This window comes from Centroberyx affinis, unplaced genomic scaffold, assembly GCF_046629955.1.
Source record: "Centroberyx affinis isolate AG114_WGS23_722 - 3 ecotype Tasmania unplaced genomic scaffold, CSIRO-AGI_Caff_v1 ptg003475l_1, whole genome shotgun sequence".
NCBI classification, from domain to species: Eukaryota; Metazoa; Chordata; class Actinopteri; order Beryciformes; family Berycidae; genus Centroberyx; species Centroberyx affinis.
The window spans coordinates 88991-146961 of NW_027281435.1; the positions used below are offsets into that span (position 1 = coordinate 88991).

General features: G+C 41.6%; 6 protein-coding genes across 7 annotated transcripts in view; 3 read left to right on the forward strand and 3 right to left on the reverse strand.

Annotated features, from left to right (window-relative positions):
• Positions 1–7636, forward strand: part of nectin3b (nectin cell adhesion molecule 3b) — a 19624-nt gene extending 11988 nt beyond the window's left edge. The window contains exons 4-6 of the mRNA XM_071539585.1: positions 738–855; positions 3376–3527; positions 6972–7636. Of these exons, the coding sequence (XP_071395686.1) occupies positions 738–855; positions 3376–3527; positions 6972–7636 (935 nt within the window). The remainder of the gene's footprint in view (positions 1–737; positions 856–3375; positions 3528–6971) is intronic.
• Positions 7637–25017: 17381 nt separating this feature from the next.
• rtn2b (reticulon 2b) lies at positions 25018–30798 on the reverse strand. Its single transcript, XM_071539586.1, has 7 exons — positions 30786–30798; positions 27214–27412; positions 26230–26368; positions 25951–26020; positions 25772–25818; positions 25308–25366; positions 25018–25117 (listed from the first exon to the last, which is right to left on the reverse strand). Exons 1-7 carry the CDS (start codon positions 30796–30798, stop codon positions 25018–25020), a joined length of 627 nt encoding a protein of 208 aa, XP_071395687.1.
• Positions 30799–34450: 3652 nt separating this feature from the next.
• Positions 34451–39135, forward strand: ppm1nb (protein phosphatase, Mg2+/Mn2+ dependent, 1Nb (putative)). Its single transcript, XM_071539617.1, has 6 exons — positions 34451–34856; positions 35238–35809; positions 38064–38181; positions 38586–38700; positions 38806–38869; positions 39019–39135. The coding sequence occupies exons 1-6, from the start codon at positions 34451–34453 to the stop codon at positions 39067–39069; spliced, it is 1326 nt and encodes a 441-aa protein (XP_071395718.1). The 3' UTR covers positions 39070–39135.
• A 2348-nt stretch (positions 39136–41483) lies between these two features.
• kcnk12l (potassium channel, subfamily K, member 12 like) lies at positions 41484–43137 on the reverse strand. Its single transcript, XM_071539632.1, has 2 exons — positions 42753–43137; positions 41484–42487 (listed from the first exon to the last, which is right to left on the reverse strand). The coding sequence occupies exons 1-2, from the start codon at positions 43135–43137 to the stop codon at positions 41484–41486; spliced, it is 1389 nt and encodes a 462-aa protein (XP_071395733.1).
• Positions 43138–45636: 2499 nt separating this feature from the next.
• itpkca (inositol-trisphosphate 3-kinase Ca) lies at positions 45637–50274 on the reverse strand. Its single transcript, XM_071539610.1, has 7 exons — positions 50211–50274; positions 48523–48622; positions 48144–48357; positions 47428–47632; positions 47172–47273; positions 47012–47083; positions 45637–46361 (listed from the first exon to the last, which is right to left on the reverse strand). Exons 1-7 carry the CDS (start codon positions 50220–50222, stop codon positions 46155–46157), a joined length of 912 nt encoding a protein of 303 aa, XP_071395711.1. The 5' UTR covers positions 50223–50274; the 3' UTR covers positions 45637–46154.
• On the forward strand, positions 49593–55581 carry ccdc61 (coiled-coil domain containing 61). 2 transcript variants are annotated; one of them, XM_071539608.1, is made up of 13 exons: positions 49593–49747; positions 51203–51360; positions 51442–51524; positions 52101–52261; positions 52457–52609; positions 52712–52919; positions 53020–53120; positions 53234–53457; positions 53889–53967; positions 54068–54265; positions 54369–54402; positions 54499–54568; positions 54675–55581. In XM_071539608.1, exons 2-13 carry the CDS (start codon positions 51213–51215, stop codon positions 54767–54769), a joined length of 1554 nt encoding a protein of 517 aa, XP_071395709.1. In that variant the 5' UTR covers positions 49593–49747; positions 51203–51212; the 3' UTR covers positions 54770–55581. The 2 variants fall into 2 exon arrangements, with proteins under 2 accessions (XP_071395709.1, XP_071395710.1); XM_071539609.1 differs by having other exon boundaries at positions 53020–53102.
• The last annotated feature ends 2390 nt before the right edge of the window (positions 55582–57971 follow it).

A 57971-nucleotide genomic window follows, 5' to 3' on the forward strand; every position in this document is an offset into this window, starting at 1 on the left:
TACAGTTAATCGATGACTGACGTTTTGATCATATGATTCCACACACCCAGTGAAAAAGGCAAAAGGTTGCCGGATGTGCCATACAAAAAGTATAGCAAAAGTTTTGCCGTGGAACAACAGCCTACAGTTGGTAGTATACGTAGCTGTGTGAGTTGAGCTGCCAACAAATAGAGGAGCTATCTTAGTATAGATGATGCTGGAAAAACCACATAGTGATCACTCACCAATGAAGAACAGTGGCTGTGGACCCATGATTGGGGACAAGTATTAAGGTCCTGGTGTAGGCTTGAAATTGTGTTATACACAGAAATACAACGATGGTTTGCTTCTCTGTACACTAGCATTTTTTGTGTGGATTTATTGTAGATTCCCAAACACAACATTTGGAGGCCACAGGCCCGCTTCTCTAGCCTCTAGGCTACGACCGCCCTCAGATTCCAGATAATGCTACACACAAACTAGGCAATCAGTCATATTGCATGTTTGCTGATGGGAATTTGACAGGGAACTGTTGACACTGTATCATAACAGAAATATTTTTCAAATATGAAAATCGCCTTGGTGTATCAGATGATGACCTTGCTATGGCAGATTGCTGTGGTTACACAGAGCAGAAACACTAGTATATGTTGTCAGTGTGTGGTATTGAACAGCTTTCTGTGGCTGTTTGAAAGGTTTCTGGCTACGGTCCTATTGATATCTCAGTAATTCTCATTCTGTTCTTCCTGTCTATGCAGTTGCCCCTGATATCTCAGTTGTGGGGTACGATGGAGACTGGTATGTGGGCCGGGAGAACGTTCAAATGACCTGCAAAGCCAACTCAAACCCACCAGCCCATCACTTCAGATGGATCAGGTGTGTGTGTGTGTGTGAGAGAGAGAGAGATATTGTACTTTTCGTCTTATAAGAACCAAATGTCTCAACACAAATCACTAGCTGAAATACCCATATGTTGATTTGTTTCCAAATTTATATTAGTGTGATACAGTAAAATGTCTTATCGTAGTCCTAGTTGTAGCTTGAGAAGAGTCAACTCAGTAAATCTAAAATACAAAAATAGTTGTTTTTTGGTGTTGTCAGCTAGCTAACTAGTCAGCACTCTAGTTTAGCAATACAACTAATGTTAATATTAACATACAAATACTAGCCACCGCTAACACTAACTACTAGCTATGCAGCATCAGCTATTGTGCAAACCAGATGCGCTAACAATGGAACAGTTAACTGACCAGAAGGTAAGCTAAGATGACATGATCTAAACTCTAAATTAATCAGATATATCAGAGGTGAAAAGATCAGTTCCAGTCTAAAAGAGCACACAAATTAAGCATGTATAATTGTACTGTTGAAATGACCAAGTCGGACGTCGCAAGAGCTGAGGACTTTCAATATGGCCGTCAGAGGGCGCATTATGTCACTCTCTGTCGGTCAGAAGAAAATCATTGTTTATAGTAGTTTAAGTAATAGTTCGGTTTGGTCTCATATCTTGCCATCGATGACAATCAAGAGCTGGAAAAAACTGCAGCATGCCATTTACAGTAAACATCAGCTGTCAGACAGATCCAGGGACCGGAGTGCATCTCCTTCCTGTAAGCTATAGACAAGCACAAATAAATGGATGAGTGCCTGGACTCGGTGTTGGGGGTTCTGGGCTGAGCCATCCAACTTCTGTGAAGTCTGTAGCAAACATGCTACAGGTTTAGAGGTTTAGATAATGCTCATGTGTTTTGAATGCCGTCCCTTTTTAACTTTAACATGGCTATATTTACTTTCAGCACCGCAGTGTGTCTGAAACACTGACCTAAAATTGAATAAAGGACACTGAACACTGACTGTAAAACTTCCATTTGCCTGTGTATGTCTTTGCCTCAAGTATTTATTTCATGAGGCATGTCATTTTATTATTAGCGTTGTGTATATATGTTAGAAATTTCAATCTTTTCTATTTCATGACTTTTGCTCTACATATCTGATCACTTGTAGCATACATTTCACATTGAAGTAAGTTTCCTATTGCCATGTTACTGGCTTTTCTGTCAGATATGCAAGCCTGAAGCACAAGTTTTCCTCCCTGTCAATCATGTATGTGACTTGCATCAACTAGGCTGCTGGGTGTGAAATACATGGTTTATTTTTCCTTTACTTGCGAGGGCATTTTTAATGTTTGTGGGAGGTTTTTGTTTGACAAGCTGTTGTCTTTGAGGAACAGGTAGGCTTTTTTTTTTTTTTTTTGCTCAGAGATAACCAAAAGGTGACGCATTCCCTGGCACATATAAAACACAGGCTATTATATTTGAGACTGCCTTTATTGTAAGTGTTAAAGATTGGATTATATTAATAGTTTAACTGCTATAAATTCTCAGCAGAGCAGTGAAGAAAGTAGATTGTCATATGAATGTTTAATGTGGTCACCGCTCTTACATTATTATTGTTTTCAAAAAAACTATGTGTTTGAAGTAATACACAAAATAGCCAATTTATATGCTGCATGTTTTACTGAATGGAATACAAGTTAGATTCCTTGGTCTTAAACCGGACAGGCATGTGGTAGACATGATGGCTGCATGTGATTGACTTGTGATTCCAGTTGAATGGAGAGCATGTTCAGTCCAAACCGGCACTTGTGCTTGTGCTCCTCTTTTTTTTCCCTAGTTTTTTAAGCATCTGTGAGCGAATTGCTTGCACTGCAGAGCCCCGATGTTATATTTTCCTTTCATTTTCATTGTCAAGCTGGTGGGGGAAAAAATTAATGTTTTCGAAGATCAAAGTTATGTTTCATTAGGCTCTTGCGCAGGGATAGGCAGCCATGGAGGGCCAAGAGTCTGCAGGTTTCCATTCCAACCAAACACTACAGCAGGTGATTTCACTGACCAGCTCCTCCTGTCTGGCTGTAGTTGTGCTAATCAGTGAAATCACCTGCTGTTGTCTTTGGTTGGAACGAAAACCTGCAGACCCTCAGCCCTCTATGGCACACAAACAGAAAAAAAAGTCAAAGTAGCTATTAGACAGAGGCAGTTTTTAGCCAGTCGACACATTGAAGAAGGTAGGAAGAAAAAGTTGGGAGAGAGCAATTTGGGTCTCAGACAGACCCTGTCTAGACTTGGCTGTGTGAATCTGTGTTTTTGTTATCCAAGGCATGCCTAGGTATTTTCATTTTTAAGATAGGTGACTTTGGTTTTCAGATAGCTTTTATTTGTGCCAAACCTTGTCAAGATCATGTTACATAAGTCTGGAATTCTAATAACTTGTTGGACAAACGGAAATCAAACCAAAAACTTCAGAATAAAAACATCATTTCTGGCGCGTGTGCATGTTGACATTATACACTGTTTGTTGTAGGTGTGTCTAATGGTTTGTGTCTTACGTGTATCCTAGGTTGGACAGCGAAATGCCAGAGGGGGTGGAAGTAATGAACAACACGTTGCTCTTCCTGCGTCCCCTCCAGCGGAACGACTCTGGAGTTTACAGGTGTGAGGTTGCCAATGACATCAACCTCCGCAGCAGAGATGTGCGCATTCTCATACAAGGTGAGCAGAGTACACACACACACACCGGAACACAGCTGACCCCTATTGCCTTCTCTTCCCTCAGGAAGTACCTTGCACGCCTGCAGCACACACGTCAGCGAGGGTATCATTGCCTATGACATTGTCCTTCAAGCAGAAATGTGAGACTGAATCACTCTTACACATACCCACAGTCTATCGTGCATTTACCCCTTTTTCTATTCATCTCTATGTTAGCTCAGGGCGTGTGTATGATTTTTAAGTGCAGTGAATGGCATGGTGTATTGGCATAGATTATTTCCGCCCCTTAGATTTAGTCTTAATTACAGGCTGATTAGCCTTGATTAGCATTAGGTCTCCAGATGTTCAACAGGAGAATTCCCGGGCCAAACGCATCTGCTAATGTTTAAGTCCTCTTCAGACCACAATGCACTGCCTCTGCTCTGTCCGCTCTCGGCTTGGCATGTGTATATGTCTCTGCTGTGTATTATGAGCATGTCCCTGTGGTTTCGCTAAACCCTTCTTGCCTTTGGAAGCCCTCCTCCTGAATGAAGTTCTCAGTATGATGTGATTTTCCTCTACATCTCTCTGTCTTCCTTTCTGTGTCTCTTTTATTTCTGCATGTGTCATGCAGTGAGAGGCAAAAGCCCGCAGCCTGACTGTGAGATGATGTCCCAGATTCATAAAACATTCACTAGTTCTTTTCAACTCCTATTTATTATTTATCATCCTTATTTCTTTTTCCTTTGAGAGGAGCTGTACGGTTGTGCGCAAGCGTACACGTGTTGGTGCACCCCTGGGTGTGTGGTTCGCTGTGGGTGTGCACACGTACATCAGTGCACTGCCTCTGCAAGGAGTCGTACAATTCATATAATTCAGCTACAATCCTCAGGGTTCGTGTTGTTCCTCGCTTGAATGTGAATCTTCGCCTCACATCTGGCCTGGCACAAGGGTTTCAGTGGTAGAACAATTTTAGAGCACCATTAAACCTTTTAGACTTAGAACTCTTTCCATTACTTAAGTATCTGATTATGGGCGTTGGCTTTTCTCTGTTGTGGGCATCAAACCCTATCAATCTATTTTGAGGTTGGTTTCCTATAAGGTTTGGTGTTCCCTACTGAAGCCATATCATTAAGTCACCTCAATAAGATGCACTCCACCTGTGCTGACCAGATAATGCTGACTGTGCATCACCATTTGCAAATACTTTTTGTGTTTGTTTCAGCCTGCTTACAAGCTAGATGGGTGGTGTTTGCAGCGTTTACCACAGCTTGGCAGTTTACTTGAGCAGTGGGGTCGGTGCCCATACTCCAGTATAAGCTAATCAACCATTAGCTAACTTGATACTACAACATTAGCAGGCTGTTACACTCCCATCTGATTATCGCTACTTTAGTGAAGCAAGTACAGCATAACAAATTATATATTGTCACAGTATTGATGTTAAATTATTTGACCAAAGATACTGTGATGTTTGAATTTGTCAATATCGCCCAACTCCTTTTGAATAGATTATACAAGGGTCACCTGGCTCTTTCAGCAGGGTTGAAATATGAAAACTATTTGGAGTTAGTCGGATTATCCTCTTCCTCTTCCTCTATCCACGTCTTTTAGAAAACCCCATTAGCTCTCAGTTGAAGCCCTGTGTTTGTATTTTAGGTCCTGCATTTGACTCGTTTTGTTTCATTTTGGTGTTGTATGGGTGGGTAATTGTTTAAGGGATGCTTCTATGGATTTTTTCCAAAGCCTTTGTTTTGCCCAAGGAAGCAAGGAGCTGACTCAGCACATATCTATGCTCTTTTTCAACAGCACCCTACACACATACAGTTACACGTATACACACTTGGGAGCTGCCCAGTACAACCGCAGTGCACTACAGTGCACTGCTGAGCAGCTCCATTGGAGCAGTTGGGTTAAGTGCCTTGCTCAAGCGGACCTCAACGGTAGTTGTTGAGGGAGAGGAGAACATTAATCATTCACTTCTCCCTTGCAGATTTGCACAGCAGGTCCAAAGATTCAAACATTTGGTCACAAACCAGCTTTTCTCTCCTTCAGATCACCACCAATATTATTGTTGTTCTGTGCTACCTGCAGTGTTTGTGCTGTACTGACAGCCAATACTGCAATTTACATGTGTTGGGGATTAATTAGTTTGAAAATGTATTTAAGGGCCTTTTGAAAATACTACATAAAATTATTTACATAAATATTCACAGCTTTTGTCCTAACTTCATAGCAGTCTCCTCCCAACTCTAGACAGTCCCCACCTATAGAAATATTCCTCCTTCCTCATCAGGTCCCTCTTCCCCCTCCTCATCTTCACTGACAACAGGATGTGTATCTCCATTTGAAATGATACTCAATCTCACCTTGTAGAATAATGGCCAGTATTGAGACTCAATGATTACACATAGTTGACTTGGGATTTAACATAATGCCATCACTGCCAATAATATTTGGGCATTATGAAAAGTTTGGCACTCCAAAACCTCAATCACTAAGCATTTAAACAATTATTTTTGTTGTTGTGTTGATGTTTCTACTGATCTTCCATCTTTAATCCCTTAAGTAGTTACATCAGTATCCTTTCACCCATTTTTTTCCCTGTTTTTATTACTTGTGCTTATTTCAGTAGCCTTTGGTTTGCTCTTGCTTAGCCTCAAACTTTCCACAGACATTCTCTTCTTCAATTTTATCACTGTGTTTAAGAAGGCAGTTTGACGTTTGATCGTAAAAAGACACTGAAAGAACAGCGTCTATATTTTAGCATATACAGAAGGAATGATTTATTTTTTCTTGAAAGCACAAGTGGAACTGGACTCGAATGACATCCAATGAAGGGACCTGGTTTCAGTTTTGCTAGCAAGAAAGACAATGGAAAGGAAAATAATTCACAAACACAATCAATAGAGGAATTTATGACTAACATATGATATGAAATGCCCATGTGACAACATAGCCTAGGCTGAGCAAAGCAAGGGAATACTTATGTAAACTGGCTCTCTTTGTTATTTGAATTTTATACTTAAGCGTGAAGACAAAAAATTATTAAAGGCAAATAGATTTTGAAAAACTTGGTGCTGTTTCCTGTGTTGCTCAGACTCTTGTTAAAAACATTCTCATTTGTCCTAATATATCCATTATCTCAGCCCTGTTATACCAAATCTTAGATTTCCATTTCTTACTTTTTAGTCATGCTTCAGTAATCCAAACCTGAACACATGAAAGATAATTTGTTTGTTAAATTCTGATGTATTGGCAATGCAAACCTAAGGCTGTTGTAAGCATGTAGTTTAGTATTTGTTTAGTAGTTTAGTTGATGTTAGTATTTTCATGTCAACCTATCCCTACATAGTAAAATGCTGATGTAGTTGGCATTGACATTCTCTGCTTTTCTGTCTGTCCATCCCTCCCTTCCTCCCTCTCCTCCCCTCTGCTCCTTCCCTCCTTCCTTCCCTCCATTAGATCCTCCCACCATGCCCTCCACCATTACTGCGCCTGTCCTAACCGGCGCTGCCTCCTCCACCTTAGTGGACGATAAGCGCCACGTCCTCCTCAGCTCCCCCACCCTTGAAGCCCTACCTGAGAGTAATCTTGGTTCCATAGTGGGCGGGGCCGTGGGCGGGGCCTTATTCCTGCTCCTGCTGCTGTGTCTGGTCGGCGTCTGTTACCTACGGAAACAGCAGACCTTCCACGGGAACTACTACACCAAGCAGTACCTGGGCCCCACCGACCTACAGAAAGCCCCGGCGCAGCACGAGCTGCACCCCACTAAGGCCGGCGGCGGCCCCTACCACCAGGACCATGACCGAGAGGAGTGGGGCGACCGCGAGCTCAAACAGGAGCGCGACCGTGAGCGGCGTCACCATAGCAACCATAACGGAGAGGAGTACTCTTCTAACGGCTACACTAGGGCAATGAGGGAGAGCAATCATCGTAAGCATCACCATGACCAGCCGCACTATTCTAGCCCGCAGCAGACTGGACGGGCCAGGTATCCTCCTTCAACAAAAGCACTGGCCAACGGCTCCCCCTACCTGTCGGACGACTGCTACGACAGCGGGCCTGAGGGCGACTACGTCTCCCACACGGACGGCTCGGTCATCTCTCGTAGGGAGTGGTACGTTTGACCGGCTACCTGGTCTTGCAGGAGAGGAGAGACCACAGAAATCAGAGGGTTTCATCTATTATTTTGGAAGAAACACGTAATTTCTGTCCTACGCACACAGACACGCGTAATCTCTATTCTGTAGTTTCCTCGGTGTGTTCAAGGGTCCTGGTCGACACTTGAGATGATTTTTCTGTTGATGTGGACAGAGTGTGGACTGCCTAGCCACTTTGAAAGTCTACGTCTACATGCCCACAACTTACATAGTCGGGCATAGGATAGTTCTGTCTTTGGAGACTGTAACTGAAGCTCACGGCATATGTGCGACTGTCTCTGCCTTAAGTTCATGGGCATTGCCAATTTCCTTTGCATTACTAATGTATTTCAGTTGATGTCTGACCTTGCATATGGTTATCTCAGAAGAAATATATTTTTTTTTTTTTTTTTTTTTTACATGGGTTGGTCTCTTTGAAACTTGCTTTTTTAATATTTGTGTCTGTTGATATTACTTGCACTGATTTGTTTGAGAGAAACTGTCTGACCTCTGAATATGCTCTTCAACCACCTCTACTTTACTTTGTTAGGTGAGTAGAGAGACAAGGATCCCACGTCCTAAAATACATCCTAGAATATCAGATGGTCACAGGCCGTTCTCCCAAAACTCACTACACTACAACATACTGTAGAAGAGGCATTAGAGGGTATTTAAAAAAACATCTCTCCCTGAGCGAGCATACTCTAGGATCCCTCCCTCTGTTATTGATGACCCCCCAAACTTATCCATGGTCATAAAATGTATTTTAAAACCTCTGGCAGAACTATATCATGGACCACGACATCATTATAGCATTCATTTTCTCTTAAAATGTCTACACTACATGCAAATTACAATGATGGGAGACTTGTGAGATTTTTGATTTGACCAATGATGTCCCAGCGATGCCCTTAAAAATGATGTCCTAAAAAGAGTGGGAACCTTCAGAGAGCTTTTCTGTGTCCTCGGCTCTTATAGTCTGTTATCCCCAAGAGGGAGGGCTGGAGCGAGGGCAGGAGGCCCGGCTGTGAGCTACAGTCCACTGTAACCCACAGGGGTTTAGATATTGAGGCTCGACTGTGTCAAACCCAATCAGTGCAAGGTAAACTAGTTTGGAATATTATTACATCCAGTTTGCTTTTTTTTTATTATTTCAAACTTGATTGTATTATTTATTCATTTTAGGAAGGTGCTTGGGAAGGTTAGTTGACTTATCCAGTTAGCCACACAGCTCCCTTGTGCTCTACCAGATGATAATGGATTTGTTTGTAAATTTGCACTCCAAGCACCAGACTGCACTCTGGCACCAAACCAGGGCATTTGGAAATTACAGAGTGCTATCAGCAGGGGCATTGTTTAAGGCCGGCTACAGTATGGCAGTCGCCGTACACGGGCCTCCTAGTCAAAAATATTTTGTTACACAAAGAAATGATTCAGGAGTGCAGCCGTTAAATAACGTGGTCTGATTCCACTACTCTGAATAATCTGCAAAAACGAGACACGAGATTGTGTCAGAATTAAAATCTGAGGCATTAATAGGCTTATATTGTCTCTGATCCATATGTGCATGCACACACTCTAATCACACTCACCACTAATGTTGCTGAATGGTCCTTTAAAATTTAGCATTTATTATTGCCATCAAAATAAATTACATAATCTAGGCAAATCAGGTTTTGTATTTTTTGTGGCCTGCTGTCCTGTGTGACATCACTGTGCCATGCTTAGGTTTTGGGTGACACAGCCTGCCAATCCAAATTCCCACTCAGCTTTTTACCAACATAACAAACAGAAGTAGCTGGCCAGTATGTTCGCTCATATTATGGGCTCTCTGAATACAACTAGATTGCTTTTGATTGTTTCTGTATTTCTTTTTTAGGCTGAATTTACAAATACATCTGTTGTCATTAGTGACCAGCGGCATCTTATTTTACAACCAATCAACAAGTTCAGCCCAACTTTTCAGGCCAAACCAAGTATTGTGATTGAACCAAAGCAAAAAAGTGTTTGCCATTCAATGCCAGTTGGCTCCTGAGCCCAAACACTTAAGGAGTTACACCAAGAAAAAACTATTATGGATTTAAAGCTAGTCTACTTGCCACATTTAAATTCTTATTTTCTGTGATCTGGTAACCACAGATGAAATATAAAATATAGTTTTTTTTACACATACTGTATTTACAGTTCATAGATTGCATGGAGGAGAAAAAAAAATCAACAGTAATTTCTTCACGTACACAAGTGTTTGTGAATACATGCCAACCTTTAATGGTCACATACAATATTTGCAGCAAGATGCCAAATATTTGTTTAGCTTGTATGTATCAATATGGTGATGACAGTGTCTCACATATGGTATTATTGACTAATGAGTAACAATTGATTATTATCTTACATTGATGACTAATGTATCACAGTTTTATATAGGGTCTTGTAGCCTGAAATAGAAATAAAAAGATGCTTTAGGCCAATTAGATCTCACAGTAACAGTTGTCAAAGTGGAATTAGTTATATTCTTAGGAACCCTCACTTGTTAGTATTTTGTCGGGGTATTTTGTGCAGTGAATAGGCTGCAATTCTCATAGTGAGATTTGCTAATTTGACGTAGTAACTTGCAAGCAGAGAATATGACCCAATACTTAATTTCATGTTGTTTCATCTGTTAAGCAATGTGCAGTATAGTAGAACTTATTTATCCAAACGGAAGTCGTTTAGGAGAATCGAATGTTCGGTGCTCTGAAACGCATTGAAGTTCCAAACCAACACTTGATAATTTCACATATAAAATGTCCCTGCATTCTGAAAGGTTGTGTATCATTTTAGGTGCAAATTTGGTTGCATTTCAAGCCTAGAAGCACAGTTACAAGAACTTGTCAAATACAGTTTCATAGGCAGACTCTCTCCACTTAACTTAATGGGACCAGCGAGATGTCTGATATAGGTGATTTAAAAATGGAGATATATTTGAGTTAAAAAAAAAATCAAGTGTAAAAGTAGCTGTAGATATTTGTGAACCACATCCAAGATTCAATAAGATTTTATACTTAAATGTAAGGTCACTTCTGTTGTGTCACTCTGGTCCCTTGCACATAAGTGCAAAAAATAATGGGAAGCATAGCAACCACTGACCCCATCTTGTTTTTGCTTCTATGCTTCTATACTAAGAAGGAAATTCGGTAATCAATACAATATATTTTTGCTAGACTGGTCAGTTTGGAAGTCCTGGGTTTGGATTAAATGAAGTTCATCTGTACTGTGAAATTTGGCATGAAGAATAGTCATAAATTTCCTTCCTTCACTGCTTTGGGTTCAGAAATATGACTAGTGCCTTAGATACCCAACAAAAGAAATTTATGTTTAAGTGTTTTTTTTATATTCCTTATCATTTACTCATCAGTGTAGAAACCTGTGTGATCAGCCTCTCTTTGCCTTTTTCTTTGCCTTTGTTTTCCACATCTTGTCTGTAAGGAGTTCCCTTAGGACTCCATAGTGCCATATTCACTTTTCTGTCCTTATCACTATGACGGTTGACGACAGTGTATTTGCAAACATAAATTAAAAAAAAAAAAAACGACATAAAGACAGAATAAATTAAAATGTAAATTGAGCAAAATCGTCTATTTCGCAGGTATTGCAGTTAGCTATCAAACTCTGTCAGGTTTGTTTTGTTTCTGTAGAAACAATAGCGCTGTTCAAAGGAGTGAAGAGTTCACTTCAATCTCACATTGTCATTAACAGCACCTTCTCCTTGTGGTTATGTTGGGTTTTTGTATATAGAGAAAAAATGTAAGTTTAAGGGACTGGAAGAAAAAAATATTTATCTGTATCAATGACAACAGTGGAGCATTATTTTGTCAATCTTTTTGACAGACTTTAGTTAAATAAAGCACCTTAGCACCTGTGAGTTATTTTTTCTGAAGGTTTTTGAGCTTGCCATTACTCAGACTGATGAGTCTTCTCTTTGTGCTTCTAGAAATGACATCATCTCTAGCTCCCTTACCCACAATGCTGCATAAGCCCCCCTAAATCCAATATGCATATGTGGGGTGCAGTGCAAACTGTAATGCAAAATCATGCTTCCTCACTTAACCTAATCTTCACTGCTCCTTGGAATCCCAGCAATGCTTTATATGTTAATTTATTACTTATTGCCATTTGGGTTTTACGGTTGAATTTTTAATCTAAAGCCGTTCCTCTCCGCTGGCATTTTTAAAGTGCGGGGAGATCAGGCTCCCCCTCTGCTCGCTCCCTGCCCTCTTGTCCGGTCCTAGTTTGCTTTGTGACAGGACAGAAAGGCCCTCGCTCTCCCCCGCAGCTCGTCTCCTTTGTGAATTCCCCCCGTGTCTCTCTCCCACTGTCTACCAGCTGGTAAAATTAAACGCTGAGTGTTTATGTCTGGCCCAAAGTCCCCACTCTCCAGGCCATTGACTGTCCCCATGGCAACAAGCTCATCTGGAGCTGCTGATGGAGGCTGTCTTCCTGCGAGCGAGCGCTACCTGGCCACAGAGACGGAGAGAGGAACGCGGGCAGCGGGGAGCTGAAAGGTTAACTACGCCGCTGAAAGGCAGAGCAGAATGAGAGAATTAGCTACTGGAATCGAAAACGGTCCATTACATCCCGCCGCTCGGCAGAGGGAGGAAATATCACGTCAATGTGACCTTGACATGGTTCAGCCAGGTCCTCGAGACGCGCTTCACCCCCCAGAAAGTCTTCATTTCAGTTGCCCTCTCTTTCTTCAATAGATCTTATCATGGTCACAGCAGTTGTTACTCTGACCTTGAAATAGAGCATGCTCAGTCTGAAGCTGCACAATGGTTTCTTCTAACAAATAAAGGCAAAGCGGCTCTGTGGCAGGAAGGACGTTAATCACCAGCACTTGAATTTCTTTAAAAACCTCCGTTTAGTCAATCGTTTGACTTTACCGTTGCCTTCAACACAACAGTTTCCAAGGATACTTTTCAAACAAACAAAAGAGTGAGACAGCATAGTGGGATACAATGGTGACTCCTGCGTGTGAGAGATGCAATTTTGATATTAACTCCCCAGTAGAAGAGGGATTAATTGTCACCGTCACTGAGAGACCACCAGGATCGGCTTTGACATAGACAGATGCCTGAGAAAAAATGACAGACCACCTACTGCCCTTCCCCACCAAATCTGTCTGGTCCCCCCCTACCCCCACCAACCCCCCACCCCGCCCGCCATTACACCAGCATCTGCTCCTCTGGGGGGTCTGTTGTCTGGGCAATAGCGTGACCCTTGACCTTGCTGCTGAGGTTCCCGGATGGGGGTTTGTCTCGCTATCTCTCTCACTCCTCTTTAGGTCAGTGAGGTGTGTGTTGTGTTTACTTCATGAAAAAGCCCTTCTCTTCCCTGACCTAGTTGGGCATCGGCATGTACTTCTCGTGGCTTTGTGGTTTTGCTTTGTGTCTCTCAGTGCTGTTGTGAAAGTGCTGAACCAGGAGAGCGACGCTGGTGAAAAAGCCCTGCATTTGAACCAGATTCCAGCTTGGGGACAGCAGATCCACCGCTAACCGCTAATCCAAACCCCTCCAGAATGGATGTCATTTGAGCTAATGAAATGTTTGAAGGAAAGAAATGGGGTTGAGTCACAAAAGCACTTTATATTCAAAATGGAAAACATGCTTGCAAATGTATTACAAATGGCCCCACATAGTCTTGTTTGTAGCTGAATGACTTCTAGTAACATGTAAGCAAACACTGTGTAATGCTGCATACTTTCATTTTGCCCATTCAGGAGACTCTTCTGTTCAGATGTCTTAAGTTTATTAAATGAGATTCTATTGTGCATTTTTCACATCAAGCTGTACTCCTATATGCTTAAACTTTCTGAACTTCTGGTTGCTGCCTGCTTAAATCGCAATGTGAGTGTCTCTGTGAAAATCTTTCTCATCAGGCTTTAAAGTGGGCAGCAAGATAAACTGCATTTTTTAAAGTCATTTTGATCAAGTTGAAGCTGTTGTTGTAGTTCAACGGCCAACAAAGGTTATCGAGGTTATTTGTAGCTCTTGAAGGACTGCATGAAGGGAGTAGAGTGGGGGAAGTAAGAAGGAGTAAGAAATGGTATTCAAGGCCGAGTCCAAAGTCCCTGGTTGTTTAATCTGCATCATACAGTAATTGAACTGTTATTTAGGATTCTCATCTCAGCACATTATTGATTTTTTTCCACCTCAACAGCTAAATCAGCTGGAATTGACCATCACACACTGTTCCATTTTTTTTCTTCCTTCCCTCTCACCTTTTGTCCTCTAATTCTTCCAATACTCCCACAATCACAGTTTTACACACTACCTGGTCCAAAAGGATTATACATGCGCCACTGAGTTGTGTAATGGCTGCTGATTGGCCAAAGCCCACTGTTCTGTGAGTTTAATGCATCTTAATCATGATTAACCCTAATCCCTTCTCTGGACAACATGGAGCGGAACAAGCATATGGTCTAACAAAGCAAATTCAACAGAGACATTACAGCAGCATCTTGAGCTCCAGATACAGAGGGAAGGAGGGAGGAAAACTACATGGATGCAGGGAGATTGAGGTGTTAAGTGGGCGATGCTTAGAGAATAGCAGAGAGTTTAAAGCTGCAGGACCCGCCCCCACCCCCACACCCCACCCCACCTCATTGCACTCAGAGCTGCCAGGAAAAGCAGTCGACCTGCCACGGCTAATATACATTAGTCACAGCTCAACACTATAAAACACACACTCTTTTGTTATGTCAGCTGTGTTTTTGTGATAGTGAACACACTCCCCTCTCTGCTCTGTCCCAGACCAGTCTCAGGAGGAGAGGTCCAACTCCATCGCCGTGGCAGGAGCCGTGATGGGTGCGGCCCTCGCTCTCTTCCTCATCGCAGTCTTCACCATCGTCATCCTCACGGCCCGCAAGGCCCCGGCGCCGGCCTTTACCGACAAAGTGTGAGTCCTGGCTAATAATTCATGTTGCAGAATGAAGCTCGACTGATGAATTAATGACATGCGGCCTCGTGACGTTAAGTGAAGCCCGTCAGTATGGAGACTGTGCAGAGCGCTGCAGTGGGACACACACACTATAGTGCAGGGAGGTTATGGGATAAGGTGGAGGGGCGGCAGGTAATTGCTGTCTTGGCAGCAAGCCCTTGTCCTATTTTACTGGGTGCGTTTCTGTGGTAGACCTGCAATCATGTTAATGTTAATGTTGGAGCAAAGACAAATAACTTTTAGATTAACTTTAAGACTAAATTATTTATAAAAGGAGCTGGGTCATGCTCTGCCCAAGAGTCCTGTGACTGACGTTAGTGTACGTGCCTGTGTGTGTGTGTGTGTGTGTGTGTGTGTGTGTGTGTGTGTGTGAGTGTCTATTCTCTGTCCAAAGAAACTAATTATACTTCCTGTAATATGCTGACTCAGTATGCTAAATCCTCCCAAAATTCGAATTTAATATATTTTGCAAACAAGAAGTCGATGTACAAAAAATTTGATTGGCTGTACCAGTTGCAGTTTATAATTCACAAAAAATTTGGGGAGTGCAGACAGAACCCAACGATGTTGATACACAGATTAGGATTGCATTTCCCTCGATGGGGTTTGTGTCACTGCACTCCGTCCCAACTACAGTATCAGTGTCTCACTCACCTCCATGTCACATCCTCTCCCTGCATCACCATTTTCCCTCCATCACTCTCATGAGAGCCGTCAGTCAACTCGTGAGGAAAAACAATACTCACCCTCCTTGACATTTGCCCGTTTTGTTGTGCATAAATTCAACCATATAGCATCCTCTTCGGGGACATTTGCATGAAATTTGCTTCAAATTGAGTTGCTCGCTTGGCTGCCAAGTTTCAAAGTGAGTGTGTGAAACCAATTATGTGATAGCGGAAGTGGTGATAACTCAAGGTACACGCACCTCCTCAGACATAACTGTTAGAAAACGAGTAGAAAATAACAGCATGAAAGGAGAATACGGAACATGTGTTGGTGGGTTTGTGCACCGTATCGCTGCAGTGACGTGTTCCTCGTGGTCTGCTGGTCTGCGGTCAATGCCAAGACAAACTCAGCATCTTAAGTGTGACCGTGGCCGGACGTCCCTCTGGGATGACAGGATGGGCGCAGGCTTCATCCCTCTCTGTCAGCACACGGACATGAAAGCCCGTTTCCTGGTGGATGTGGGACAGCAGGTCACTGAGAATACATCAACTGTAAATAATCCCTCACCGCTTCTCATCCCCAGCCCAGAGAGAAGCACACCATCAAGGAATACACGATAGTAAAAAATCAATGCCTATCATGACATCATTTTATGAATGGCCGAGGTCAGCATCTAGGTTTCGGCTTAGTGGTGAACTGGGATTTCATTAAATTCGAAAATGACTCTGACTTCAGCGTCTTACTATGGTGAAAAGGAACTCCCACAGTGAGGGATTTTAGAGCAGCCGTCAATACTCTTCCAATTTACTATTATGTATGTAAGTTTATCACCCATACACCCATCTTGTCAGACCATTTAAACCCTGACGTCATTAGTATCGCAGGAATAATACCAGGACTTGGCAGTTTAAAATGCTAATTATCTGCACAAAATCATTCAACCGAGCTCTAGAATATACCACATGACATGCAGTGTATTTGAGCATTTTACTTAAAAAGTGTTCCTTTAAATTTGATCCTGTAATTGATTTCGCTCACAGCAGAAACCATTACCACAACTGTAATTATTATATTCACCCTCTTTCCAATAACATGGCTTGCTCTTCCAGACATCAGAAAACTAAAATCTCTCTTCTCTTCTCTCTTCTCATCTCTCTCTGCAGGATTGATCTTCCTCCAACACACAAACCTCCTCCTCCCTACACTGAGAGACCCACAGCCATTCCTCTGGGTGTCCATGCCACACAGGTGGCCTGGCTGTGTCAGGTGAACAGCCCACACACACACTCAGTCACACACACACTGTCATGACCCTTACACAGATGTAAAGTATACAGTACACTTTGGTATGGCCAGCAGGGACATGTAGTAGCCAACCCTTTGGAAAACAACTTTATATTAATCTGAATCTTTATATTAATCAAATAATTTTAATTAATCTGAATGATCATTAACTTTTTTCCAATATGTCTTATATATGACCACAAAGAGTTAAATCTCTTTAAAATTCTGTCCTTCCCCCATAAAAAAAAATACAACTTTGATTGGCTAAGGCTAGAGAATGGAGTCACATCACATAATAGCAATGAGAAATAATAATAATAATAATAATTATTATTATTATTATTATAATAATGCATATTTATAGCTCTCAATGACGGCAGGAGGCATTTCTGTAGTCATTTAATATGTAGTATGGTTTAAATTTTAATTGGTGTTCTCAACAAGGTCTCATAAGCCCGTTCTTTTTTTAACCTTACCCAGAACTGGAGGTGAAGCAGAAAACAGGCCGACCTGTGACAAAGCTCTTCTTAATATTGCAGAATCTGTTCTTCATTGCTCTTAAGATGAGTTTCTGATCAAACATAACATGAGAACATCAAAGTAGTCACAGATCTAAGTTTTGTCTTTGTCTTTAAGAGAGATGTAAAATTGTGTGTCATCTAAATAACAAAGAAATTGCACACCATCTTTGCAAATGATATTTCCTTGAGGTATGATGTACACTGAAAAGATCGATGGGCCCAGTATAGAGCCTTGCAGAATACCATAAGGGACTTTGGAAAGTGTTGAGGGTTTATCACTGCTTTACACAAATTGTAATCTGTCTGTAAATTATAATTTGAACCACACTACCACTGCATGATGACCTACAGTTTCTCAGTTTCCTGTCTGCCAAGTAAAATAGAGTAAGCAACCCTGTCAAAGGCAGCACTTCAACACAGAAGCAAGAGAAAAGAAACAGAGCCTAAATGTTGTTTCAGAGGCCATTTCACCCCTAAAGTCCATCTCTCCTCCATGCATTATTATTCACACTCCTCTCCAATTGGCTGGGTATGAATGTCCTGACATGTCGTCTCTGCAGGCTCGCAGGGCGGAGCGCAGGTACGACCCGGCGGAGAGAGCACCCACGAGGCCGGGGCCGCCGGGGACCCAGAGCCCCACCCAGCACCCGTCCTATCAGGGGTGGGTGTGTCATCAGAGTGGGACGGAGCGCGTCTACATCAATCACCGTGAACACTATGTGTGACAGACGTATCCTTACCGCAGTCGACCAGGGACCAATGTCAAGTTTACTAAATCCACTTGGTTCACTGTGCAGAACGCAGACGAGGAAACAGTTTTTCTTCACCACAGTTGCAAGCAGTTCTCACCCGTTTTTATTGTCTTTTACTCATCGTTATTTACAGTTTACTTCTCTTTTATTCTGTTTTACAAATACCCTGCTACTGCCAAGTATTTATTGCTGTATCCTATCACTAAAGATACTGCACAGATGATGCACAGAAATCAGATGATCAAGAGAGAAAAACTCACAATATTGTGCATCATACATGGGTGGGTGTGGATAGAAAACAGCTGAGGTTCTCAGCTATCCACCAAAGACAAACCCCACTCTTCTTCTATTCCCTGCCAGAGACAGTACCTAGATGAATAAATGTGACAAGTTGTGCTCTGGGTCACATCGACCAGACCACACCTAGCCTGAACCACCAAGGTCAACAGAGACCAAGTGTGCTAACTGGAAGACAGGCCATGAAGGGATTAATCAAGGCATTTCAAGATCTGTGTGTGGCTGTTATAATATTGTGACAATATGATTTTTGGCATTAGAATTTGTAGATCTGTAATTGCATAGCCAGTAGCCAAAATGCACGATTTCAGTATAATTACGTAGAGTCCTAACCTACTAGACATCAGAGATGGAACACTGTCAAAAGCCTGAAGCATTTGTGATTTCAATCATTTCTATAGATATGAGATAGGAATATAAATATACTTGTTATGACATGTAAATTGACTGAAATGTTCAGAAAAGTTGACTGAACACTGAATCAGAGAAAATGGTTACATTCACAATTTTATTTTGATGTGAATTACTCTCCTCCATACTGTAAATATACTGTCTGGCCTTTTGTTGTGAATATCTGGAGAGTTTCTCCAACTATTTTCAAGTGCCATATTGACATCTTGGGGGAATTCCCTCTAAGTAAATAGTCTGCTGTAATTTTCTAATTTCTCCATTGTGGGTAGATGATTATGAGGTGTTTTCTTGCTTGATTTATGTATTAAAATTTCTCATTAACATGCATATTGTTGCCACAATTTGCCCCAGTGACATGATGCTGTAGATCTTCTGTATTGTAGCCTTACAGAGAGAGTGGACCAAAACTCATCGACTGGAAGCCAAGCCCTGCATGGGGAAAACATTACAGGGGGAACCTACATTGAAATTTACTTGCTACTTATTTTCTGATGTTCGATGAATCACCAAAACTATGAAATGAGCCAGACACCATTTGAAATTCTGCTAATAATCCAACAACTACATCGACAGCTGAATTAGTCATCATGGAGCCGCATGGTTAACAAAATTCACATTGTATGAAAAGGCAAGATGTTGAACTTATCAAAATTAAACATAGAAACAATGACAAATCTCCAATTTAGGGTCCAGTATTGAGACTGTTCTGCCTATAAGAGTCTTTATTTTATTAGAAAATCATTATGCAGCATGATATTCTCATCCTGGGACACTGAGACATTGTACATTTAAAAAAACAAAATCATAAACGCTGAATAACTTGGTGACTTTAATCGAACTTTGATGTGAGTTTAAAACGTAGTTAATTATTGTGTATAAGTGAAGGTAAGTTGTTGGGGGGGGGGGGGGGGGGGGGCACACAAGTAGCTTCAATCATTTTCAGACACCAAAAGAAAGAAAAACAGAGGAAAACCAATCTGTTAAACTGCCGTGTGAAATCAGCTGGGTTTGCACAGTGTTCAGCGTCTCTCCTGAAGGTAAACAATGCCTTCAAGAGACACAAGCTCTGAGTCATTAGACAGGGAAACAATCCTCAAGAGGACGAGTCCTTGAAGATGCGTTGCGGGAGCAGAGCGTCAGTAGTTTGATAACACCTTCTGCTATTGATCAGAGTTTTATCTGATGTGTTTGCAAAGACATTCATCTCAAGGTCACCGTCACATTGCCATCCACTCTGCTTCTCAAAACAGAAGGGAAAGCAGTTTTTAATAGCCGAAACTTTTTGGCTTTTTGCACCAGACTGTGTTGATGATGTAATGTTTGTGGCTGAAAAGCAGACAGCCACACTTCACAGCACCATGACAAGGAAAATGCCTGTCTAGATTAATTTATTTATTTATTTGCCAGTTAAAGGTGCACTGGGTCCCTCTGCTTCACAGCCACAGATTTCCTGAGTCCTCTTGTGTAGGCGAGTAGTTGAAGCTTTCCAAGAGCAACACCTAGTGGTCAAACCTGTCAGCGCAGCTCCTACTTGCTGGGTGGATCATCATCACTAAATGTAGTCAAACCAAACATACAGACAGAAGTCAAGGGGAACTTTAGTTTATTCAATAATAACTTTGTAGCATTACTTGAGACATTGCAGCTCTTTGATGATTTATATTCTCAGGTCAGTGGCACATGCTGTATGGGTGCAGATTGTTCTGTGGGTGTCAGTATTACTGTCATGCTCTATCCATTAAGCCGCAATCTTTCTACCTATACTGAAACATACTTTAACATGGTTTGTTTTGGGGGTGTTTGTCGAAGCTTATAGAGCACAAAACAGCCTGTGGAAAGATGATGGGAAGGTCACTTCTGACATGTAAGTCTGTTTTATATCGGACACTGGATTCTGGATGGCAGACAGCACCAGCTGTTTGGGAAGGGCTGCCAATCAAGACCAAACCCATAAGTGATGCATTAACTGGAGCTAATCTGTGAAAATGGATAGATCTTTGTGAAAATACAAAACTCCAAATTTATTTGATGCTTTCTTTGTTAAACATCTTTGATAACATTCCTCTATAAGTATGGGAGACAAATCTGTAGCCTTTCTGGAAATTATGGAACAATTTCCCAATGAGTACAACAGAAGAGCAATAACATCATTGTTAGGATGATTACGAAGCCCCTCTGGGGTCATATGGTAGAAAAAAAAAACTTGATGTGTAAATCCTTGCGAACGGAGTTGTAAACTGTGCGCACGGATTTCTAAACCGTGCCCTCGGATTCACACTCCGTGCAAACAGATTTGTAAACCGTTTCACAATCCGTTCGCATAAATGCTAAATTACACATAAAAGCTGTGAAGCTCCAAAAACACAAAGCTAAATCAATTTAACTAATTTCACTATCGTTAAATCTGCTGTTAAATCTAGATACCATTGAACTTACTTGGATGTGGTCACTGAGGTCCATGCAAGGCAGGTCCATTAGCTGAAGAACAGAAGAGTGCATGTAACCGTGCGCACGGATTTGTAAACTGTGCGAACGGATTGTGAAACGGTTTACAAATCCGTTGCACGGATTGTGAATCCGAGGGCACGGATTTACACATCAAGTTTTTTTTTCCTACCATGTGACCCCAGAGGGGCTCCATACAGAGGGGCTCCATACAGAGGGGCTCCATACAGAGGGGCTCCGTAGATGATAGATAACTGTTAGGTGATGCAGTTGGAGGCACTGGACACTGTGAGCAAGGTCAGTTTTTTTTTGTTTTTTTTTTAAATAACTTTTTATTGGGGAGCAACAGAGTAGACAATAAAAAAATAATAAATACCTATAGAAAGAAAAAGTAAAACTAAAACAAAAGATAAAATGACAACCAAGACAAAAAAAACATTGCTAATATGGGTGGAAGTAAGAAAAGTTGTTGTATTGGAGGTGATACAAATGTGAATAGTGATTTTTCAATTCATATAGTCTTCTCTGAATTTGATAATTTCACATAAGATTTGAATGAAACAGTACTGATTTGATATGAACAGAGCCACATTTACTGTAGTCATTACTAGGGATGGGACGATGTGTAAAATGTGACAATACGTATCGTGGGGCAGAAAAATGAATTGCGATATTAGCTACTTTTTTATTCTGCTGTAGGAATCACAAATGAGACGCTTGCTCATCACAGTTTCACAAGCTCTCCATCTTGTTTACATTCTAGCAAGCTAATGGCATTGCTAGACAGATTTGTGGCTCAGAAATAAATATAATTCTGCATTCGAATCGTGAACCCCATATCGTGGACCGAATCGTATCTCGAGATAAGCATATCGTCCTATCCCTAGTTATTACTCGCTGCTATCTACCATTCATCATTTGTCACTTGCAATACCAACTGCCATTTGTCATTCAAGGTAAACAGCCTCTAAGCAATCTATTGCTGAATGCCTGCAGGCAGCTCAATCAAAAGTCTGCTACTCTTTATTTGTGAGTCAATTTGTGGTTTTAATATAAATTTGATTTTGACACATGGTGGTTAGGCGCTCTGTCTCTGCAGAACAAATTCATTGACCTCGAGTCGACTTCACTACCACCTCTGGAGGCTGAGTGTGACTTTATTTATTCTGGTAAGAGTTTTGTTACACATGCTATTTTTCAGAATTGGCCTGCTTCACATTCACACACATTCACACCTGAGAGCTGCCCAAAACAACCACAGTCTTGTATCATTAACCAGCTGTGCTGGAGGAACTGGGGGTTACAGCCTTGCTCAAGGGCACTTTGGCAGTAGCTGTCTAGGTAGGCTACTTGCACATTTGTCTTCAGCTGAATTATGATTGGACTGCAGACAGAAAATCCCACAAATGAAGAGCAAACGACTTTTATGCACATCAGTGGAAGTGGATTTTGATTAATATTCAGCTGCCTGCTCTCATTGACATATAAATAGCATGAACCCATTACTCTTAAATGATAAATGGTTGCTTGAGAGCATAAATGATGAACGATATTTTAACTTTGATTTTATTTCTCATACTCTTGACAATCTCACAGCTTCAAGTAAATGTTTATTTCACACTTTATTATTCATGTGGCCAAATGCCTGTCCTTGAGTAAATTTTAGGTCAATTTATGCCTGGATTTTACCTCTATTTGAATGCAATCTGAACATCCAGGATGCATGATAAAACTAGGTCATAAAGTGATCACAGTCAAGGTTTTCGTTGAATACAAATCTAACTTTAGTTATGAGAAATTGAGCCCAGAAATAGAGAGAAATAGGGCTAATCTGCAGCCTGCAAATTAGGTTAGCATAACTTTGTCGCTTCATGTCTGAGCTGTTTGACAGTATGCTATCTTGTGTATACTGTGGCATCAGTAAACAGAATGCGACAGCTTTGCATATTCTCACACTATATGGTACATATTTACTTCTTCTGATAGTGAAACGTCAGAAAGTCTCATTTGCCGCCCCTATCTTCAGGGGTTGTAACACTATTTAAAAATGACATGATGTAATGTAATGTAAGTCTGGGATCGTAATGTGAAATTAAATGTCTTCATCTGATTTCTAGGCTCATTAAGACTTGTTACTATGTGAAGAGCGATGTCTTCATTCCCAAAACATGGACCACTAGAATGCCCTAAGAGAGAGCGTCACATGGCCAAAAAACATCACACCTGGCATGCTAACATTAGCCTGTTGGCTAAGCAGCTAACTTGAAACGACTACTTGTTTTGGCTCAGCTTTGGCAAATAAAACAGCCATTTAGTTAGGATCAGGTTAACTTTAGGCAAGGAACCAGAGTGGTTAAGGTTTGGGGTAATTTAGGTAATGGAACGTTAAAGGAAAAATCTGTCTGCAAACAACACGATCAACAAGTCACTGGAACTGAATATGAGACTAAATGCTATGATGGACATTTTTTTCAGTGTTTGCCACCCCTCCCCTCCAGTACTTTGCCCTTTACAAACCTTCACTAGCCCTCTGTGCTGCTACTCCTCATGATGCTGGTGGGTGTGTTACTGAACCTGAGACATGGCTCCATAACATGTAGGCCCAGGACTCATTTTTGGATCTCAATCCATAGTTAAAAAAAAAAAAAAACAGCTTTCAGCTTTTCATTGTTTGAAGATGACATATTACTTAAAAAAGGTATAAAATCTATAGATAGTTTTATTTACTGAAATGCCTTCTAAAGGCAGTATATGACTGGTTCACACAATTATCCAATCAAAACAGGGCAGAGGTGGTATGCCCTGTTGCCCTGAGAACAGTAAGGTGAAGCTAGCGATGAGACTCAAACCAGAAAGGTTCCCTGAGAACATATTTAGGCATAAATGGCAATAGCTTAAAGGTGCTATGTGTAGCATTTTGTGTTTCTCAAAATTAAGACTCCATTTCCCATAAACCCCGTCGCTTCCTGTTGGAAAGAGTATTGCCACTTGGAACCCTTCCCCTTCCTTCCATCGCTCCACGTGTGTATGTTTTGAAGATCAAGAAGTAGGGTAAGAGTCAACAGCAAATATCCATTCCAACAAGGTAAGCTAATGTAAAGTTGAAACTATGTATTTAGAATAGTGGAACAAGAATAAAGTTATGTATTGCTTGCAAAGTAAAAATGTTGACTATAATTTATACTTAAGTCACAAAATTAATGTGGTAACGATTAATTGATGTTGAAATGCTACATGTGGCACCAGCAAGTTGCCCTGAGAGCAGATGAGGCAGCTGGCAACGTTAGCTTCAAAATAACAAGCTGGCCTGAGAGCAGAAGATGTCACTGGCTGTGACAGGTTATCCAAAACCAGCAACTTTCATTAAGGACAACTAATGAGTGCACTGAGAATAGTGCGCTCATTATTAAGAAAGTTAAAGATGGGTTTTTGCATTGGGGTGTCACTTGTTAGAAAGCTTTTGCTAATGTTTAGCTCACAGGTTTAGCTCATTCTATAGCATAGCAAGAACAAAACCTTAACGTTAAATATATATAAATAACATCAAATATAAGTAACATTAAATAATACATGCAGCAATAATGCTTAATTATGAATAATGTTACAACTAAACAGGGAACACATAAGGTTAGCTAGTTATGCTAAAATAGACATTCTGCTAAAGAGCTTCTATAAGAAAACATGGTGTAAACTGTAAAAACAAGCTTCTGGGGTGCCGTCTCTGCCCTGTTTTGAACCACTGTGAACCAGATATATCAAACGCTGCCCCCAGAAAACATCTCAATAAATAAAATTCCTCTCTGCATACAGTTCCCCTCCCTCTCCTTGACTGAATGGCAACATTGTATTAGCTGTCAGGGTGGATTAAATCTTGCTCCCATAAACAAACATCATGGTGGAAAAAAAGGAAAAGAGCTGCCCCTCCAGCGGCCCCGAAGAGGACGCATCATTCCAACCTTTTCCAAATCCTGTTCCTGGGGGCGTTTATATGCGAGTGAGTACACCATCACACTCATTACTTTGACTTCACTTTCGGTTTGGGTGCAGGTGCAGGAGGTGTCGGGGTGGGTGCAGAGGCAGGAGACGGTTTCACCTTATTATACATATTAACACACCTGCAAAACAAAAAAGACGTTACATTACATCACACAATGTAAAAAACAAAAAGATTTTCATTGTTTGATTGGAATAACATTGAATTATATTAACCTGAGTTTTAAACAATAGATGACTTATGGAGCATAGAGCTAAAAAATAACTCTGAGGTCCATTTGAATAATTTATTACTGTCTGTGCGTCACTTACATGTTTCTGATTTTCCTTACGAAAGCCTTCACCGCTCTAACCGTCCTCCTTATCCGTGCCTGTCAACAAAATGACGTATGGGTTTGTCATCTGCTTGCTGTGGTGCATTCAAAACATTTCCTTATCTAACTTCTCCCCTTTTTCTGCCTTTTATAGAGGTTTTTAATTAAAAAAAAATTTATTCTTATCAGAAAAAACTAATGTTATTATCCATCGATTGTGATTCTGATTCTTGATAAACTCCTTGAGAACAAATAATAAAAAATATGCATTATTTTTAAATCACTTTCACAAATATTTTTACACCTTGACATTATTTTATTGTGTTATTTTTTATTATTTTACTCCTTTTTTCACCATTACTATTTTATCTTTTCTCTGTCCTCTCCTTGCATAAATATATGAAGGTTTTGATTCACTGACCAAATTTTGATTGTAAGAAAAAAAATCAAATCTAATCTCACCTGCTGCTTTTTGTACAATAGAGGAAGGGAGAAAAGAGCGATCACAGCTGCAAAAAAAAAAGGACAAAGTCAACATTATAATCACAATGGTATTCATCTTCTTAAAGGGAAGGAGAAAGTATAGGAATGAGTAACACAGAGGGAGGAAAACGTTTGAATAAGCATTGAGTGCAACTCACCTGCTATCACCAGGGTCAGTCCGTTGGTTAGCAGGCCCACATAGGTCAACAGATACAGGAGCACGACAAACTGAGAAAGAGCAGAGAAAAGAAACTTGACTTGACTTGATCCCTGTAACAATTAGCTGGTAAACCATTCACACTGTCTTGGTCTTCTAAAATATGATTCATTTCAACATTTAGCTTTCAGGTTTTCTGGTTCAGTTGCTGTTGATACTTTAGCTTTGCTTGCCTCACATGGTGATTTCAGTAGTTTCAGTAGTAACAGAGAGCTCAGACCTTAATAGAGTCGATCAGGCTGTCGATGAAAAGCAGCCGTTTGATCTCTGTGACAGCAAAGGCGATCAGCAGCACCACCTCTTCTACCAGCATCACTGTCTCCTTATCTGTCAGAGAGCCATCTTCGTCCAGGTACGACCTGAGGAGACACACACACACACACAAATAATGGAGGAGGCCGCTGCTATTTAGTGTGTAGTCCAGAATCCCAATGGAACATATGAATGAGCTTTTTGATAAATGTCAAAAATAATGGCGTTGTGTGTTGAACGGATACCCACAAGATATACTATGTTTTGTTCCAGGGGTTAAAATACATCCACTAATGATTTTTGCTAACGACATGCTAATCAAAAGCAGACTACAATAGCAAGTACATGAGCACCTTTCTTTACCTCTTGTCTCATCCTGTGTTGTAGGCTATATTCAAATTATTAATAGCAATGCATTGAATAGGTATTATAGTTGTTATTGTTCATATATAGTTGAACTTGCCTTGTTCTTGTTAGTTGTTTGTTAGTTTTGTTCCAGTTGTTCTGTTTTACAGTTGTTGCTAGCTACAGGCTAACGACTGTTGTAGTCCCTTTTCCCAATCGATTAGCATTTCGCCAGCAACAATTGATACAACAAGTAATTAAAGGGTGAAAATTCACAAAGGTGGTGTTAGTTGATCTATTTTATCTCATGGAACAAAGCATAGCATAGCTAGTATTTTATTTATTTTATTTTTAGCGTTTCTTGCAAATCCCATTCATATTTTCCACAGGGATTTCGGACTACACACCAAATGGCGGAAATGCTAATTTTACAGCCTACAAAATCACATCAGACTTCACCTCTCTAAAGCACACACTTATTTTTTTAAAGAGGTACATGTACCACAATGCACTGAAGTGATATGAAACAGCAGAGGCCTGACATATAAAGTATAAACTATACTAACTATAAACTATCTGGACCTGGACGGACATGGAGAAGACTCACTGGAAGGGATGGGTGCCGGTGTTCCAGTGCAGCAGCTTGTAGAAGAGGCGGAGGGGGACGGTCACGCACATGACACCCAGGCACAGGTGGGACAGGACAGTGATGGCACTGAGCTGGAACAGACTGGCCAGGCCCACCACCAGCCCAGTGAACACCACACCAGTTTTCCCCACATTACGCCAGTACACCAGATCCACAACTGCAAAGAAAGACGCGTTAGAAACAGGAGGTGGTCTGTCTGTGGTGGGTAATAAAATGAGTATGAGAGAGAAAGATTGTGTCAGTAAATGTGTGCCAGAGATATTCAGTTTGTAGTCGTAGTTACTACAGGAAGAATCCCTACTCATTTAGGCTGCCATCAGTCAGATAGACAGTATTTCATGTTTCGTAGACGTCAACATGATAATCAGTGCGATCCCTTCTTTTTGTTGCTAAGCATAATTGCTGTGGTGTTTCTGCACTGCACTTCCCAGAAATCACCTGTGTATCAAACGTGTCCAGTACTGTGACGTCTTTTCTATTGATGAAGTTTGAGTCTCTGTAGGTAACCACTAGGGCTGAACAATTTTGAAAAAATATCTAATTGCGATTATTTTGACTGATATTGCAATTGCGATATGATTTGCGATATTAGAGGGAATGATAATTTTTACATCATTATTCTCATTTTCATGTGTGATTTTTGCGGGGATCTGTACCAAACAAAGATGTTTTCTTAAGTCTGTAGAATATGATGTGTAGGCCAGGACATCTCTGCAGCACCACAATATTTAATTTAAAATGGTATTTTGACACACATTTCTTTGACACACATGCATTTAACAAATATTGCGCCTCCTGCGATTTGAAAATTGCAGTAGTCCATATTGGGATTTAGATAAAATTTGGATTAATTGTTCAGCCCTAGTAACCACCCAGTTCTTCTTCTATTTATTCCAAACAAACCACTGTTGCTGCTGCCAGCACCATAAAACACATCACTTCCTGCAGACCAGAGGGTTTCTCCTGGGAACGACCTACCAGACACCGCATGTGTAGCCAGTTTCATGAATTGGTTTTAGGTTGAATCACTATTATGTTGTACCAATTAATGATAGAAAGAAGCAAAATGAACATCTATTTTTAAGAAAATGTCATGAATTTTTAAGCATCCAGGCACGAAAACTAGCACCATCCCTTTTCCTGTTAAGAAAATTGTGGACTCGACAGGCTGGAATTTGTGCAACCTGCACAAACACAATAATTCACCATCATGAAAAATGGTAAATTGCAAAGATAAACTAGAAAAAAATGCCGACTCACAAACTAACAACCACTCAAACTCACTACCGCCTACTACTGCACAGTGTACTGTAGAGGGAGTCTGTGAGACGGACTCTCTTGTAATATGACGTGATGTTAGAAAAAAAAGGCGTTTTTAGGAGCTTTGCTCAAAATGGCCACTTTTTCCTCTGAATTTGTGCCCTTATGTCTTGTAAAACATATTAAATTCCGCATTAACTTTTCAAATGGTCATTTTCAGACAAGGTTAAGTATAAATTTCGTAAAATATTTAACCTGCAAGTTGCTCTTTAAAGAGTGTAACAGTGTCAAATCAGTATCAACTTTGTGACCTTAGTGATACGAGTAAAATTAGGCAGTAACTAAATCACTAAATATGCTAACTACCCACATGACAAAATATGCATCATTGTTTTTGCAGTATATTACAGAAAATATGAAACCAGCTTACAGAATTAATTTTTAAGTAAAAAATATATGTGGGATGAAAAAAATAAAAAGGCTAACAGAGATTTATTGGAGAAAGAACGGAATAGAAAGAGAAGAAAGCTCTGTACGTTAAGGAGAGGAAAAGACCAAAAACAGTCAACAAGCTTTCTTTGTAGGCTGGCAAGACTTTAAATGTACGATCAGTTCCTCAAACAGTGTCCAACCACACAGAGATCACACTGATCATCCTGCCTCAACTCCCAGCTCACCAGTAGCCCACGATGTGCAGCCTGCTCTGACAGCACAGACGTAAACACAGTTACTGATGACCTGAATGGTTCCATTTGTAAAGTCACTGGAGTTTTACATTTCCACTATAGAGGCAGATACAGATTCACTCTCACAGAGGAAAACATGGACACATACCATATCATACTACATACCAATTCAAATGAATGGTGAAACCACACACTCTAGGGCTGCACTTTTAATCCAAAGCAGAAAGACAAAACACCAAAATCACGCTATTGACTGCTGCAATTTCCCATTTGCAAAAAGCTGCCCTTTTGCTTTTTCTTAGTAGGGAGTAAGGTGTTCCAGCAACCTCCTAAACAGGGTTGCACTTTAAAAAAAAAATCTCCCATTATATTGAAACCAAGGAACTCTTGAACATAAGCATCTTTTCTTTGCTCATATCTTTTGTTGAAATTGGTCTGAAAAAGCTGCATGTATTGCAATTGATAATGCAGTTGCAACATTCAACAAATAAATTAATAAATAAATAAATAAAGCAAACTATGACTTGTATATAGTGTAGTCTTGTCTCGTACACGTACACACACACACACACACACACACACGAGTAGTGCACAGCAAGTCTGCACTGTTGAAGTTATTAGTCCTGTCTGCAACAACACAAGCCACAAATGAGAAACCTAACTCCAGTGTAAATCTAGAGGTAATTATCTGATTAAAACAAACATCCAGGAATCTTACACACACACACACACACACACACACACACACACACACACACACACACAAACAAGTTGTGTTCCAACAGACCACTTACAAGCAACAGATTCACAACAGTATGGTGAAGCATAAATTATAAATAAAACCCTTGCACTGTTAGTCCTAAATCATTCTACTGATTTACTTTTATTCCTAACTCCTAACCTTAACCTAATCCTGACTCTGACCCTAACAGCAATGCTTTTGTAAATGAAGTCTCAAAAATGGCCCTGACAAGTGATCAAGTGAATTGAAAATTTCCTTTCCTTGCAGGGGCATTTAGACCCTGAACAAACTGTTAAAACACAGATCACACACACACACACACACACACACACACACACTCACACACACACTTTTGAGTTCCTTCCTCTCTATTATAAGCCCTTCACCTGAAACACAATCCTACTGTACATTCATCCGTCAAGACTAAGCCATATTAAATCTCAGTGGAGTCATCAGTCCAGTCAGCCAAAATGAAACAAGCAACAATATTCAATTCAATTTCAATTCAAGGTGCTTTATTGGCATGACAGTTCACAAACAACCAATATTGCCAAAGCATGTAACAAGTAATTGTAACATGTAACAACAATATTCTGTCAGCAGCAGCTTCTCATTTAGGTCTCATTCTGTCCCATCTGTCTCCCGGCTGAAAGACGAGTGTGAGTCAGACTCAGTATTTGACTGGTCACCCTATCTCTAATCAAAGCACCTGCCCAGTAGAAAATGTACACTTCCTCTCCCACCTCTCACCGCCTTCCCAGCTAGCTTCACGCTCCCTACTTATTCCCTCCATGTCTGTTCTGATTCACTTTACTTAAAGCTGTCACCATTTATTTTCTTACCTTTGGTGGCCATTTCAGCGGTGATCCTGCTGCTCTCCTGCCTTCGACTCCCCTGCACTTCCACTGTTGGCTGCCACGCCAGGCTTTTTTTGGCCACCCCAGCTCCGTCAGCAATATCAGGCCCGGCTGGCCTAATTTTATCCTGTATTGGATACCCCCTGTTTCAATTCACACACACACACACACACACACACACACACACACGCACACACACACAAATTGGGAACTTGAGACGTCAGCATGTATTTAAGTGAAGACGGTCCCTCAGCTTGCAGAGAGACCCATGGTTCCTCAGCCAGTTGGTGGCCTACATGCGCCCACAAGCCTTCTCTGCCAAGTGTGAGTGAGAAACAGGCTTTTAATGCAATATTCATTTGCAAGTAGGCATGATAACAAGCACATAACCAGCATTAGCAGGGTGAAATAAAGAGGATAAATTCTCCACTAGTTAAAGTACAGAACATTCAGCATTCATGACAAATCAATCAGTTTATAAGAGGGCTTCAATGATCATTTGAAACTGAGTAGTAGACTAGTTTTAGTGAGGGAAAATGATCAAGGCTTTGCATGTATCACAGCTTGAATGCTTGCAAGAGATACATTTTCTGAGACACAAGGCAACTTCCCTCTGCAGAGTTAATTATCTCAAAGAAACAAAGGCATGCCATCAAAACAAGCATAATTTTAGGAAAATGGTATATCTTTTCAGCACATTTCAACTTTTTGCAAGCAATATATTCTCTGGTGACTCTTTACACAAGCCATACATCACATCTTGAAAATGATCTTATCTAGTGGAAACATGAATTCATTACTTAAACAAATGACTCACTCCTCATCATAACCTAGCAATTGTTTAGTCCTCTAGTTTTATTATAGTAATGAGCTCACAAGCTAAGATTCCAATACCAAGCCTTTCGGTTACTAATGTTGCTGCCAGGTGGCTATAAATGAATATAACCTGACTGAATGTTTCTTAATCAGCTCCCTGTGTAATCAAACATAATTATGTAATTCAAATTGTTGAATGAAAATTGTAGAATTCTCGCTTGGCATTTCATTGTCTCCAAAACAATGTCTAGGTAATATCCAGATTATCAACATTCATTCATACTGAATGAATGTCAGTATGAATGATTCATACTGAATGAATGAATGTTGATGTGCTGAAACTGAATCACAGCATGGCTTTTGTTTTGTTTGATGAAGCTAAAAAGCTTTGCAACAACTTGCTAATTTAGCTTGTCTTGTTATCCATCATTGAGAGGTTATATGTTAGATGGTGACATTTGAAATATCCATTTTGGACTTTGTCTCACCACTTGGCCAATCACTATTGGTTAACTATAATGCTAGGGAAAATGATATTTGGAGATGTTGGGACAAAATTAATTCCAAAGCCATAAAAACGTTGGGGTCTGATAGCTGCATATTCACATGAATTGTCTTTTCAGTTATGTAGCTCACACCCACACCTAGTAATTTTTTACTCAGTTACACTTATTGTGCCAGGGGGCACTCATTATCCAGCGGTATATGAAAATATACAGAGAGGCGAATCTCCTCTCCATTTTAGCATATTTCTGACCTAAGCTGCTCGCTGCCATGGCAACATTTTGGCAAGAAAGGGGATGAAGACTTTTAGTTTTCCCCAGATTCTGCAAATCTCAGATACAAAGAGTCTCGGGGGAATTTTTAGCTCCACTTCCTTGGAGTTACCATGTACTGATTCGAACGATATTGAATATATAAAGATTTTTTTTTGTATCATGCTATGGAACGTTTTGGGCATCTGGATCATACCCCAACTCATAAAGCTCCAGAGGTTTGGTCTCTGCTGGGTTTACCTCCTATGGCAAGCTGTTTCAACCTGATAGTGACAAGTGAGCTTTAGTGATTAAACGTTAAATCAGCTCACCATACACCTGGAGTCCAATCACATTACTATAGCATGATGGGCAGACAGTGTCCTCATTCAAATGATGTAATGAATTACAGAGAGCAGTGATGCAATCCTGGCTGACTGGACAGATTTAAACAGTTGTTAAGGGAAGGCTGCCAAACAAGAGCAAGTCATGTTGTAATGCAGATCATCTGAAAATGCTTGCAAAATGGAGGCTTTAAAAAAAAAAAAAAAAATTGAATAGCTGTAAATCAAACAAAAACAAAATTCAAATGTCCACTGATTTTGACCCTTTATCGCTTTAGAATTGATTGTATACAAAATTAATTAAATTAGTTAAAATGTATGCTAACCCTAACATTAGTGTCTTTTATACATGGAACAAATAAATATTTAGTATTGTTCCTTTGTTTCTTTCGACAGATTTGATACAGATTTTAGGGGTACAGTAGTATTTCATCCTCAAGACAAATTTCCAAATATTCATATCAGTTTAAGCACGATACAAAGAGAAGCCTAACGTATGTCAGCACATATAAAAAAACCTGAAAAAAAGACATTTAACCCCCTAATTAACAACCACATCCAGTCCCTGACTTTGCTTTATTGCCACATAAATTACAAATACAAAGGATCAGATAAAGACTGGTTGAGACCACACACACAGTAAATGTGTTGTTGAACTTTTTCACCCTTCAGCATTCACTCCTAACCTGAACCCTAAATATTCAGGTCAAACAGTCAAACTCCAACGTTATCTACCAACATTGTTTTTCTCATCATTGATAGTTGTAGACTGGAAAACATACTCCCTGAAAAGGTTGATCAAAGACACAGAATGAAAAAGTATTATGCAGGACTTTTTTGTTTGTTTTTTAAGTAGGGTTTTCATTCAGAGCACTAATGCAGCGCTGCAGGTCTCCAGGGCTGCCGGTGTTGGTGGGTGATCACTCATGAATTCCTATGGAGGAATGTGCACTAACCATTTTTAATGTACTAAAGTGAAATATCAGTTTACAGGGAGCATCTGAGTGCACAATGAGATTAACCTTTTTTCTTCCCCCCACTTCTTGCTGTCTGTTTCTCTCCCCTTCCCTCAGCCAGCCGCACATGTAGCACTGCGTGCTAAATGGCTGACAGTCCTGTAATCCACAGCAGTGGAAGCCCAGTAATCCAGGCCGATCAAAGGTTGAGATTAGCAAAGATGTGGGAGGGGCAGGATGAAAAACACAGTCGCAGATAAGAGGAGAGCAAGGGAGAGTGGTGGAGCGGGGCAGCTCAGACACGACAGCGGTGATGTATGCTGCGCAGGGATTGGTGCACACAAATAGCCAGCCAATCACAGAGGAGGCAGGGAAAATAACAAGGCAAGGGGAGAGCTGGTAAAAGAGGGAAGAGCTATGAAAAAAAGGGAGGGAGAAGGTGAAATAAAACAGCACGACAGAGGAGAGGAGAGAGAAAACAAAGAGGAGAGGGAAGGATGAGCAAAGGAGAGAGTGCAGATCAGTGAGGTCTCCAGAGAGAGCGAGAGGAGAGAGAGCGGAGAGAGGAAGGAGATGAGCAGGAAGAGGGGGGTGAGCAGCAGCCAGAACAGAGAACATCCATCAGCTTAGGCAGCCATGCTTTGAGCCCTGGAGCGGCAGGGCTACGCAGACACGGCACAGGCCCAGCATCAGGCCCAGCTCAGCCCTCCGTCCCCGGCCACACACATCCGGCAGGGACCAAAAAGAAGATTCCCACGCACCGGCTGCGCACAAGAGCCATGAGAACAGCCAGGAAGGGGAGCGTGGAGATGCCTGCGTTCGTGCGGCAGCTGGTGAAAGAGACGGAGAAGAGGGTCAGCTCCTTCTTCAAGGGGGGCCGCGGAGGAGCAGGGGAAGGAGAGCAGCCGGGCGAGGGGGAGGGGGAGGAGGTCATGCCCAGCCCCTACCTGGACCGTCCCGTCCTGGACAAGCTGACGGAGGAGGGCTGCTCCCGCTGGGGCCTCACCTACGCCCTGGGCAGCATGCAGGGCTGGAGGGCCAACATGGAGGACTTCCACAACTGTGTGCCACAGCTGGGCGGCGAGCTGGCCGACTGGAGCTTCTTCGCCGTGTTTGATGGGCACGCCGGCAGCAGCGTGGCACAGTACTGCTCCCAGCAGCTTCTGAGTCAGATCCTGGCTACAGGTGAAACACATGGAATTGAAATGAATGAATGAAGTGTTTTATACTGCAGTCGTTCAGGCTCGCTAAGATATGATCAAATATGCTGGAATAGAGACATTTTGTAAGAGAACAGGAATCAGTGATTCATTGCAGTGATGCTTAGCTGTGTTTGAGATATGTTATTCTTGCAGCTAGTAAGTTTTTCTGCTTACAATGTTAGACATAGGGGAGAGAGAGAAGAGGGAGGAAAGCTTCCTTTTATTAGTCATCAACATCATGATTGATCATTTGTCATTTTATTCTGTGAAGATGTGCTGTTATATATTGCTATGATTCAGTATATTCATGGGACTCTTGGCTCAACACTAAGTGTTTCAGCACTGTATGTATTTGTGCCCCCAGGTGGCATGGGCCCAGAGGACGACCCTGAGAGGGTGAGAGGGGGCATTATAGAGGGCTTCCTGCAAACAGACAAGCACCTGCACACTGTGGCACGCCGGGAAGGCTGGGAGAGGGGCGGCACCACCGTGGTGGCCACTCTCATCTCGCCATGTTACATCTACTTTGCCAACTGTGGCGACTCGAGGGCCATGCTGTGCCGGTCTGGGCAGGTCTGCTTCTCCACCGAGGACCACAAGCCCTACTGCCCTCTGGAGAGAGAGCGCATCGAGAGCGCAGGTGGCTCGGTGTCCCTCCAGCGGATCAACGGCTCCCTGGCTGTGTCCCGCGCCTTGGGGGACTTCAGCTACAAGGGAGCGGAGAACCGGTCAGCCGGCCAGCAGATGGTCTCCCCGGAGCCAGAGGTGTGCGTGGTGGAGCGCTCGCCAGCGGACGAGTTCCTGGTGCTGGCCTGCGATGGGGTGTGGGACACGATCACCAACGAGGAGCTGTGTGCCTTCATCCACAGCCGGCTGCGCGTCTGCACCGACCTGAGGGACGTCTGTGCTCAGGTCATTGACCTCTGTCTCTATAAGGTCAGAACCTCTTCCTCACGTTAGCTGAAGATAGGTGGACATTCACATGAATCAGTGTAAATATTATTCTAGCCCCTTTTAATTGGACAGTGGACTTAGGCCCTGGTAAATTCTACATAGAGTTGAATAATCCTTTTAACTTTTTATGAAAACAGAAAAGCCTCTTAGTTTAAAAATGGATTATATCATTTTACTGGGCTGTGGATTTTATTATATAATAATGTAATCCCTTAAACTATGACTGTGTTGAGTTGGTTGCATGATCTGAAGTCTGCCAGGGTCATTCCACTTTTTAATAAAGGAAGTAAGCTTGATCAAAGTAAATACGGACTAGTTTCTATTTAGTGCAGCATGTCTAAGGTCATTGAAAATATAGTTTTTTAACAAACTGACTAATACCTGATCACACACAACCCTGCGGTATATATGAATTTCAGTCGGGCATTTGAAAAACTCACTCCACTGACACCTACCTTTTATATCTAATGTATTTTATCAGAAAGGAGGTAGATAATGGAAAAATAGTGAGATGGTGCTGTCAGTACAGTCAGTCATAGTATCTCACTGTCTAAATTCAAAGCTATTGATCTTAACAATGCTGTGGTCAGTCATAGGACACAAGTGTAGAATGTGGGGTTCCACAAGGAAGTGTATTGGGTTCACTGTTTTATCTCTTGTATATAAGTGATCTGAAGGCTACTTGTCCTTGTGATCTCTTTTTATATACAGATGACTCGGCATGACTTGTTTCTCGTGAAGATAAAAGTAAAGTTGAAAGTATATGTAGTGTAGATCTACAGAATATCAGCAGATGGATGTCAGATAATTGGTCAAAACACAATCAGTACTGTTTGGCACCAGGATGAAATTGAGAATGTCAGCTTGTTTGGAAGTTAAAGTTGGTGAATCTGTGCAAAGATTCAGTCAAAGGAGTCAAATACTCAGGATGTATGCTGGATAGCCATATGTCAGGAGCGGGTCAGGCCCAAACACTACTCACAAAAAAGAACCAAAGATCAACCCTAGTTTTTTTTTAAGATAGAAAAGTGATGGTGACTCTAGCTGGAGTTTTGTTTCAGCCTCACTCTGACTTGCCTGCTGGTCATGGTACAATACTCTGACAAACTACCTTAAAAGTAAAATGCAGACCTGTCAGCACAGGTTAGTAAGGACTCTTCTGGGTGTCACTATGACGACTCATCTTGACCGCTCTCACTTTGAGAGTCGCGGACAGTTGAGAGTTGATTTTCGAGTCTCTCAGGTTGAACTAATGGTACACAGACTATTGTTCACTGTGCTGTCCCTAAATACTTAATGAATTATTCCAGACCAGTGAGGGAGGTTCACAATTATTCCACTAGGAGCAGCTCCATTGATTTCATTCCTCCTAGATTAAAGAGCGGTTTGGGAAGGACACTTTTCAGTTTACAGCCGTGGAATAGCTTGCCAGGTAGCTTCAAGACTATCAACAGTTGGAATAGCTTTATATTTAAGCTTACAGAAGTTGGGAAAAGAAAGTTAAACAAAATTCAAAATTAAGTCCATGATCATAAGTCAGTTATTTTGTTACTGGTGTTTATTACTGATGTGAATTAACACATTTCCAATCTATTGTTGTTTGTATTGATATGAGCCTATAATGAAAGCATCTGTGTGCCATTCTAGCCATTGCAGATCTGCTGCCCCATTCCCTCCACCTTTCCATCTTATCCAAAAGGACCACAATGGAAATAAGCTATTGAGCTTTATTGTGTTATCCTCACCCTTTTTGTTTTAACTCATGTATATCTTCTATGTGAAGAACTGTACATGTGTTAAGTGAAATTTGTCAAATAAATTCCATCAGTCAAGCGACCATGTTCACAGAACATCTTGAGGTCCTCAAGGAAATGAATATTAGAAATTGGGTTTTATTGCCCATCTTATATTCTCTCTAGAGACGAAGCAAACGAGCACACCAGGATAAATATGGGCCCCATGTGTGCAGTCTGTCAAGCTGCACTCGATTTGTCCGTGATGTCTGTCGTGTCACACTGTTATGCAACAGGGCTTCAGCCAATGGCCTGAAAATGTCACTGTTTCTTCCACACTTCATTTACAGTCTCTAGGAAATGGGACACTGGCATTCACATCCTTGAGGGGAAAATGATCTTATTATTTCTAGGACGGTTCACCCAGACTTAAATAGTGTTTCAAATGCTGACATGTGTGAGGTCGGCCATCAGCTCTCACCTCCACTGTCTCTGCTCCACAGGGAAGCCTGGACAACATCAGCATCATCCTGCTGTGCTTCCCTGGCGCCCCCCAGCTGTCAGCAGAGGCTTTACACCAGGAGGCCGAGCTGGAGGACCTGCTGGAGTCCAAAGTAGCAGGTGCAGATTTATGTGGCGGTCACTGTGGCCACTCCCATTCTGTCATAAGTGAATCATTTTAGCATCATCATTCACCGTGATGCCAATTACGCATTCAAGAAACCTGTTTTTGTCAGGGTTTAATATTGAAATACTGAAACCCTTTTGTTTTCTTGTGGTTTATTTTTTTGTGGTCCAAGCACATAGAGCTGAAACCCTTTTGTACTTGTCCTGGTTTATTAGATCATGAAAGCCTGTAATGATTATTCTCATACAAAGATGAATGCTTGTAGACCATCAAAACGTATTCTCCATCTTCATCCTTTACTGTCTTGAAATCCAGGATCTTGAATCCTGGATTTGCCACTTGCCGAATGTGCTCATATATTTGCTTCTGTGTTTTTGTTTTGTGTGACATTTGATAGAGATTTATGAAGAGCTGTGTGCCAGAGGGGAGGAGCCTGACCTGCTGTCTGTCCTCACAGTCCTGGCATCCACTGTCATCCCTGGATTACCGCCAGGTGGAGGCATACAGAGCAAGTAAGAGACTGAAAATATGTGTGTGTGTGTGTGTGTGTGTGTGTGTGTGTGTGCGTATAGGGTGCGTATAGGAAAATGACATCATGTTATGTCTGTGTGTTACAGAAGGAACTGCATAATTTCTGCTTACTATCAACAAAGAGAGATGCACAAGCCCACACTACCCAATGTAAGTAAACATATATACTGTACATATAAATACATTAATACCATTGTATACATTTGTAGCCTTATATACATTTGAAGGCATGTTGTCTCAGTATTAGGCATTATGCACACTGTTTTCACCATTATTTCGTCTGTTACCTGTACTTCCAGGATTTGGGAGCGTCCAGAGAAGCCCAGCTAGGATCCATGGACAGATTATAATTAATGTCTATACTAAAAGTTTTCTTCATGTGTGGAATTTGACAAAAAGGGAGACAATGAAGAGACTGTCAGGGAAATGTTCTCCCATGACGCTAGTAAGCAACATCTTGACGTAACAAATACAATGCAAAAATAAGTGTAATAAAGCCTGATATGTTTTATATTTATACAAGGATATTTTGTAAAACTTGCTCAGAAATATTGACCCAGCAACAACCCTCTGCCTCAAATTCAATGAACAAGATATAGATGATAATTTTAATTGATATACTGTAAAATTGACCATCGATCAACCTATTGTGAAATTGTACATTTTCATAGGTATTCTGTTGTATAAAGATAGGAGATAAAATAAGGAATGTTACTATGTGGGGTTGTATTTCAAGTTAATGTTTTAAGATTAGAATTTAACAGTGAAAGTTAGATTTTTAGTCTGTTACCTTTCCTCACCAGGGAGGGAAAGTTTCCTTCTTCCTTATTGACTGAAAACAGCTTCTTAACACTGTATTCTGCAAGCCACAAGCTAGCTTGTTAGCTTGCAGCTAACAATATCCATTTGTTTCAACAGAGAATGCTAACAATGCTATTTGGGCCAGTGGATAGGAATGTAGAAACTTTTCTTTTATCCCATAAGGGAGTGCAACAGACTAAATTTTTAATTGTTAAGAAACTTGTTAAAGAGCCATCAAAATGCAATATATAGCCTACTATTCACACATGCTTTAATATGGTTAGAGATATGTTTAAAAGTATTTAAAAAAAAAAAAAAAAAAATACCACAAAATATATGTGTACTTGTAAATGACATTCATTCAAAATATATTTTGGACAGTGAAAATACATACCTGAATGAAAACATATATATACACATATACAAGTATATCCAAAATTTGTTTTGACCAATCAAATGAATGTTATCTACATACACATTTGTTGCCAATTTTCCTATATTTGAAACATATCTCTAAACATATTCTGAAGTCTATGTGAAATGTATTTTTTCCGTAGGAGTTGGATGGTATGTACAGTGCTGCCTTACTTATCTTTTTCAAAGTAGATTGGACAAGTTGTGACCAGACTATAGGAAGAAAATGGAATGAAAGGGACAGAAAGTTTATCCACATCTTACTGCATTGATGTATGATTTAAATAAGTAATTTCCTTACATTCTGTGTATAGACATTACATGTTAAGAGTCATGATTGTTTCCAGCCTAAATAAAGATTATTTGACTGACTAGCTGCCACCTTTTGAATACTCACATAACTCACTAAAGCATCACGTTATATTTTTGACATTGTTTTGATAGCAGCAACAACGAAGACATTTTTTCAAGCATGCCCACTAGAAGAAGTCTCCCTATTAAAACTGGTGATTTTGCCTAGACTCTCCAAACACTTTCATGTTATGTTCGACGCACACATGCGGCATAGAGGATAAGAATGACACTGAATGAATTAAAAAGGATTATCTTTGCATAGGAAATGATCTCCTCCAGACAGCCGGGCCGGACCGACCTGAGAGCCTGCATGGTGCTCTCCAGACTGCTGATGTGAGAGTATGACTATCTCTACAGCGCTTATTAACATAAGGACCTCCTCCATGGGCCCCATTTGATTAGATGTGCTCTATTCAAACTCCCTTGTATCTCAACGATTTCATGATTACTATGAATTTCAATGACATACGTTGATTAAACAAGAAGGGCGCCTTGCAAGCAATCAACAAATTAAGATGTCTCGTTCGCAGACCTCATGAGCCCCTACAGTGTGTTTGAGAAGCTCTATTCAATTATGAAACACGGTTCAAATGTTATACATATTCAGCGAGTTGTCTAAGAGGACTATGAGATGTTATGGCATTATGCTTATGTGTGTATGTTCGCTAACACTGACGACCACCTCACTTGCATGCAGCCATATTGTCGAGGGGCTCGGGGACATCTGCCGCACTCTTATATCAGCCATTCTCTCTAAGTGGTCCTTCACTGCTTTCTCTATCTGATTGCCTACCGTATGCGCCAATCACTTCAGGATATCAAACCCCTCTTCACAATGATGTTCTTTAAATGATATGCGTCTCTCCACTCCCTCTCCCACAGAACAAAATATGAGCCATTATTTGAATGTCCATGTTGAATCCATGTTGGAGGTCTGGTACTATCTGCATGGACGTCCTCTGTAATTGCTCTAGGAAAGAGGCGGTGAGCAAAGGGCACTCGCAAGGAAGTCGTTCTTTTCTCGTAATTTGATTTTGTCATACTGAGGAGACAAATGATTGACTGACCAATGATTGATAAAATCAGTAAATAAGAGCATAAGTTGTTTTGGAGCTCCAATATACAGAATCCAAAGTACTGTACAGAACAATATCAGTGTCTCGCCAATGTGCTGCATGTATGAGTCTCTGTGGCGCTACCTGTCCACACTGGTTTCCTGCAGGCGATTATTCATGATGCCCAAGGCGCCCACACCCCCAGAGAATCCATTTTGGTGGCCGTAGCTCTGCTGCTGGTGAGCGGTTTCACTCAGTTGCTTCTGCAACAGAGCCAGAGACACCTTATTGGACACCATGAATTCATTGACAGAGATCATCTCTCCTGACAGACGCCGGCCCACGTACACCCCATCAGCCACCGGCCCGGCGTCCGTCTCGCTGTCACACACCGTCTCCACCGACCCGTCCGTGTAGCGGTGTCTCCCGGCGGGGCAGTGGGACGAGAGCGGCTGCACCTTGTTGCATTTGAAGCGCTGCCGGCCGAGCTGCGCGGGCGGAAGCCTCCGGTTGGGGCGTTTGTTATGGAGGCAGGGGCAGCACAGCCACCAGCGGCCTGTCGCGCAGCAGGAGCAGGGCCGGTGCCGCCCAGGGCAGGCCAGCTTACCCAGGATCCAGTTGAGAGTTTGCTTGATGATAATAGAGATGACGTTGAACAGCGAATAGATGCAGCATACTCCCATGAGGATGAAGAGGCAGTTCCCGAAGCGGTAGGCCCCCTGAGCCTCGTACTGCTGTCTCTGGCTGCTCACCAGGTCCCCGAAGCCGATGGTGCTGAAGGCCACGAAGCAGAAGTAGAGGGAGTCCACGTAGCTCCAGCCCTCCATGGAGCAGTAGAGGGTGGAGGCGCTGCACGCGATCACCACCGACGCCACTCCCAGGATCAGCATCACGTAGTAGACGGAGGGCTTCCACCCTTCCAGGCTGTCGTCCTCGTCACGGGGATCCTCCCGGCCCGACATCTCCCCCACCCCGGCACACCTCAGCCGACGCTCGTGACACCAGCGCATGATGTAAGCCAGCATGGTGATGATCCTCTCCAGGAAGAGGTTGAAGAAGAGGATGGTGGCGGCACAGCCAATGAGACCGTAGAAGATTAAGAAGATCTTTCCAGCTATGGTGGCTGGAGTAGTCATGCCGAAGCCTGGTGAAGAGAAGTACAAAATAGAAGGTCAAGTCTGGATCTTCAAAAATGAAGGCTCTGTATGAGTAATACACACCCGAGCTGAGAGAGGGAGATAATTTCTCTCTGAAATTAGGATGGAGTCACTGATTCAAGAGTAATGATTACACTACACACACTCAACCTCTGGCTCGTTATTCATCACTACCCCAGCTGACATCTATTTAAAACAATGCTCTGGAGTTTGTACCCATAAGTGACAATTGAAAACCTTTTTAAGGCTTACCAATAGTGGAGACCACTGTGCCCACAAAGTAGAAAGCTCCAGAGAAGTCCCAGCGGGGCCTCAGAGCGTCCACTCTGATCCCGGCTCCGTTCGCCTCCTCATACTGGCGCAGCAGGGTGTGCAGGGTGCCCAGGTTGACCCTGTATCTCTGGGTGAAGTTGTCCAGCTGCTGTTTCCAGAGGCGCCGGGCTCGGAGCTCAAACGGGTGCTCCAGGGCTGAGAAGATAGCCGCTCCGCACAGCAGGTAGAGCAGGATGAGCCCGGCCAGCAGGCAGAAGCGGGCGTTGTCTTCGTTCACGGGCAACCTGGAGCAGCAGCAGCAGCCGCCCCCCCCCTTCCTCTGAGCCATGACTGCAGCAGCACAGACACACCACCGCACCAACATGCATCAAATCACACACCTGCTGTACATACATGCATCACCCACCGCATAAAATACACGCATACACTACTTCTACATGAAAGGCGTTCTGTTTTACACATAAGCAAACAGCGGTTCCACATTTGTCTCCAATGTCACACAACTGCAGGAGTGAAGACTTCTTGTCATGGAAGCAACAGAGAGCAGCTGTGCTGATGTAGAGGGGTGAAAAATCATGACTCTGAAGACAATGTAGCCTGTAAACAAAATAGAAGCAACAGTCTTCAATACATAGTAGAAGGATGTTTTGTTGTGACTCCAATTCAAGCAAAATGATCTTGAAGCATAATGTACAGACATTAAACACCACAAAAATTTGACTGAAATTATGCTTGGCTCATATTTTTTTTATCAAAATACAATAAAGAAGTTCATGATTATTTCACCTTTAATACCTGATCTCTAGACTAATAAACATTGCAAATTTAATATAACATTTTAGTCAATAGCCTTATCTGAAATATAACATACAGATCACATATAAGCAAAGTAAAGAGCAATAAAAGAAAACCTGGTCCAGTTGATAAGAGTTGTCCGCTGCTGGTCCGGTGCGCTCGTACCATGGATCTGCTGAACAATGACCAGCGAGAGGCGGCGTCTTGTTTTTCTGTACAAAATGAGAGGCTGTCTGATGTTTGCTCTTTCATCATGTTGACATCATCATCTGCCTACCCACCCCTCTCCGTCTCTCAGCACACCTTGATTGGTGCAGTAATCTCTTCATTTTAAAAGCGCCATCCTTCCCATCCAGCCTCTAATCAAAGCTTAATGTAAAATCTACAGGGAGAGTACCAGTGACATGAATTGTGCTTGAATTAAGATAATTGATCCTTCAGCCACTCAATTACGTCTACCGAGTAGTAATTAAATCTCATTAACAGTCAGTGTTGATTTGACACTGAAGTCCTAATTGATGTGCAGCATGGACCGTGACTTTTCTCTGCGTAATTGATCTTTCCCCAGTTCTTGTCACAAAACAGTCTGTGGAAAGGACAGACCGCCTCTTTTTGTTGTTGCAGACAGCGTGGGAGGATTTGTTGAACATGGCTATCAGTTTCTCTGTCTGTCTGCTAGTTCCTTTAATCTTGGATGGTGCAGGAGGTATAAGGGCAGGGGTTTCCTCTGCCCAGCGTCTGATGACTGAGTGACAGGAGTGTACAGGTGTGGAAGACAGAGATCACATCTGCCTTTATCTCAGCAGTCCATCCTGTATCAGGTGTTGGATTTTACAGTTTCCCCACTAATGAATATTATGCTCTGTGTGTTTCATTCTGCTCTGTTCAGGTTCACAGTATTACATATCAGTCACTTTAACATCATGTTTTCATTCCACTTCATGAATTTGACATGTTATAGAAAGTACTGATACCTGCATGAAATCCATCACAAAATCACTTTCGCTTGAATTTGTTCTTGGTGATGCTCCCAAAGAAATCTAAATGTTGTATGTCCATGTTCATCACCAAAGATCACATGTTAAATTTAACTTAATTAGTTATCAAGATGTAGGCTACAGGAAGCCAAGACATGGATGAGGAGGTAATTAACAAAATCCACTAACCCCCTGTAATATATAACAGCAAACTAAGCAGGTAATTCAGCTAATAGCATACAGTTGATCTGATGCATGAAATATAAATACAATATAGTCCACAGTCCTACAGTCTTCTAGTTGGTCTCCAAATAGATGAAGCTGAAATACTGTATAGTAATGTTTCCTGTCATGGTGGTAAAATGCAGTGTGCCATTAGCAGCATCAAACAACATGTATTTATTGCTTTCAGTGCATTTGGGCCTCAAGAATTTGACTTGTAGTTGGAACATAAAATAAACATTCTTTTATAGCCCATCATACAAATATATTACAGGAATCAAAAGCCCAGAGAATAAATTTCAATGTGAAAACAAGATCCTCAGTCCAATAAAGCTATTAAAATATGTAGAGAACTTTGTGGACTCCACAGTTGTGCCACATTACTTGACAATGATGCCCTCGGCCTCGAAAGTTTGCAGGCAGCCTGCTGAGGTCACTGCAAAGGACTGTTTTCTAAAAGGTGCAATTTAATTTCTAACTCTGATAGATAAATGGTAAAACTATTTCACAACCTTATTACCAAGCCATTATGGTAGAGATTGTTCTCATGCCTTGAAGAAGGTCTCTGACCGAAAGCTTGCATATTATTCTGATGATTCTTGCACAGATTTGAGTGTGCGGATGCTTTTTTCATTGAGGTTGTTCTCATAACAGCGCTTCAAAACACCACTTAAATATACTTATCCAAAGCATAATGAATGTAAATGCAAAGGATTACTAGACTTTACTGAATGGTGAAGAAAATGTGAATTTGATTAAAGAAAAAGGCAGAAAACAACAGGCCACCAGTGTTTATTTTTGCATCATAGTCTTAGCACCATTTTGCTGATACAAAATCATCTCCAAACTACTGATCATTTCAAGCCAGCAGGAACAGGCGTCTACGTAGCTTATAATTGCTGGTACACTGTGTGTTCTGAGTCGGCCATTTCAAGCCAGCAGGGTCAGAATTCACTTTAGCCTGTTGCTGAGACTGATGGTGAGGCTGGGAGCTGGGCTTGTGCTGGGATGTGGAAGGGTAAGTGTAGCTGCAGTGTCAGTGTAGTGTAGGGGAGTGTGGGTCAGGGATGACAGAATTTATTGATGAGCCATCAGGGAGTGTTGTGACATCAGTGCTTATATATTGCTAAAATTAATCATCAGTTAAACATGTCCTTATTGTTCTTTCTTAATCAAACAGACCTTCCATTTTTTCCACCGACACCCACATACTGATGTCCATTATTTTCTAAATCCCTATACAGAGTTAACCTCCAAGATTTCAACATCATAACTGTTTCAGGAGCCAATCCACCTGCGGTCACAGCCATTCACTCATGTACAGTGCAGGAAGGATTGAGGGTTTTGAAGTCAGAGTGTGAATTTCCACACAGTGTCAGAGTGGCGTTCAGGTGAGAGGCAGGAGGCTGGTCAGGATGTCGATGAGGTTGTCCAGACCCCACAGGTAGCCGTCTTCCTGGTTCCCCTCCACCCAGGGAGTGCGATGGTCCACGGAGAGGTGCGGCGGTAGAGCCACTGTCTTCCCAAAATCAATCATCCAGACCCCCGTTTTGCCTGATCCGTCATGCACAAACAGTAAGGAGCTGCCCACTACCTGCAGAGAGACGAGTGTCAGCGCTGTACTACCGAAAACCTCAACCTGCCCAGTCTACTTCTACATTAATGATTTAGTTTCCTACATTTCCCAGAATGCCTTTCAACAACCCCCAGTGAACGTGCCTGAACTTGAACTGAACTCAGCTGTGGGTTATACGTATGTGTAGGTGGGGAAGGCAATATGTCTTGCGGCTGCATTGCATTCTGGTCTATTGAGACTACTGTCAGTGGAGAAATTGATCTCTCTGCCTCTTCTACGATGGATATCTCCCTGTGTGATTGTTGAAGATCGGTGCAAAATGGCGTCTCTACAAAGAAGCCCTTGCTCTTTGATTCTGAGGGACTGACACCAAAACTTGACTTTACTGTTGATGTTTTAGATAGTTGAAATTTTTTCTGCTATTAAACTCCTTTGTAGCTGCACTGGAAATATCTCAACGTGACGTCATCTCATCTAAGTTTGGCCAGTTATCCATGGAAATAAGAAATACAACACCAAACGACAAAATGGGCCCAGAAAGGAAAGGTACATCGCCAGATGGCTGTTTAACTGTTTTAGGGTGGATTTTTCCTTTAACTTTCTAACATCACATTCAAAACATCTAATACACGGTGGTTCTAGTTCAAGAAAAATGTAACGCATCTGACCTCGTGCGTTCTGAAGAAGTCTGACGTCTCCAACACCTGCCGCAGCTGTTTGAGCCGTCTCAGATAGCCTCTCTGAAGGGAAAGATAAGAGGATTTACAACAGAGAGGACAGGAATCACAACTGTGGTCGTCAATGAAAGACAATGAAGGTCAGACTCACCACAATTTGTGTGTTGGAATCAACAAAGTCTTGAAGTGCCTCCATCACTTGCTCTCTGCTTTTGGTCCTTTTGAAGTTTGTTTGACATACTCCATTTGCCTTCTGCAGAGGAAATTAGAGAATACAAAATTTGATGGCATTCATGTTTCCAGAGCACAATGGCTCTTAGCAGCTGTATCCTATTTTGTTCATAAGATGAATCAATGACTGGACAAGATCGTCTTTGCCTGATCTCGACCAGAGCCTCGGAGCTCACCCTGACTCCCTCGATGCGGAAACCCATTGTTGCTGTGGAGCTCAGGGTCTCCCTCCACTGCATGTATCTGGTTTTGAGAACCGCCTGCTGGGCTCGCTCCTGAGCCGTTGGGGCCTCCGGGTCCACAGCCACCATCTTCTCGTACATGTCCTTCCGGGGCTGGGGCCGTTCCTGTGCGATCAGCAGCTCCTCCTCGAGGTACGTACTGCAAGGGACAGTGCCTCATGAGCCTCTGTCACTCACATATAGATCGTATTTGGAGCTTTTTATACGGGTCACAGATGGACACTCTCCTTTCAGATGGGACTCAATGTTATAAATGAATAGTAAATGTGAGTCTAAATGATGTTCACTTGATTAAATATTCAGTAATAAAGCTTACATTCTCCAGGAAAATCTTTTTTTTTTCTTTTTTCTGCAATTACAAATCTATATGTGTTTTATATCATTGTAGAGAACAAACTCTTCACTATCAAAATACAAAATTTGAGCCCTTGAAATTTAAGGCTTTATGCACCCCATTGTCCCTTAGGCGAGAATTGGTTTTGAACATTTATCCACAGATTTTTCTCTCTTGCAGTAAAATATATTTTATTCACAACATCCCATTTTGTAAAGGAGAGACTTTAGAGAGTTTTGGAGGATTTGCTGCTGCACTATATGTTTACTCTTTCAAACTTGCAAGCAAGCATACAAACAAATGCAACAAAACTCACCGGCTGCCCATCTTGCAGTCCATGATGGCAGGTGTGTTGAAATGGGTCAGCAAGTTGTCCATCATATTGTAATCGTGCTCATCCCGCTGCACCACACCATGGTAAGTTGGCACAAAGGGCTTCAAAGTGTCGTCCATCAGCTTCTGGAAGCACTGCTGCTCCCCCTCACAAAATCTCTTCAGCAGCATTCCGTATTCCCCGACATGGAAGCTCCCTGCAAAACCCCTCAGGGCAAGAGTTCGGAAAAAAGACCGGACATGTTTTGTTGGATAAATGCAGCCATACTTATTTCATTAGTTACTAGTGGGGAAGTTTTTTAATACAGAAAGGAACCCGCTGACGAGCAAAACACAAGGTGAGAAAGGCTAGATGAACAAACCTGCATGTCCGACCACTTGCAGCCACTGCTGTGGTTTCTTGGGGGGCATGGAGAGGGGAGATGAAGTCCCAAGGCTTCTGTGTTTCTTCCATGTGGAGCTCTGCATGGGAAGAGCAGTGGCGCATGTTAGACCTCAAACAGTCATTCTTCAGCATACATGCCTCCGGGTTACATTCCTCTGCTGGCCGTGTTTTTCTGCGTCTCCATACACAGACAGGACCTCAGACTTCAGACTCAGTCACTCAACAACTTTTGCCTTATGGGTGAACGTCTCCATGGAAACAGCCATTCACCACGGGACTGAGTGAATACATGTAGAGGAGGGGTTCGACTCTGATCTTATGCAACAGGTGCACACACTCATCAAACATTTACAGGCAGGGCTTGTTTTGTACGGTGCTATACACACATGAACACACACATACAATGAACACACAATCACAAGTTGAGCACACCGAGATGTTGAGATGTTTACTGAAGTGTCAAGACGGAATTGTGCATAAATTATGATATGAAATATAGAAAGATGTAAAAAAAAAAAGTCATTGGCATTGTGTTACAGATTGCATTAATTTGTGACATTTGCAAAATACAAATGACAAAATATACACAAGTAATTAAATTAATCATCATATATCATATCATATATCATATCAATTCAATTAAATAGATACATTGGTATATCCTGGGATTTCTCAGGCCCAAGGATCTGGACTATAATGCAACATGTGTGGTTTATATGTGCTTGAAGGGGAGAGTAGTGTATATGACAGATTGCAGGGTTAGATTGGATTTAAGATGGATAGCTAGTAATATTATTTTTTTTATGTTGTGACGTCATCCTGTACTGTGAAGAATGTGTGTGCCTTTTCAAAACCTGTGGAGGGCAGCGATACGCCATATTATAGAAGAAGAAGAAGAAGAAGAAGAAGAAGAAGAAGAAGAAGAAGAAGAAGAAGAAAAGAAGAAGAAGAAGAAGAAGGCGGCAGAACCAGAAGAAGAAGAAGAGGAAGACGCAGAAACAGAAGAAGAAGAATTAAACGTTCCCGGTTGTCGTACCGCTCTGCTCGCCAGTGGCGGTGGCTTACAAACTGTTTTGAACCGAGTGAAGGCGTACCAGAAATCAAGCGGTTATCTCATTGTATTCATCTTTAAACAATGATTTTCAAGCCTTAGCTATTCGCTGACGCGTTACAACAATTCAAGCTCATCACTGCAACGAAGGGTAACGTATATTTGCTTTTGCTTACGCGTTTATTCACATGGAATAACGTTATGTGGTTCACACAGAGCTAGCTGCTCTCAAGTCAATGTGTGTGACGCTAACTAGTAACGATAGTGTGCATGCTAACGTTAGCTAACGTTTGACAGATAACTTAACGCCAGCTAACTCAGATGTTAACTCTAGCTAGATTACTTTATTAATAACAGAGCCATAGAGGATGCATCTCTGCAACCCGCCTTGGTCCATTTCCTACAGCGAGCCGTTTATTGTAGCAAACTAGCTAAACAAGGCAAGACACCCACCGTCATTAATGTTATCTATGCATGCACAGTTAACGCTGAAGTAACACAGATTTGTGTCGTTGTCTCTCTGGTTTTGCATGGGAGAGAGTGACGTTAAAGTCAAAAGCCAAATGTAGCAGTTTAATGGTGCCTCGCTTAGCGACAGGACTTAAGGTACATACCTCGTAAAACATGACTTAAGACCTTTTCTGAATCGTTAGAGTCTACTGGTAAATTCGGCATACATATGATCCACCAACCACAACTTATTTCAATAAAATGACACCTTTTGAAATTGACTCGATCTGCTCACTACCGCCCCCTACGGTGTATTTTAGTGGGAGCAGATTTTAGGAATACCCAAAATGTTTAAATTGTACTCATAGATTTTTTTATTAGAGTTTGACTTTACCTCTTATGCAAGGAGAGAAAGCGAGAATGACATGTATCGCGGCCGATTTTAACATAATTGTTAAAAATGGTAATTGCAAGCCCTTTTTCCTGGTGACTTGACACTGGCCACTGGAGGCTCCATGATATAGAGAAAGAATAGTTGTTGTGCCACAGCAGTGGGTGTAAAATAATGAATATATTATATAAGAAATCCTTCCAGGTTGTAAGTTGGTAACCCTATATCCTCCTGAGCTGTGGAGTACCTGAATGTTCCATACTGGATCCCGTTTTATTATATATTTGTAGAGAGAAGTCTATATTACTTATGTCAATCAGATGAGCCATATATTGCCAGAGTGCTACGTACCTCTAAAATGTAATCATGCATCAGGAAGATGTGTCAAAATGCTAAGGGAATCCGATGATATAGTGAAAGTGATTTTCTAGCTTTTTTTGACAAAAATGCTGTGGGTTTTTATTAACTACTACCTACTAAAATAGAGATAGAGAGAGGGTTGCCACATAGCATGTCCTCTACCCAATTGTGAGTATTGTCAAAGAAAAGACATGAGGGGGGGAATTTTCAGACATTATTGGTCTGACTTAGATGGCCCCACTAAAACAGTATTTTTTAGCTCAAGGTAATGTGGCTTTTAGCTTGTTCCTCTCATACAAAAAGGTTTGTCCACTACTACTACTTGGCTGTTTTACTTGAACAATTGAGGGGGTTACTGACTTGAATTGCTTGTAATTTATAGAAATCTTTTATACCCCAACATAGGCCCAGAGCGATGGAGGTGGGCTCAGCGGTGCTGGAGGATATTGTATTTCGAGGTGTGGAGTTCAGTGTAAAGATAGAAGTGGAGAAAGGTTTGCTGATTGTCGAGATCTCCGACGCAATGACAGCTGATCAGTGGAGGGGAGAATTCGATCCGGCATGTAAGTGGCATATGATTAACATAGACTGAATGTCATCACAGGCACAAATAGACCCACTCAAACTGTTCCATTCTTTTATAGACATTGAAGACCTCACCCGCAAAACTGGCAACTTCAAGCAATTTCCCATTTTTTGTAGCATGTTGGAATCTGCTGCCAGAAAGGTAAGTCTAATGCTGAAAAGTGATAGTGAATGGACTAAAAGGTGGTTTAAGATGATGGCCTCCAGAATTAAGGCCACTTGGATCATCCTAAAGTTCAATGCACACTCCACATTTGCTCAGTCTTTCTTTCTCTGCCAGAGTGGAGGCTCAACACTGTTACAATACTATATTAAATATGTATGAACTGCTAAAGTCAAATGTTGATTTTGAATGCTTTGTGTGTTGGGATGGGAATGAAAAAATAATAAAAATTCAGGAGGCCAACATCTTTTACAAGGTTTTCAAGGGTCATGGAAAACTTGGAAATGTAACCACTGTGTGTCAGGCATAAAGAAAGCATGTAAAATAAAATGTCCAGGGAAACTTGGACGGTTCTGAGAAATGATAAGGCTTTGGGCATAACTATATCTTAGTTTTTTGTTTTTTTTTCCTGAAATTGATTTGCTGCATGGAAATTGTAGTTAGACTTAGGGTATATGCTGATCGAATTTTGCTAAAAAGAGTGGGAAACCTGTTGATGTACTTGGCCCACTGTATATGCTGATGATGTATATATGACATGAGCTTTTTCTGCAGATAAGCGATTCTGTTACCCTTGACCTCCTGACCTACGCTGACCTGGAGCTCCTACGTAATAGAAAAGCAGGGGTTGTCAGTCGTCCTCGTGGACAGCAGCAGTCACCTGCTCTCAGTGCCAAAAGATATCTTATACTCATCTACACTGTGGAGTTTGACAGGTTTGTGTCTCTTCTCAGTCCACCACACAGCTGGATCACATGTTTAACATAATTGGGACAGACTTAGGTGATGCCCTTTTTTAGCCACAGAAATTGCTTTTCTGCATATTATAATGCATGTGGTTTGTGTCTCTGTATTTTGTCTGTGTGGGTGAGTAACTGGGTTGAATTACTGACAATATTTTGTATCTGTAGGATACACTACCCCTTGCCCCTGCCCTACCAGGGAAAGCCTGACCCAGCTGCTCTGCAGAGGGAAATCAGAGCCCTGAGGACCGAGCTCAACACTGTCACCTCTCATGGAGGTCACAAGCCAGCAGAAGTAGAAATACAGCATCTACGAGCAGAGTTGGTTGCGTTTATTTTTATCACTGTGGGCTGTGTTGTTAATTTAGCTTTGCAATTATGAGGAAATATGGGGCTTTGCTGATATCCATTATTGTTTTCAAGGCTGGTTCTGGTGAAAGAGGAGAAGGAGGCCATGGCCAAGGCTCTGGAGCGACTGCAGATCGGTGGAAGTGGTTCCACAGTGGGAAGAGAGGAGTGGAGGGTGAGAGACATGGTGAGGACCCTGGAGGAGCAGCTCGTCAAGGAGAGGGCCAAAAGCCAACGGTCTGCAAGCAAGAGAGGCCAGGAGCAGCGCCTCCTAATGGAGCAGGTGGAGCCTTCCTGCTTCATAGTCCAGTTAGTCAAAGTGAACTCAAATTGAAATGGATTTCTGATGTGTCTTTCTGTTGTTATCCATCTTTTGTTCCTAGTTGGAGGAGCTCAGGGCATCAGAGTGTGCTCTCCGAATTCGTGTCAAGAGTCTCACCAGTGAACTGGCGTTACTACGGAGAGGGTTAGACAATCTAAGCATGTATATCTTTAACTTCTTTCTCTCTCTTTCATTCGTTCGCTTACAAAATGTTCTCTACACTTTCTGACCTCCCATTTACCTACTTAGCACACGCCCTGTTTGTGTGTCCACAGAAGACTGACTCCTGTTATGTCCGGACACATCGGCTCTCGGTGCGACGGGGAGGTCTATCGCTCGCTGTCCCGCGAGAGGAGGTCTGGGCACGGGACGGTCAGGGCTCGCTCAGGGTCGAGGGAGAGGATAGAAGATAGAGTGCAAAGGTCCGAGGAAAGAGGAAGAAGAGCAGACTCCTCAGGGCCTCGTGCTCGCATCCCTCGGCCGTCACCCTCTCCCACAGGTACTGGCTTTGATACTGCGTATTCCTGATGTTGCTAAGCACAGGGGCTTCATTGTGACTCTCATTAGTTTGGCATAATTAAAGTAGAGGCAGATCGATAACATTACAGCATTCGGTTCAGTTCCAGTCAGCATTATTGGCACCCTTTACACTTTTGTTGAGTCTATGTCTTCTAACATAAGGCAAAATGTAAAAAAGGAACTTTTGATTTTCAGTTTTTCTGATTCCTGCCAATTTTTCCTATTTACTTCCATTAAATAATAATGTTGTTTTTTTCAGTAATATCAGATCTTAAATGATGCTTTGCAGATCAAAATCCTTTTGGGAGAAATTGTCACTTATCAACCACATTGCAAGGGGTGTCGGTAAAGTTCAGTCATACACTTAAGTAATGTATATTTTGACCTCAATATTGTCACCCACACTTTCAGGATCACGGGTGCCACGCTTTGACCCAACCGCCTACATCCAGGACAGACAGCGCAGACAGAAAGAAGCGGATCTCAAAAAGTTTGTTCCCTTTTTTTTACCATTTTCCAAACAGCACACCAGTATTTGATGTTCTGGCTGCTTGGGATCAATAGTTTTAACACCGTGTCTCCCCTGTCAGACAGAGGAAGGTCCGGAGGGACATGCTGACATCACCCGTTGTCCCTGAGAGGGGCCGGTCCCGCTCGAGAGAGGCGTATCCTCAGATGGTCAGGTCTGGCAGCAGAGGCAGGAGTTTATCCGTGGAGCGGAGGAGGAGCCGGCACTCCTCCGAAAGCTCACTGGTGGACATGGATGAAATGGCCAAAACTCTGTTAAGGTGAAGTACTGCACTACAATGAAGTTACTGTGATGGAGGAAGCAGATTCTTTTTGTTTTACCGCAGCTGGTTATTTTAATCTTTTATTTTCATGTGTTTTCAGAGGAAGAAAACAGACGTATAATGGCCCTAGTGCGGTGAGTGGCATGGTATTAACATTTCTCAGGTTTAGTGTAGATCTTTGCTTGGTCTCTCATATGTATATTTAATGCGTGTTGTATCTCTATTTGTAGTCTAGAGGAAGCCTTTTGACCAGGAAACCACTATGCAGTACTCCCACACACAGGATGAAGTCAGACAAAGGTAACCCATCGCAAGTCTACTAAACTCCAAAAAGAGCCTTCAGAATATCTAGCCACTATACAACACATAATAATTATTACTCACCATTTTATTTTTCCGACCGCAGAAAGCTCCATAGACACAGGTGCCGAGCTGTCGGAGATTGATGCCAGGCTGCAGGCGCTTCAGGAATACATGAGGGACCTGGACACAGGACACTAACGACACGCCACTCAAGACAGAGACTTGGATATTTTCTCTGACAACCGCACAACTCGGTGCTCAGGCCAGAGACATGGATTTCTTTTACTATGCACAGACTAACAAAGGCCCACATCATGATACAAACATGAGTGATGGGTTCATAAAAACATCAATGTGTTTATGTCAGTGACTCTAACTGCCTCTGGAAGGCTGGGCTTCCCGTGTCTTTGGCAAACTGTGTTGAAACACTGTGAAGAGCTACTTTTATGGACTGAACTTACTTTTTTTTTTATATAACAAGGTTTTATTAACTTAAAAGATGATTGTGTCTGTTGAGTGTAGCATACCTTGTTCTTTTACACCACACCAACCCCAACAGTGGATGTAAAACTTGGCAGTACCTGAGTGTTACATCAGTCTGTAAATTATATTTTATCTTAATCCTTTGCCAACTTGTTGATGTTTTTTTTCTTGGCTTTTTTATATAAATGATAATACAAGTCATTTCGTGTTCCAAATCCTTTATTTAGGAAAACACTACATATTTCACTACAGTGGGACTGGGGGTGGGGGGGCATGGTGTCAGCTCACAGCAAGAAGGTCCTGGGTTTCAGTCCAGGACCTTCTTTCCTCCCACAGTCCAAAGACATGGAAGTCAAGTGGATTGGAGACTAAAATAGCCATAGGTGTGAATGTGTGTGTGTGTGTCTGTCTGTGTTCGCCTTTTGTTGGACTGGCATCAGCAACCTGTCCAGGATGTTCCCCTGCCTTGTGCCCAGTGCATGCTGGGATCCCGTGTCTCTGTAAAGGGAATAAACGGGTAAAGGAAATAAGTGAATAAATGAATTTCACCGCAGGATTTGAACTTGTGTGTCCATGTGTTTCATGGTTCAGATCAGGGATTCCTTTCACATACAGGAACTTTGGACCGACTTGTGTATGCAACACTATATAGTTATCTGTGAATGTGCATGTATTTTTTCACCTTTTTATGCCTCCGTGGCTGGAGGCATTATGTTTTCGGGTTGTCCGTACGTATGTACATCCGTCCCATTCTCATGAACGCGATATCTCAGGAACGCCTTGAGGGAATTTCTTCAAATTTGGCACAAACGTCCACTTGGACTCAAGGATGAACTGATACTGAATTCATTTGCTAATTATGACAAAATTTCACACAAATGTCTAATAGGATAAAATGATGAAGTGATGACATTTTATATCCAAAAGTTCAAAGGTCAACTTCACTGTGACATCATAATGTTTTGCTTAACCACTGTAGCTGATAAAACGATCTTGGGTCATTCTACAAAAACGGTGGAAGTGCTGTCACTTACTTTTACAGACACCAAAATCCTTTAAGTTGACCTAATAATCACGTTAATTATATATGTTCAATAAATAAAGACTGTCCTTGCAATGATAAAACAAAATTTATTGCCAGAGGCATACAACTGCAAGGCAGTTATTTCTAGTTTCATACATATGATTGTGGTGAAACTATACCAAGTTTTATGCATGAAGATGTACACAAAGGCTGGGCATGGTAATCCTGTTAAAACCTATTTAAATTTAAATCTATTTTAAATGGGAAAAATTTGTCACAAGAAAAAATACATTATAATACATTATTACCCTTAAAAATTGTATTTATAAGAAATGCATACTCTGAATTAGGACATTTCCAGACATGCACATTATCCTCGCCAGGCCTGTATAGTTGTATCCACATTGCTCTCCTTTGCATTAGCATCAGTTGAAGTGGAGCCCAAGGGGAACCTTGAAGGGTTTCTGCCACTACAGCTGGCTCGGTTTCATTAATTAACAAATAAACTTCCGAGCATGGACCCTTCTCTCCGGGGAATACCTCAGTGTCTGGAACAGCTGCTCTCTCTTTCCACTGGGATGCTGAGGAGGGAGACGTGAATGCATTATGCTGGTTCATGTCATTCTGAGGAAAATTAGTACAGCACACGACAACCAACTTTGAAAGGTATCAATACAACCTGATATTTTAGTCACATCAGATTTGTTTTTTACACCAGTTTTTATGCAGTTGTATTCACGTAACCTATGTTTTACATCCCAGTTGTGAGAAAACCAGATACTGACTAGTGATGTTTAGAAGATTATTATCCAAGATGAGGACAGCCCACAGGAAGACATTAATATCTAGAAGCAATCCTAATTGATCATCTGTGATAGTATTTGTGCACCTAGACAGAGGGCATCATGTATAAAACTGCATTGATTCACAACTGGCAGGCTGCATGAGCACAAAAGGTGGGAAACATCTCTGGGATCCAAGTGAACAGACTTCATGTCCACACCACATCAGCTTCCATAATAAGTCACAAATGGTTAGTGAAATGCACTATACTTGCTTTTTTCCAATTTAATTTCTGTATTGCTTCATTGAATCATTCATTCCTGCCAAAAAAAAAAGAAAAGTGCTTAGTATCATCACACATTGTGAACTGCGAAGTTGATCACTGTGGATGAGGTTGATTCTCAGTCTAGAAAAAAATAGGATAGATTATCATTTGGAGGTGACAGTATCAGGATTACGAATAATATCAAATGTATCACGTATCAATGTATAACGTTAAGAAGTAAGGAAATCACACTTTCTTGCTAAAGTCTGTCACTGTCTTCCAACAAAACCAAGGAAGTCTCTGCATATCAAAGGCGGACAGAACACACTGTAGTTACAGACGTCAGTACTCAAGTATCATGGCTCAATTCACCGGCTCTTTGTATTAATGGCCTCCATGACACCCTTTATCTTTAACAACCCTAAACAACCTTTATAGATTTATTTGTAAAATAAAGGGAATAAAACAACAAATTCAATAAATAATCAGCTATAACTGACGGAAGACAATATGCCTGCTCCATTAATGCTGATTGCTCTGGCTGACTCGGCAAAATAAAGGACCTCTCACATCATCATACATGAAACAAGCTCTTTGACAAGGTAACTGTCCAGGGTATATGCAGGAATCCTGAAGTTAAATTCAATACCTTTTAAGACCTTTTTTAAGACCTTTTCAATATATTTTAAGACCTCAACGCCACTTCGAGCTGTAACCGGTTACATCAGCGACACACCTTTAACTTACATTTACTATACATTGATTTTGAGATTGCAAAACTAAACAGTCCTAGTTTGCGATAACTTCTATGGACCACTGTATCAATACAACAGAATTCAGATAGG

Bases quoted from the DNA above. Each gene is read 5' to 3' on its own strand.
- ppm1nb (XM_071539617.1), top strand. From the start codon at position 34,451: ATGAGAACAGCCAGGAAGGGGAGCGTGGAGATGCCTGCGTTCGTGCGG. The intron at 34,857-35,237 runs GTGAAACACATG...TTGTGCCCCCAG, and splicing joins GAGTCAGATCCTGGCTACAG to GTGGCATGGGCCCAGAGGAC. The intron at 38,182-38,585 runs GTGCAGATTTAT...GACATTTGATAG, and splicing joins GCTGGAGTCCAAAGTAGCAG to AGATTTATGAAGAGCTGTGT.
- ccdc61 (XM_071539608.1), top strand. From the start codon at position 51,213: ATGGAGGTGGGCTCAGCGGTGCTGGAGGATATTGTATTTCGAGGTGTG. The intron at 52,610-52,711 runs GTTGGTTGCGTT...ATTGTTTTCAAG, and splicing joins ATACAGCATCTACGAGCAGA to GCTGGTTCTGGTGAAAGAGG. The intron at 52,920-53,019 runs GTGGAGCCTTCC...TTTTGTTCCTAG, and splicing joins AGCGCCTCCTAATGGAGCAG to TTGGAGGAGCTCAGGGCATC.
- rtn2b (XM_071539586.1), bottom strand. The intron at 26,021-26,229 runs GTCTGAGCTCTC...GCTCTTTCTCAG, and splicing joins GCCTGATCGACTCTATTAAG to TTTGTCGTGCTCCTGTATCT. The intron at 25,118-25,307 runs GTAAGTGACGCA...TTTGTTTTGCAG, and splicing joins GTAAGGAAAATCAGAAACAT to GTGTGTTAATATGTATAATA.
- kcnk12l (XM_071539632.1), bottom strand. From the start codon at position 43,137: ATGTTGGTGCGGTGGTGTGTCTGTGCTGCTGCAGTCATGGCTCAGAGG. The intron at 42,488-42,752 runs GTAAGCCTTAAA...TCTCTTCACCAG, and splicing joins CACAGTGGTCTCCACTATTG to GCTTCGGCATGACTACTCCA.
- itpkca (XM_071539610.1), bottom strand. The intron at 48,358-48,522 runs GTTTGTTCATCT...GGGGTTTTGCAG, and splicing joins GCAAGTGGTCGGACATGCAG to GGAGCTTCCATGTCGGGGAA. The intron at 47,633-48,143 runs GTGAGTTTTGTT...TGTCCCTTGCAG, and splicing joins GACTGCAAGATGGGCAGCCG to TACGTACCTCGAGGAGGAGC.